This window comes from Lethenteron reissneri, chromosome 26 (assembly GCF_015708825.2).
Source record: "Lethenteron reissneri isolate LAM-NWPU_2019-01 chromosome 26, ASM1570882v1, whole genome shotgun sequence".
Taxonomy (NCBI): domain Eukaryota; kingdom Metazoa; phylum Chordata; class Hyperoartia; order Petromyzontiformes; family Petromyzontidae; genus Lethenteron; species Lethenteron reissneri.
In genome coordinates, this window is record NC_083804.1 from 11,287,920 (window position 1) to 11,360,008 (window position 72,089).

The following is a 72,089-nucleotide window of genomic DNA, read 5'->3' on the forward strand; positions in this document are numbered from 1 at the left end:
AGCTTCGTGTTTGTATTTAAACGAGACGATATTAATGTTGACGATATGGCGATCATCGCGATATCAGTTTACAATGGCTTTGTGATTTTATTTCACGAAGTTAGTAGAGAACTGTTTAGCGTGTTGCGCACTTTGCCTTGCTTCCTGCAGTGTACACACGAAGAAGAACTCAAACATTCTCCAGTTGCAGTTCACGGAACTTAATGCGCCGGCCATTGGCATGTTGATAGTTGCAATTCTACATTCTTGAACGCTTTTAATGCACATGTTGTTAGTTGCAAAAGTACATGGTAAAATAAACACACGGACTACACGCATGGCGAAGTCGTATAATCACCATTGCCTTAAATTACTCCGACATTATATTGCTAAATGACTAATTTCATGGGAATAGCAATATGTGTTTAGAACTCCAATTAGTGCGCCGTTGTTATTTCGTAAATATTTTGTCAGGAAATAAAGCGTAAAAAGTAAATGAACAACGGCAATCATAGTTTAACAATATTCTGAAACACAAGACGATCCGATTACTGTAGACGTTATATTCTGCGAAATACCCTAGCGTTTCCGTAAACGTGGCAGCCCTCGTATATGAAGACACCACGAGTACGTATAAACCGATAACGTATTGAAAACCGTTAACCGTATCGATAACCGGTTTTGAAAGGTCACGAGAAGTCGTGTAAATGTTCGCATGGAATGCGCCAAATGGAATGCGCGAACATGCAAACAGCACGCGTGCGTCTCCGCTGGGCTGGCGGTATGTATGTACCTATGTTGAACTTCTTTCGCACCGTACGTAGCCAACCGTGCTAATCGGATGTGCCCAGGGGACTCGCTCCACCAGTGGTGTGAGCGAGAAAACGCAGGGGCTGAGCCCTTTACTTTCAAGATGGGGCGAGCGGGACTGAAGCAGTGTTCGCGTGAAACATTTCGTTAATCTTCTTAGGTTTTTTCGGTAAAGTCACGTAGGTAAAAAATTAAAATTAATAAAAGAAAAATAAAATAAAAATCACGACGTTTCGGAGGCAACACAAGCTGTGACGGTATTTTTTATTGATTTTACTTTTATTAATTTTTATTTTAATTTTTTACCTACGTGACTTTACCGAAAAAACCTAAGAATATGAATCCTTGCAGTCACGAAAGCTTCAAATCTAGAATTTCGTTAATCGTGACCTCCGCTTGCTTTACAATACAGCACCGTTCGTATCCCCCCCCCCCCCGCCACTCTGAAAGAGAGAGGAACCCTGCTCGTCCTTGTACCAATATTGTAATTTAACGACGTAAGAGGCTTGCAGGTGTATGCGGGAGGACGGGGAGCGGCGCGCACGGACGATGATCACGATGATCACGATGATGAGTGTGCGGACTCGATTTTGCCCGTGCACTGCATGGGGCATTTACGACTCCGCTGGGCCCTTTTCACGGCGGTAATGTCTCTTTAAATGCGCCCACAGGCGCCGCGCACAACACTGGTATCGACTTTCTGCTACAATCTTTCGCTTTTACGAGCGCGAAAGGTAAACGAGACGATGGGGTGGTGGGGGGGGGAATGGGGTCACGGTACAAGAAAGCCCCCCCCAACATCTCCACTCACCTCCTCCCCCCTCCCTCCACGGTGGACTGTCAGGGCGGGCAGGGGGCAATCATGGGTCGCCCGCTGCGTGTGGCCAGGTGTGACCCCAGCGTGCCGATGCCCTGGCTACCCCCCCGTGCCCCCCCCCGCACTCTCTCCATCCCCCCCCCCCCACTCTCTCCATCCCCCCCCCCCACTCTTTCCCCCCCGCACTCTCTCCATCCCCCCCCCCCACTCTCTCCACCCCCCCCCACTCTCTCCATCCCCCCCCCACTCTCTCCATCCCCCCCCCACTCTCTCCATCCCCCCCCCACTCTTTCCCCCCCCGCACTCTCTCCATCCCCCCCCCACTCTCTCCATCCCCCCCCCACTCTCTCCATCCCCCCACTCTCTCCATCCCCCCTCTCATCTGACGCTCCCCCCCGCACTCTCTCCATCCCCCCTCCCCTGCACTCTCTCCATCCCCCCCCCCCCCACTCTCTCCACCCCCCACCCCACTCTCTCCATCCCCCCCCACTCTCTCCATCCCCCCCACTCTCTCCATCCCCCCCCCACTCTCTCCATCCCCCCCCCCCACTCTCTCCATCCCCCCCCCCACTCTTTCCCCCCCCGCACTCTCTCCATCCCCCCCCCCACTCTCTCCATCCCCCCCCCACTCTCTCCATCCCCCCCACTCTCTCCATCCCCCCTCTCATCTGACGCTCCCCCCCGCACTCTCTCCATCCCCCCTCCCCTGCACTCTCTCCATCCCCCCCCCCACTCTCTCCACCCCCCACCCCACTCTCTCCATCCCCCCCCCACTCTCTCCATCCCCCCCACTCTCTCCATCCCCCTCTCATCTGACGCTCCCCCCCGCACTCTCTCCATCCCCCCTCCCCTGCACTCTCTCCACCCCCCCCCCGCACGCTCTTCACCCCCCCTCCCCTGCACTCTCTCCACCCCCCCCACTCTCTCCATCCCCCCCCCCACTCTCTCCATTCCCCCCGCACTCTCTCCATCCCCCCCCCACTCTCTCCATTCCCCCCGTACTGTCTCCCCCCCCCCACTCTCTCCATCCCCCCCCCCCCGCACTCTCTCCATCCCCCCCACTCTCTCCATTCCCCCTCTCACCTGACGCTCCCCCCCCCGCACTCTCTCCATCTCCCCCCCCACTCTTTCCATCTCCCCCCACTCTCTCCATTCCCCCCGCACTCTCTCCATCCCCCCCACTCTCTCCATCCCCCCTCTCATCTGACGCTCCCCCCCCCACCCGCACTCTCTCCATCTCCCCCCACTCTCTCCATCCCCCCCGCACTCTCTCCATCCCCCCCACTCTCTCCATCCTCCCTCTCGTCTGACGCTCCCCCCCGCACTCTCTCCATCCCCCCCGCACTCTCTCCACCCCCCCCCGCACGCTCTTCACCCCCCCTCCCCTGCACTCTCTCCATCCCCCCCCCTCCACTCTCTCCACCCCCCCCCCCACTCTCTCCATTCCCCCCGCACTCTCTCCATCCCCACCCACTCTCTCCATTCCCCCCCCACTCTCTCCACCCCCCCCCCCACTCTCTCCATTCCCCCCGCACTCTCTCCATCCCCCCCCCCCACTCTCTCCATCCCCCCCCCACTCTCTCCATTCCCCCCGTACTGTCTCCCCCCCCCACTCTCTCCATCCCCCCCCCGCACTCTCTCCATCTCCCCCCCACTCTTTCCATCCCCCCCCACTCTCTCCATCCCCCCCGCACTCTCTCCATCCCCCCTCTCATCTGACGCTCCCCCCCGCACTCTCTCCATCCCCCCTCCCCTGCACTCTCTCCATCCCCCCCCCCCACTCTCTCCACCCCCCCACCCCACCCCACTCTCTCCATCCCCCCCCCACTCTCTCCATCCCCCCCACTCTCTCCATCCCCCTCTCTCATCTGACGCTCCCCCCCGCACTCTCTCCATCCCCCCTCCCCTGCACTCTCTCCACCCCCCCCCCCCGCACGCTCTTCACCCCCCCTCCCCTGCACTCTCTCCACCCCCCCCACTCTCTCCATCCCCCCCCCCACTCTCTCCATTCCCCCCGCACTCTCTCCATCCCCCCCCCACTCTCTCCATTCCCCCCGTACTGTCTCCCCCCCCCCCACTCTCTCCATCCCCCCCCCCCCCCGCACTCTCTCCATCCCCCCACTCTCTCCATTCCCCCTCTCATCTGACGCTCCCCCCCCCCGCACTCTCTCCATCTCCCCCCCCACTCTTTCCATCTCCCCCCACTCTCTCCATCCCCCCCGCACTCTCTCCATCCCCCCCACTCTCTCCATCCCCCCTCTCATCTGACGCTCCCCCCCCACCCGCACTCTCTCCATCTCCCCCCACTCTCTCCATCCCCCCCGCACTCTCTCCATCCCCCCCACTCTCTCCATCCTCCCTCTCATCTGACGCTCCCCCCCGCACTATCTCCATCCCCCCCGCACTCTCTCCACCCCCTCCCGCACGCTCTTCACCCCCCCTCCCCTGCACTCTCTCCATCCCCCCCCCACTCTCTCCACCCCCCCCCACTCTCTCCATTCCCCCCGCACTCTCTCCATCCCCCCCCACTCTCTCCATTCCCCCCCCCACTCTCTCCACCCCCCCCCACTCTCTCCATTCCCCCCGCACTCTCTCCATCCCCCCCCCCCCACTCTCTCCATCCCCCCCCCACTCTCTCCATTCCCCCCGTACTGTCTCCCCCCCCCCACTCTCTCCATCCCCCCCCCGCACTCTCTCCATCTCCCCCCCACTCTTTCCATCCCCCCCCCACTCTCTCCATCCCCCCCGCACTCTCTCCATCCCCCCTCTCATCTGACGCTCCCCCCCCCGCACTCTCTCCATCTCCCCCCCACTCTTTCCATCTCCCCCCACTCTCTCCATCCCCCCCGCACTCTCTCCATCCCCCCCACTCTCTCCATCCCCCCTCTCATCTGACGCTCCCCCCCGCACTCTCTCCATCCCCCCCGCACTCTCTCCCCCCCCCCCCACTCTCTCCATTCCCCCCCCCCACTCTCTCCATTCCCCCCGCACTCTCTCCATCCCCCCCCCCACTCTCTCCATCCCCCCCCCCACTCTCTCCATTCCCCCCGTACTGTCTCCCCCCCCCCACTCTCTCCATCCCCCCCGCACTCTCTCCATTCCCCCCGTACTGTCTCCCCCCCCCCCCACTCTCTCCATCCCCCCCCCGCACTCTCTCCATCCCCCCCACTCTCTCCATCCCCCCTCTCATCTGACGCTCCCCCCCCCGCACTCTCTCCATCTCCCCCCCACTCTTTCCATCTCCCCCCACTCTCTCCATCCCCCCCGCACTCTCTCCATCCCCCCCACTCTCTCCATCCCCCCTCTCATCTGACGCTCCCCCCCGCACTCTCTCCATCCCCCCCGCACTCTCTCCACCCCCCCCCCCCGCACGCTCTTCACCCCCCCTCCCCTGCACTCTCTCCATCCCCCCCCCCACTCTCTCCATCCCCCCCCCACTCTCTCCATCCCCCCCCCCACTCTCTCCATTCCCCCCGCACGCTCTCCACTCCCCCTCCCCGGCACTCTCTCCATCCCCCCCGCACTCTTTCCACCCCCCCCGCACGCTCTTCACCCCCCCTCCCCTGCACTCTCTCCCCCCCCCCCCCACTCTCTCCATCCCCCCCCCCACTCTCTCCATCACCCCCGTACTCTCTCCACCCCCCCCACTCTCTCCATCCCCCCCCCAGCACTCTCTCCATCCCCCCCCCACTCTCTCCATCCCCCCCCCAGCACTCTCTCCATCCCCCCCCACTCTCTCCATCCCCCCTCTCATCTGACGCTCCCCCCCCGCACTCTCTCCATCCCCCCCGCACTCTCTCCACCCCCCCCCCGCACGCTCTTCACCCCCCCTCCCCTGCACTCTCTCCATCCCCCCCCCCACTCTCTCCATCCCCCCCCCCCCACTCTCTCCATCCCCCCCCCACTCTCTCCATTTCCCCCGCACGCTCTCCACCCCCCCTCCCCGGCACTCTCTCCATCCCCCCCGCACTCTTTCCACCCCCCCCGCACGCTCTTCACCCCCCCTCCCCTGCACTCTCTCCCCCCCCCCCCCACTCTCTCCATCCCCCCCCCCACTCTCTCCATCACCCCCGTACTCTCTCCACCCCCCCCACTCTCTCCATCCCCCCCCCCAGCACTCTCTCCATCCCCCCCCACTCTCTCCATCCCCCCCCCAGCACTCTCTCCATCCCGCCCCACTCTCTCCATCCCCCCTCTCATCTGACGCTCCCCCCCGCAAGCGGTGGACTCTATTTGACTGACATGCATGAAGACGTTTATGCTGCGTATATATGTGTGTCTGGGGTGGAGTGGTGGTGCTGTGGTCAGCTCCAGGTGATGGCTAACACGAGTGGTGAGTGACATCCGAACCGATCCTGGCCTCATCCCCTACCCTTGCCGATCTGTATTGAGCAGTATGGTGAAGTATGGTCAAAACAAAAGGATTGTAATATATGTGTCTCTGATAACGGAGGCAAGGGGTTTCCATTTCTAGTTTTTGCGTGATCAAAAGTTGTGTATGCAAATAAACAGGATTTAGATAATTATTATGCAAAGAATAAATACCTCTTTATAACATTAATCCAACCCAAAGATCCGGAAAAAAATGTTTTACTTGTATGTAATATATTTTTTCAGATTTGTATTCATGACAACATTTAATGAGAATAGAATTCCGATGGAGTAACATCCAAAGGAGGGAACACAACATCTCCGGCAGAGATGGGGCAATGGCATTGGCTCGTTTTGCAGACACTGGATGGATTGTTGACTCATGACACCCTGAGAGGTGCTGGCGGTTTGGGGATGCCAAGATCCAACAGTGGGTAGATCGTGGCAGACGAAGAATGGGGTTTGTTTTTAGACTTATAATTGTAAAATAACACTGAGTGCAATGGCCGAGCCAGGATTTTTAGGTAGGGGGGGGGGGGGGGCAACCCCTCCAGCAATGACAAATGATAGGAATGTTAGTAAGTAAGGACTTCTCCCTTGCTTTTTATTCGACGCGTGTGCGGCGATGACAAGGGTCGAATTCGAACCGCGTTGTGTGATCGGCATCGCGCTCGCTGAAGGTGAATGCCTTCAGGGAAGTCGTGGACTGTATACGCAACTGCGCACAATTCTGAGTCACTTATAACCGCTTTGCCGTTACTTATTGCCAATTATGGACTCAGACTATTGTCCTATCATCTCATAGAGTCTCTGGCACGTAATAATATGCTACACAGTGATAGTGGGGGTCGCAAAATGCCAATTTATTACTAATAAACCCCAATGATCCGATCGAAAAAGAGATTTCGATCGGATCATTGGGGGGGACACGTAAGTTGATAACCTGCAGTATAATACCCCCCAAAGGCATAACTGATAAGGTGCTGCTCAGGGAAGTTCGATGGGCCACACGCAGACTGCGCCTCATTCCGAGGCTCCTATAACCGGTTGCGATGACGCATCAAATGGATAAGCACTTTGTAGCTAGCGTCTTAGAGTCTATGGGCACCTCATTTGCCAGTACAAATATGATAATTGGTTTTCTTTACCCTTCTATCTGGCAACAAACTGACACCTTTTTGCAAGGAGTCACGTTTGCATAGACCGCAATACCTGCAGTCATAAATACAAACAAAAGACATAACTCTGATAATGTGCACTGTCCTTGAAGTTGATTGGTCCACACCCGAGACAGCTTTCCTTCGAGCCTAGTCTCATATGGGTTGGACCAGATGACGCCAAAAGGCGCACAACTCAAGGACAATGCACCATCAGAGTATGAGAGCTCGGGGCAAGCATCTACACTATGGGGACCTCATTTGCCAGTAAAAATATGATAATTGGTTCTTTACCCTTCTATCTGGCAACAAAACTGACACCTTTTTGCAAGGAGTCATGTTTGCATAGACCGCAATACCTGCAGTCATAAATACAAACAAAAGACATAACTCTGATAATGTGCACTGTCCTTGAAGTTGATTGGTCCACACCCGAGACAGCTTTCCTTCGAGCCTAGTCTCATATGGGTTGGACCAGATGACGCCAAAAGGCGCACAACTCAAGGACAATGCACCATCAGAGTATGAGAGCTCGGGGCAAGCATCTACACTATGGGGACCTCATTTGCCAGTAAAAATATGATAATTGGTTCTTTACCCTTCTATCTGGCAACAAAACTGACACCTTTTTGCAAGGAGTCATGTTTGCATAGACCGCAATACCTGCAGTCATAAATACAAACAAAAGACATAACTCTGATAATGTGCACTGTCCTTGAAGTTGATTGGTCCACACCCGAGACAGCTTTCCTTCGAGCCTAGTCTCATATGGGTTGGACCAGATGACGCCAAAAAGCGCACAACTCAAGGACAATGCACCATCAGAGTATGAGAGCTCGGGGCAAGCATCTACACTATGGGGACCTCAACTTCAAGGACAGTGCACATTATCAGAGTTATGTCTTTTGTTTGTATTTATGACTGCAGGTATTGCGGTCTATGCAAACATGACTCCTTGCAAAAAGGTGTCAGTTTTGTTGCCAGATAGAAGGGTAAAGAACCAATTATTAGAATGGATTATTTAGCAACCAAGAAGCCAATGCAGCGTGGTGAGCACTGGACGGACACATGGCCAAATCTTTCAGTACCTGTCACGTCACGTGCCAAATAATTTTGTCCAAGCTGCAGCTTGGTAATGTTTTTTGCCAGACGTCCCATAGAGGAGTTAGTTGCAATAATTGAGCCTGGTCGATACTATGCTACACGCCACCGTGTTGGCTATGCCATAACTCAACAGTGGTGGCGATGAGTATACTTTATTTCGTGCCTGTGACGCTACTGTCAACGTGTTCCCTGATTTCCACATCAAGTTTGTTCAATCTAAACACTGCGTCATTGTGCATAACATACACGGAATTAAATATTGCACGATCTTAGGCGTAAAATATTGAAACTTTCAAATTCCCCATTAAATTGTGGGTCTCAGCTTCTTTGTGACAGATTGATAGCGGTGCTCATGTGATCGTGGTGATTGATGAAGGGGGTCTTGTGAGGATCTCTTAGCAACCACTGAGAATGCTTAGGGTTCAGAGAGCGTCACCCTCACAAAACATCAACATGACATGTGTCATGACTCACGTGGAACGCTCCAAAGCAATACTAAGAGGGACAAAGTTAACTCTTATTTTCTCTTGCCGGGGCATGTGGGGCGGAGTGGTGGCGGGCGGTGGAAGAAGAGGTGGAGAGGGCAGCACGTCTACGTTTTTTGAACCATGCCGATGCTTCCGGAGCTTTCACGGAACACTACCGTTGATGAAGAGCTCCAGACACAGGTCTAGAGCAGTGTTTCTCAAACTTGTATGGCCCACGGAGCACACGGCTTCCCCATCCCTGGTGACTTAACGCATTCACTTCTCTGGAAATACTGGACATATAAATTGATTCATATTACCAGAACGTCTTTTTTTACGTAGCTATAAGTTTTTTTAATTGGGTGGGGGGAGGGGGAGTTAGATCTTAGGGTTGGGGTAGTTCAATCAGAGTAGTTTACCTAACTTAATTAACTAATATCCAAAACAAAATGATAAAACACTGTCATTATTTCCGGATCAACCTACATTTGCATCGCAGCCCCGCGAACCACCTGGAGGACCGTTGCAGACCACTGGGGGAGGTCCGGGGACCACACTTTGAGAACCGCTGCTCTAAAGAGACAGAGAGAGCGGGGGTTGGGGGGAACACCTTGACCCAGGTGTATCTTCGGCGAAGTATTTAATGCTGAATGATGCCTCAATTGACTCAGTTACTGAAAAAGCTCCCAACAACTGGAGCGAAACATTGGAAATCGTGCCAAATAACGCGTGGTACAATTTTTTAACGCATCGGAGAGCCGTACAGAAAAACCGCGTAAAATGTACGCAGTTGCGTTCAAATGTGCCTGCGCTTATGGGCTGTCCACGTTGCACGAAGTAGTTGTTGTTGAATTCGGGTTGGAAGGTAAATGGGGGGAATGTAAGGAACAAGTCTGTAGGGGTTCAAGTTTCTCATGACAAATTGACTTTGACTCGTGCGAATATCTACTTGTTGGTGGGCTTTATCGAACCGTGGAAATGTTTACTGCACGTCTGAAACATTGTTGGTTCTATGGAGAGACTGGTCACTGGATGGGAATATGAAAATTTCACCACCGACTCGAGGCCACCGATGAAGATAATCACAACCCCACGTTCACTTTGAAGTGGGGCAACACGTAATCTTTGAAGTTGATAAATAAGCAAAAATTCCCAATCACCTCCTCTGACATTTAGGCCACCTCAGTGCCAATGGTCTTGTCAGTAGGCCCTGGGCAAGACATTTGCTAGAAGGGATCATGGCTGGTGGTTGAGGATAATGGTGGCGTTGCAACGATTGTTGAATGAAATGTATTCAATGGAACGTCCACCACTGAAATGGAGCGAGAAAATCAGCTTGCGTGCAGGTGCAAGGTGGCTTGTTACATCGTAGGCCCATGACAGATGGCGATTACTTGGGGAGGCCTCTATCCATCAGTGGTTGATAATGATAAATAAGATGATGTAGACTGTAAAGGAATCGCAGAAAAAAAACATGCAGGCGTATTAAGCTTGGCAATGGTTTGCGGTGTATTCATGTACATTATTACATACATCTGCTGTGTAAGAACATTTCAAAACAAATAAAAGCTGAAATGAGGCCCATGTTTAATTCTGTGATCACCGGGCTATGTGTGCCGCACTGTAATTTGTTATCGTGGAAATGGCCACGTGCTTTTTCTGCAATTGCTTTTTTTTTCCCAGAATCTCCTTCTCAGAAGATAAAAAAAACCTCCCATTATTTCCATGGGGTCAGCCACTCAGAAATTATTTCCCCATGCACTTCTCGTCTGCGCCTCTTCTCTCGTGACATCCACTATCGTCATTTCTCAGAATACAAATATTTAATACCACACGCTCGTGTCATTGGAGCCCCATTTGAGCATGACACTATTGTGCAAGTATACATAATGTTCCAGGCTTGGCACCCTGCCCACCACCACCACCACCACCTCACCTATTTGTATTTTTTCCTCTGCTGAACATTAGAGGGAAAAAAACATTTCTGAAAGTAGGGCATTATATAAAGCATTTGCACACGGAGATGATGGTGCTTGACAATATTTTTTTCAAAATAAGTGTGCAGGCCTTTGACAATTCACTGCGAGAAAAAAAGTCTTTCCACAGTATACTGCATGTGCATGCTCTTACTAAATTGTATTTCTTCAGTGAATGTCTCATTGTACCTCCGATTAGCACGACATACGGTGTGAAAGTTCAACATACATACATTGTATGCAATACGGGGCTATGTTTTCAAGAAAATCCATTGTTGTACTGTCCTATGCTCTGGCATCTGTGCTTCCCACCTTCACCAGCCTGCACTAACCAGGATGGTGCAGTATGGTCCAAACTCCCCATGATCCGCAAGGCATGGGGAAGCAATAATCCAGCAGTCGATAGACAGAATGGCTGTATTGTATACAGCGCTGATCGGGATGGGGGAAGGGGGCAATTTCCCTGGGCCTCACAGAAAAGAGGGCCCCACAAAGGGGTCTGTGTTTTTGTTGTTCTCCCGTATTCATAAACAGGCCCCACGCGGCACCCTGCCCTAGGTCTCCAAGAACATTTTGGCAAGTCGGACTCGTGTGAATTATCGAGGTCACCGTGTACTTTCTGGGTCGCTGTTTACCGTGCACTCTGCATTTGAAAGCTGCCTTTGCACCGAGGTTTTGTCGATGCACATGGTGACACTCCGCCGAAGGAAAACTTGTTGGATTTGTTTTTTTAATCAACCAATGCTGCCACGGTTGTTTTCTTCTCCCCCCCCCCCCTCCCTGTAATTGTAGAGGTCACCTTCAAAGTATATCAAACGAAACTTCATTGAATAACATTGAGGGCAAGCTGCCGCATGCACATCTGTGCATTATTATGAACGCTGCGTTTTAAATCGCAGCTGCACAAATGCATAAAAAGCACACGCATCTGATGTCAGCTTTAGTTGTGCATAATACGCTACACGTACGGTCGTATTGTTAATCCACTGCTGGATGAGGGCCTCTCCATGCTGTGTGAGGCTGACTGTACTCTGGGGCTTGGCTATACTTCACCACGTTGGGCAGCGTGAGTTGAAGGCGGGGAGCATCATCGTGGGAGCAAGCAAGTTCAGTTGCATACAGTGATGACATTTGCTGGATTGCATCCCTTTTACAACCGTTGGTTTATAAAATTGTCACACATCCAAGCACTATCCATGCTCAATTTAGGATCCCGCAAAATCGAGCACATTGTGAGTAATGTGGTCATATGCCTCTGAATAATAAGCACGGTACATTTTACAGCACATTAACAAAATGAAAACCAATTGTAAATGCAATGCGTCTGTTGCAAGTGAAATCTCGTAAGAGACCATCGTGGAACCTCAAAACAAACGCAGATAACGCAGAAGAAATCACTCGTTGTGAACAAATCTCTCGTAGGGATGTACCCCAATTGCTTTGAATCACTGGTCTAAGTCATACTTGACCACGGGCATTGTTCGTACAACTGTCATTTTCAAGTGGCGTAGCGTAGTTGGCAACGGGCCCCCTCTTTGTAGTCTGACTCCTGGGTTCCTCTGGTCCACGGGGGGCCCCGTGCAGTTGCACCTCATGCACACTCGATAGCTACGCCACCGACTTTCAAACAAACATAACACAAATCCGTTTAAGTTACGGAGGATGTTAGTGCACTGAAGGCGTTCATCTGTTCAGTCCCAACAAAAGTACAACAGTAACAGCTAAGTGATGAGCAATTTGGGTAAAAAAAAAAAAGGTTGTATTCCAGCAGCTTAGCAAAAATAAATCTGCGCAAACTGAGTATAGTATTTGTTAAAAGTTCCTTATATTTAGCAAGGCTAAGCGCATGCCTAAAATTCAAATGTCAAACCACCTCACCAGCCATTATTCACACTGCCTTAAAACAGGAGCATATATACACGAGACTAGCAATCAGGTAATGGTTATTCTTCAGAGCAGAAACACAGGGTGGCAGAGGCTGTCGTATGTGAGGTGGATGTGGTGTGCCGAAATCATTCCAGGAATGGTGTTTCGGAAATTTTATGCATTGCTGAAATGTAGCATTGCATACATTACGTTCCATGCAGTAAAGTACATTCGGAGTTGTTTTAAGTTAACACGCAGCTGCACAGTCTACATCTGCAAATAACAATATTTCAATGTTTATGTGCGGAGAGACAGTGTTTACATGTTACGTCAAGGAGCATAAACCACTACACAAACTCCGGTCATCCTTTCAGCGGCTTTTGGATAGCCATCAGACAAAGACGGTCACCTCATCGCGCGCTTTCAAATGCGCTTCTTCGGCCCTCTTGAACGCTCTTCCTTCCGATATTAGGAAGCCACTGGAGCTATGCACTTTAAAATTTAGATTGAAAACCAATTTCTTTAGAACATTTTTGCGTTTAGTTTGTTGTCCTTCCCCCGCACCTCCGATTAGCATGGTTGGCTATGTACGCAGTACAATACGTGCACATTATTCATAGCCCTTTGTAAATCTACTGCTGGATGAGGTGCTTATGACATGCACACTCTGTGGTGGTGGTATTGGAGCATTGCACAACAAACACACGGCAGTGTGTATGCAGGACCATTGCTCAACATACTTGTTCGCTTGTAAATATAGTTTTTCCCCATACGTAAGAATTCATTAAACGAATAAATGATAACCCTTTGGCAATCCGCTGCTGGATAAAAGCCTCCCCATGCTGTGTCAGACACGGGGGTTCTTTTGACCATGCTTCCCCATGCTGGTCAGTCCGGATTTCTTGAAAGGGGTTAGGCCTGGGACCGGTTCAGTTGTCACTCGCCACTGAGGTTGACCGTGGCCAAGATTCGACCTGAGGTCGCCAGGTTCACAGCGAAGTGCGATCACCAGTAAAACAATATAAAGGACAGTTTTTTTCTTAGTTGCGTTATCCTTCCCCCGCACCTCCGATAAGCGCGGTTGGCTACGTATAGTGCGAAAGAAGTTCAACACGCATACACACATTAAGACTCCAAAGAACACCCCCGTTGCTATTTGCTCTCGTCCATGCTATGCGAAATGCTTTTCATAACCAAATGTGCCACCAGATTGCAAATGACACTATTAGCATCCAACACAGATGTAAATTTGCATGACGCTACCTGACGGCATAAACAGAGGTATGCAGTTTAAATGCGATACACGTGGAGCAAAGCCTTGCGACAACACTCACACCGACGGAAATGTAGCATCATACGCAGCCCTGATGTAGTTGCAAACAAACCCCCAAAACGAAGCATCTTGGCACTACGATAGGGTACATCAAACATCATCTGTAGCAACCGCATAGTGGACACACGTAGTACAATTTACGGCAAGATTCCCTTTCAATTAAAGATGCTTTGTGTCCCCTCAGATATCAAAGTTCCTACATCGTAATATCTGCCACTTCTGCAGATTTGGTGACAATTTTAGCCCCCAGGGGGATATTGTTTTCATCTGCTGCAGCTCTCATCTATCCACTGATAATAATCACCCTTGGTATAAGGTTTCCACTCAAACTATTTTGCTGATATCGGTTCTTGTTTTGCATTTTCTTGAACGTCCCGTGCCTTTCTTCTTCTTCAAAGCCCAGCAACTCGGGCTCTTTTCCACGTCTCGCCAGAGACCTAAGTGCCCTGATGCTCTGCAAAATGTGTGCATTTTGCAGTGGCAGTGTTTACGCAAATTTCCATGGACCACGAATTGAACCCTCAAGCAATGTCGTTTTGCACAATTGATTAAGATGTTTTCGCGGGCATTTCAAAACCATCAATGCAATGGTGTAACGCGGTCGAGTGCAACACGGGATTATAGACAATAGTTTGTTATATGGTACTGGCATTTTATATGCCAGATCACAGCATTAATCAGAAGTCAATCACCACTTTGTGGAATGTAGTTGATTTCGAACATGTATTTACCATTGCGATATTTAGGAAGCAGATAATTCAGCCAAGCAAAAGAAACACGTAATGATTAAATTGCTTTTTATATAATTGCGACATTAAAAAAAAAGAATACTACTTAAAAACAAACAAACCTGTTTGATGCAATACGAATCACATTTCAATCAGCTACCAAATTCGGAGCACAATTTTTAATCATATTACAGCAAGTAGAACTAATGGGCACAAATGCTCTTCGCCAATAATTCGCTTTAGTGCATATTGGCAGGTGCAAGATGTGCAAATGGTTTTTAATGCGTCCACCACATAAAAAGCATTCCTAGCAAAAACCGAAAGCATATTTTGGCAGGACATCAAAATCCAAAACACACACACATTTTTTTGAATGCCTGCCATCATAAATTAGATGGAGGCTAGATGCAAATCGTTTTTTTTTGTTTAATGGGTACACATGATGGGAGCTGGGGAAGAGAACGGCGAGTGGCGGGCGGGTGGGTGGGGGGTAAGATCCAGTACATAACAATATTCTGGACACCAATTAAAAACAAATTCTGCAGCTGCAAGGCATCAGATAAGAGAAGCTCTTGAACATGGGGGAACATCAGACGCTCGACACAAAGCGGCCCACATAAACACCCCTCGCTACGTGCTCCGATGCGCCACCCGCTCTGGGGGATTCGATTTCACCCAGTGGCCTGCCTCTCTGCCCTTTTCATTGTGCGCCATCTGTGTGGAATTACACAGCCGCTTTGGGTGAACGAGAGAAGCACGGCACGCACGATGGAGGGGCCATGGAAATGTGGCAGTCTTTATCTCTGCCATCGCGCCAAAAGGGCTCCGGGAGCAGCACCTGGAACACGTGGACGAGATCGCCGCTTTTACACGTCGGCTGCTCCGCCGGTCGTTGCTCGGGCTCAAAGGTGCAGAACAGTGATGGAGCTCGGTCCAATCAATGGGTGCCCTATAAAGGAAAATAATAATAATTTTTGAGACCCTCCATTTAATTCATGAATTCGTAGCGATTTATGACAGAAAATATAGCGACAAGCAGATACCGATGTACGGTTGTGCGATAAGATGAATGTGAACAAATATATACGTAGTGAGACGAGAGAAGAGAGATGCAGACAAGATTTAAATGAGAGCAATCAATTCACATGTTGTGTTAATTGACGTTTGTTATGATTTAAAATGTGAGCTCATATTTAATGCACCCGTTATTTTCACGAATCCCTTGGCGCACCCTGAGATTTCTATTGGTTTGCCTTTTCACCAGCGCCACCACTGGTGCAGTGTACATGTGCAGTGGATTCAACTGAATCGCAGACTTACTCTTTGGAGGCAACACATAACACAAAGGTGGTTACTGCCCCTTTACCAGATAACCTATGGTGGTGGACCATCAGGCTAACTGCACTAGTTACTGGGAGAAGCGACAACGGACAGGATCCAGGCTTGGGTCCTCGCCCACGTGTTGGTGACTTCTCCTTGGACGACGTACATTGTAGATCTTCAGATGACAGTAGCATATTGTTAGGTTTTTTCGGTAAAGTCACGTAGGTAAAACATTAAAATTAATAAAAGTAAAATAAAATAAAAATCACGACGTTTCGGAGGCAACACAAGCTTCCGTCTTCAGGTGGAACCGTCACAGCCACGACAGCTGTATCAAGTAAATGAGAGATTGCAGGAGCTACCACTCCGTTTATATAATGGTTGGAGAAGGGGGGGGGGGTAAGGGCCAAATACAGCACACTTTTTATTAATATGGTAAGATGAGGCTCAAGAGGGTGAGCCTTTGTTATGGAGAGGTACGGTTTGTGACTCAACCTGTGACAAGGAGACAACCACTAAACATGGTAAGTTAATCTTCTTGGTTCTTTCGGTAAAGTCACGTAGAAGGGAAGTAATAGAATAATAAAAATAAAACATAATAAAACAATTCTCACGACGTTTCGGCCACAACGCAAGCAGCCGTCCTCAGGTGAAAACCAGGTCCGTCGAGGCGACAGAGTCTGAATGAAACAGCACACGAGCTTGGAGCATATATATAAGCTGGGCGCATTGACAAAGGAATTTGCATATCAAAAGGAATTTAGCATATTTATGGGAAATGCAGGAATGTGATTAGTACTGCATATGCATGTGCATTATGCAGGATTAACAGCATCAAAGGGAGCTGCAGTTACTGCAGCTGCTGCAGTTGCTGCTGCTGCAGTTTCTGCTGCTGCTGCAGTTGCTGCTGCTGCTGCTGCAGTTGCTGCTGCTGCTGTTACTGCTGCTGCTGCACTTGCTGCTGCTGCAGTTGCTGCCTTATCCATTTTAATATAACACTATGTATTATTCTACCCACCCTAATGTGTATCACACTGCTATATGTTTACTATACAATTACGACACCATGGTGTCGTAATTGTATATGCAAATTCCTTTGTCAATGCGCCCAGCTTATATATATGCTCCAAGCTCGTGTGCTGTTTCATTCAGACTCTGTCGCCTCGACGGACCTGGTTTTCACCTGAGGACGGCTGCTTGCGTTGTGGCCGAAACGTCGTGAGAATTGTTTTATTATGTTTTATTTTTATTATTCTATTACTTCCCTTCTACGTGACTTTACCGAAAGAACCAAGAAGATGAATCCCTGCAGTCACGAAAGCTTTAAATCGAAAAAAAAATGGTAAGTTAAATCTCATTTACTTGATAAAGCTATCGTGGCTGTGACGGTTCCACCTGAAGACGGAAGCTTGTGTTGCCTCCGAAACGTCGTGATTTTTATTTTATTTTACTTTTATTAATTAGAATGTTTTACCTACGTGACTTTACCGAAAAAACCTAAGAATATGAATCCTTGCAGTCACGAAAGCTTCAAATCTAGAATGACAGTAGCAACCCGCGGCTCCGGAGTCGCATGCGGCTCTTGAAGGACTGATTCGTGACGTTCTTTATTAAGGACCCGCAGTCTCGTATTCACCACAATGCATTGCGGCTCTTGAAATATTGAGGTTTTTTTTTTTACCGAATTTGAGTTGGGTGCAACTGCTGCTCATATGCAGGTTCTGGGTGAAATTTGCATCATAGGACTGTGATGGATGGTAACAACTTGGGGAGGCTTTCGCTCAGCAATTGATTGATCATGACTGATGGTGATGATTATTTAAGAGGAAATGGTTGTGCTCCTCATTTAAGTGAATACCGTCCTGTTTGGCACCGATTGCATCATGCAGGCTCGCAGCTTTCCAGTGGGGGGCAGTACAAGCCATCACATTCAAGTCCATGTAGTTGCAGTTTTATTTATTTGGTGTAGCCCTGTGAGCCATTCGGCTCTTGAATCGGGTGCAACCGCAACAACAACAAAAAACATGAACAAGAAAACATCTTAAAGGGACTATACACAAACAGAAAAATCCAGGAAAAAACTGCAAAGTCTTCTAGAAAAAAGCACCGCACACCAACGCCGTGCAAAAATCCCAGCGGGATGCAAGTCAAACAACAACAACAACAACCACAAGACAACTTAGATTAAAGCCATCATTCTAACTCCGTACTACAACAAACAAACATGGCCAAACCAAAAAACTTTTCGAAATCACCAAAATAAAGCCATAAGCAATGTAACAGTGATCGTAGGAACTGTGACCGAAATTTCACAATAAACGACATAAACAACATGTACCACCAAACCCTGTAGCCATTGGGGTGAAGCTGAATGAACTCGACAGCAGAAAACCAGACAGGGTGGCACAATGCAACCCAATGGCGATTCGATGCTTAGTTGCAACCAAGACTGAAAATGTGATTTCATTATTATTTTTGTTCCATATTCTCATTTGTGTCCGCCAGTCGGTTTATTTTGGGCGAGGCCCTTTGGTCGAAGAAGCTATTTTCAATCGTGGCCCGGCCAAAGCGGCTGAGCAAGTTTCATGGAAAGTCGCGGTGGGGGGGGGGGGTACAGGGGTTGCCTAGAACAAAAGCAGGGACATTTATAAACATGACTATTACATAATAATAAACAACCAGAGCTGTATACAATGGAAACGTAGTAAGCGATTCAAAATAACATTACGCGTGACCCTAGTGAGAGGAACTCACATGTGGCATTTAAAATGGAATGTATCTCGTTCGTACACTTTAGAAATCTCCTTGCCGACATTAAAAATCAGCATCTATTTTGCACACGATTTGCATCAACAGGATAAAAACGTTAATTCATGCACGTGCAATGCGATGCACATTATACATGGTGGCCGGGCAGCTCGGATAAATCATAGCTCCGAGCTGGTACTGCTGAGCACTAAAACATTATCGGTATGCGACGGACATTACTGTCAGTGGCAGAGCGGGTAGTAAAGTGCTGCTCCCTCCTGTGTGTAGCAGTAGTCACTTGAAGGTGTCTCAGAGGTAGCTCTGTGGTGTCTGCTTTCGTGAGCCCTTCTGTCAGGAGGGTCGTACAGTACTTCTCTGCGATGAATCCGAATGGATCGTTCGTCTCATGACATGACACTGATCAGGTTAACGGTGGCGAAAACGATAAAAAAAATCCCGGTTGGTGATCGATTCAACCCATCACTGCTCCAGGGTTGAGTACTGCTGTTGAAGGTGGTGATATCTTGTGGAAAGACTGGCCCCCCGCCATAATAATGTGGCATTTCCACCACAGATTAGAACTTGTTTCGCTCATGAGATACTGTGACTTCTGATTTTGTTACAGTGACTCAACCACAATCTATAATTACTTTTCTTTACAGACCTTTGTCGTTCCATAATAAAGGTTTTTGGGTTAGATCGCGTTAATTATAAATGTGTTGCAACCCTCAACCACCCGACACGGCCAATCAGTAAGAAATGTGTCACGTTGACAAAAAGACAAATAGTTTGCTACTTCAGCCCACCAGTGTGTTGAAGAGTATATCCACAACATTTCCAATTTGAGTACGACGTTTGTCGTTCCACTGCTGAATGAAGACTGCTCCATGTCAGGATGATCATGGGGTTGCTTCACCACCTTCGCCATGCTGGTCAGTGCGGATTGGTGAAAGGGGAGACCAGGACCGGTTCAGATATCACGAGTCACTGATGTTACCCGTGGCCGGTAATCTAACTCGGGAAACTGGGTTCAAGCACTGTGCGTCAACCACTGCCACCCTTGCGGTTTTTCCACGGGACCTTAAATGCTTTTGTGACAGGTGACCGCCCCCCACTGGGAAGTGCTGGTCTTGCAAAGAAGATGTATTTAATACTCAATTCTGTATCCAGATAAATAATACGTTTAGTCCATTGGTCTATGAGCTTTCAAGACCAATATTGTCAACCAGTATTTATTTCTTCTTCTTGTTTCTTTCGGTGAAGTCACGTAGAAGGGAAATAATAAAATAATAAAACATAATAAAATAATTCTCACGACGTTTCGGCCACAACGCAAGCAGCCGTCCTCAGGTGAAGAACAGGTCTGTCGGAAAGACCTGAGGGACGGCTGCTTGCGTTGTGGCCGAAACGTCGTGAGAATTATTTTATTATGTTTATTTTTATTATTTTATTATTTCCCTTCTACGTGACTTTACCGAAAGAACCAAGAAGATGAATCCCTGCAGTCACGAAAGCTTTAAATCGAAATTCAGTATTTATTTATTTATTTAAGCAAGGAAACTCTGAACCGGTTTTGACATTCTGGGTCTCATTAGTCTAGTTCGGTTTGTTAAACAAATTCTGCTAGGTTACCAGATGTTATTGGCAAGATCATTCCATCTGAACGATGTAAAAGAATAACAGCGTAACACACTGCAGAAGAGGGCATCAACATTGACCTAATTCTTTAACTCAAGCTCAGGCTACGGGGCTAATGCTTCAAATGTGCCGCAACTCATGAATATTATATAATCTGCACATTAACTTGGTATGAGCATCAGCAGAACTAAATCATTAGTTTTTAACATTGCTGTAATTGCATTTTGAATTTTTTTAACATGAATCTATGAACTGTACAAAAAATTGTTGTTATTTAATTTATTTTCATTATAAAAATTCATTACAAAAAAATGCAGCGAAGGCAAAAATAGTGGCGTTAATTCCCAGCAGCTGATTAAAAATATGTACCCTGTTAAGACGGCCTGGCACCTTTCAATCCACTTTTTCTTAGAAAGTTTAATACAGTAGTAATGCAGTGAACCCGAGACTTAAAAGGGGTTACATTTTTATGAACATAAAGTTATTAACATTGTTAAGTCATATTTCCTGGAATGTGAATTAATAATAAAACAGAATAAAATACCATTTTAAGAATGGAGCATTAATAAAACGTTTGATATACTTTAACTCACAAAAGCCGATGTTAAACCTGTACATTTAATTTCATTTCTGCCGAAGCCCGTGACCAAATCATCGGAATGTGCCCGATCTCTTCATATCTCGGAAGCTAAGCACATTCATAGGCAACCACCATGCATGCCAGGTTGTCACGGGCAACCTATGCATGTTGAACTTCTTTCGCACCATCTGCAACCAAAAAAATTCGTTTTAAATTTAGATGTAAAAGTGCACAGCTCCAGCGGTTTCCTAATATCGGAAGGAAGAGCGACCCAGACGGTCGCAGAAGAGCATCTGAAAGCCCGCGATGCAGTGACCGTCTTTGTTCGATGGCTCACCAAAGTTGTCTGCGAGGATGACCGGAGTATGCATTATGGTTTATGCTCCTTGACGATGGTCAGCAGAAGCCAGTGCAGGGAAACCTATTTTGTACCGTACCTCTGTGCAAGGCCGTAATTAGATTTGAATATTGGGGGGACACACACTCCCCCCCCCCAATATCCCCCCCAATATTCAAATGTGCTCAAAATGTCCCCCCAATATATTGCTATAAAATAGATTTCTGTTTATATGATTGTGGTAATGGTTGTACTTTATTAATCCCTAATCTCTGCCATTACATACAATGAAACAAGAAAAAGTAAAAAAATATAAAGCAGAGCAATGTTATACAATACACTATTAGACATTATTGTAAAAAAATAAAACAAAAAGTCCATCCAATGTGTTAGTGATTTTTTTACTATTTTAAGCAGGAAATTATTTTTCAAATTTAGTTTTTTTTTCTGGGGGGGGGGGGGACCCCCAGACCCCCTGGAAGGTTTGGTCCCCCCCAATGTTGACTCTATGGCTACGGCCTTGACTCTGTGCAACCACATCTATGGTCTCCACCGTCATTAACCCGCACTCATCGGCGTGGTGAAGCATGGTCGAATAACTTTCGACAGCGTGGGGAGGCCGTTATCCAACAGTGGATTGACAAAGGAGCTGTACGCACGTATGTTTATCAATGTTTGCCATTAACAAATGCATTACATTACACGAAGGAGATTAATGGGCACGGTCACCCATTCCAAATGTAATGAATGTGAAGTGGTTTATGGAGCGCTGTTAAGATTTAAAGTAACAATAGGTCCCTGTTACAGCATCTCAGTGTGCAAGCCACATGGTACCACCCATTGGGCCAGTGACAAAGTGCATCGATGTAAACCATATGTTGGGCCAGAGTGCCCACAACGTCTCTCTCCAGTGGACGACACGAACAGAGTTATTGGGAAAAAAATGCAGGTAATGGATGGGTCAGGAAGCCATGACGCTCTCGTGCCGAGTCAGCCCCTCTCCAGGATGATATGCGATCCAATCACCCACAAAACAGTGATCGAATGCATTACATTCTTCCTTTTGTTGCTCATAATGGGGGGGGGGGTTTACTCATAGGCCCAAGCTAACAAAGCAAAAGCTTTAGGGTTCCAAGAAATTCAAGGTGTTCCAGATTCACGAAAGAAGATAAGTGTATCAAATATCAGCTCAAAATCACTTCGGAATAAGCAAGCAAATTATCACATAAAAAACAAACATTACGCTGTACTGTAGTGTCTGTAATCTCGATCTTGTATCTCCCTTCTCTCATTTTACTGCACAGATACTAAATACAGTGCTGTTGTTTAATGTATTGAGGAGAGTTCAGAGTCTCAGGGGTATTTTTCAAGAAGGCCATGCATTGGGGTGGTTGGCCTGTTTCACAACATAAAACAAGTTGCATTATGGTGCATCGGCCTATGGACTTGCTAAACCAATGTATTTCAGAATCTAAATTCTAGATTTGAAGCTTTCGTGACTGCAATGATTCATACTCTTTGTTTTTTTCGGTAAAGTCACGTAGGTAAAACAATAAATAAAATAAAATAAATGAAAACAACTACATTAAGTCATTTATTTTATTTATTGTTTTACCTACGTGACTTTACCGAAAAAAACCAAAGAGTATTTCAAAATAATTTGGTTCAGCACGGGAACCCTGGGACCAGGATACACTTTTTATGAGTCTCATCAGCAGAGCCACCAAAACCTTGATCCATAAGGCTGAACGGCTGAAGGGACACATTTTTTTATTTAATGAGGGGATGGGGGCAGCAGGATTGGTCCAGACACCACTCACCTTTGATGTTAGCCATGGAGAGAATAAAACTCAGGTTTCATCATACAATGCATTAAACATGTGCCACCACTCAACCCTCAGCACCGTACTGTATTACAAAGTGCGTGTTTATATAAACAATTTGACTCGACAGCAAAAAAAATCCATTTTATGTGGTTCACATCGTCGTCGCAAGATTGCACTTCAACCGCATGCCACACGTGAAAATGGTGGTAAAGTCTCAAGATTGCGTTCTTGCACAAGCGGGGAAACAGCACATTTCCTCATAACGCAGACATTTTGACCATGAGGCTTTTGAGTTAAAGGGTACGTACACCCTTTGACTGGAATTGAACATATATTCCCTACCTATACCTGCCCAGTAGAGAGATCATACTAGCCAAGTTAAAAACTGTTACAACAGAACAACAAAACACGACAATTTCCTGCTATTAATGAGCATTGATGCAGTGCACAATCTCCTGTTTACAGCCCTGATCCAGTGTAGGAAATTCCACATTGTTATGTAGGGAGCTAGTTTATGCAGAGAAGAGCCACTATTAACTTCCCCTGGAAATTGGTACCCTATTTTATCGACCCTCAAGGAATGATGGGCTGTCAACTTTCCAACCAAGATGTGAATTCACAAGGGATTGAGGCTCGCTCGCTCAACTGCTGAGCAGTTCCAATTGTTACAAACATTTTTAATGCAAGCCCCTTTTATGAAAAGATAAAATTATGCTGATATGTAATGTACCTGCTCAGTGGCGATTACTATAAGCACAGAAACATGCAGGGCGGAAAGTATAAGTGGAACAAATACAGGAACATATTCATTTACCAGTAATTAAAGACTTTTTAATTATGCAGCCGTTTGAGCTCGGTCCAATAATACTGTAAACACACACAGCTGATAATGTGAAGAACTAATCACACTTTTAAACCTCCACGTGTCCGCCGTACCATTGGCGACACGCGTCGGCGCAACGAGTTTTGAGAGCCCTCGGTTTTCATGAGCACCTCGGCTCTGAATAGTTTCAAATGCTTCTGTAATGTGCTGTTGAAGATCACTCAAGCTATCTTCGGTTTCAGAAGAAGCGGAGTATGTAAGGAATTTGTTGCAGATATTTTAACCACGCGGTTCAAACGGTGGTCTTGATTTGAAATAATCAATAATGGTCGATACCGTTATGGACACCGTGCATATCAACGTGTTATGAGAATGTTCACAGAACTTTGGCTGAGAATGTTCCAAAATGTGCAATGCATTATATCATACAATACTTTTTTATATATTCCACATCTCAATATGCTCAATGCAGAGAAAGTGGGCATAGTTGGTCGAGACAGTCATAGACATGAACAAAAGGTATGTATTTCACAATCTTAATTTTTGTATTTAGTCTGGAGCAATCCAATGACCTATGAAGCTCTTTGTCTCAATGTCCAGTGTAGGGGTGGGTCAGCAAGTTACAACATTGACTCTATACCGTACAGGGGCAGGGAGTCACAGGAACGAATGGCTCGGGGAAGGTTCCTAAACGATGGAATAAGTGACCTGCCACTGGGTGCAGGTTAACCGGGAGCATCGAGAGAGAAGGCGGTGGCATTGCTTGCAGCAGAGTGTGCGCCGAAGGGAGTGTGCAGTCCGACTTCGGTTTTCGTCGGGGATGCGATCTTGAAAGTTGCAGGGAATATCGAAACGACGTCGATCAAAGGAAACGTCGTCTGTACGCAGCGAGAGCTAAACAAAGACAACGTGGTGGTGCGGTGGAGCTGTGGATTAATGCGCCCATATTCATGCTAGACGTACCCACGAAGTTACGTTTAAGTAAAAAAAGAAAATACAAAAAATACTGCACTCAACACGAGTGTACAGAAGTACACTTTTAGCACAAATTATACAGGGTACAATAACATACGACACACTATAAAAACAATCACCAAAATGCTGTACGTGAATAATATATTGTACTCTACAGTACGGTACATTTCTTTATGCGCGACGCAAAGTAGTTGGTGTATATGTGGAGGCGAAGGCTGAGTGAGAGGCGACGGATACGAGAAATGACGGACGATGCTGTCAGCGACGTAAGTGTGGGTTGAGGCGACACAAATCCGGTCATGGTGTTTATAAAGCGACGACGTATTTGCGAAACGACGTAAACGGGGGAGACGTAGACCGGGATTTCACTGTAGAATTACGAGGGGAGATGTCGAGAAAGGCATGGGGAGGCGTGCGACGTGAGATGCGAGAGTTTGTGGAGGATTTTGAAATGCATCCAAATGGAATGTGGAGCCAGTGGAGGCATTAGCCTATTGGGGTCATGTGACCTCATTCATTGGTGTGAGATGCTGCGCGAATGGAGGTACGATTCCATGAAACTGGTTTGCTTGCCGAGATGGGGCTTTTTTGGTAACTGGTATTTAGTGGAAGTTAAAACCAATCCATGATTAGAGAATTTCAAGGCCCGAAATGCGTGGCCATTGAGTTTGGTTTCATAAAATGAATGGCAATCACCAGCTGGGTGATAATAGCAAAGTGATGATCTGTAATATTTCTAGAGATGCATTTGCCATGAGGGAGGAGACATTAAACAACAGAGGGCCAATTATAGAGCCTTGCCCGTATGGAAACGGAGTGGTTTCGAATGTAAGGAAGGGACCAGGAGTGGACAGTGCTGGAGATAACCGCAGTTATGGAAACAATAAAAGTGAGTAGCCTATGGTGTCAAAAGCTGCATATCTAGGAGAGCTAGGAATGATTCACGTTAAGGTAAAAAGGTGGTCATGTCACATGAAGGAGAGCAGATTCTGTAGAATGGCCTTGGCAGAAACCAGAGTGTACTGGTTCGTGTAACAGCAGTTCTACTTAAGTGTTAATACATTTAAATGCATATTCACCATGTTACATTTTTTAAAAATTAATACTACTGTACTGTGCTTGTTTTTAATAAAGTTCTTAAGAGGATCACGTATGCTTGTGCAAATCCGATAAAGACGTAATAATGAACACAAGGAAAGCTTTTGTAAAGTGAGTCTAGGATTTTGGTGAGAGCACCATTGCCCAGACACAAAACAAATAATAATATACATCAATATCTAAAAATACCAAAAATCTACGAATGCAAAAATATTTATTAACATTTTTCATAATTTTCCTTTGAACCTTTTTTCTTCGTTAAAACGTAACAATAACATAACAGTAATGGATTAAACAAAGTATATCGGCAATCATCTTCAGAGCATACATTCCACATTTATTTTTGGAGTACCATAAAAATATGAGCACTTTCAAAAAAATAACACTGCATACATGTGAAATATTGCAGATTTTAGGAGACATACATATGAATTGCATTTAATGGTTAGTGCAGGGCATTAGAGTAATCAATTGTTATTGTTTTACAGCAATGAGCAGAAACCTAAATGTTAGTATTTGTGTGTTATATGCTTTGAATGCAAACGCACTATCAAAGTAGGAATTTTAAAAAAAACTTCAAGCAATGCTGCAATATTTTAAAGTTAAACAGCTTATACATTGGTGGACCTTTGACAATATCAAAACATTGTAAAATAATAAAAAAGGCACTTAAAAATACAGGCATAATCTCCGACTCACCGGTCTGCCTCTCGAGGGTAGGCTATGCCGAACATTCACTTGATATAAAACAAAAATACCATTCTCATCATAACATTGTCACATGATTTACCATAATGCAGTTAGTACGTTGTTCTTTAAAATACAGTAAGCAAGTATATTGCATAGACTTTGTAAAATTTGGTTAACTTGTTTAAATTAAATACAGTACTGCACTTTAATGTGCATGTACAGCACATGCTTTATAAAGTTACAGTTGAACGAATACAAATGACATACTTTTAGAGTGTTGTTAATCTACCAACAGTTCAAAGATATAAAAATTTTTGCAGCATGATGGCATTTGCATTTTACATTCTTGACTAATGCACTTGTGACTTTAATACGGTCAGTTAATAGACCAAAGTCCATCATTACAGGCCACATACAATGCCCACCTTTCAGATAACATAATAAAACAATTGATGCAATATAGTTGTCGTATAAGATGCAACGGATTGTCTCAAATACTGGATAAAACAAATACCTTTTATGGATTGCTAGTTTTCTCAAGCACCTAAGAAACAAATCTCACCCAGCTATTGATCTTTACGAGTACCCCATTTCCAAACAAGTGTCAACTCTCTTGCACAACAGGAGCAGGTTCAAGCTAAGTTGATTGTCGGCAGCTGAACAACTGCATTTAAACAAGTATAAGTGCGGGACTTAGTACACGTTTCTTTAACTCAAAATACAAATGCTGAGCAGAAGGACTGCAATACATTTAGTTGTTTTGTACATACTGTTCTTAACATGATAAACATGTGGTCCACGTGTCCAGGACCTTTACAGACACACACACGTGTGCTGGTACCAGGACATGATACAAACAGACACGTTAGGATTGGTAATCCCTGCATTAACAGCAATAAGCCATTGCAATTGCTTTTTTGGAAAATTGTATCCCAGTAACCATATTCATTGAATATATTTAATGTTAATCTTTACCATAATGTGTTAATATTTCACTTAAAGGTTTATTCTTTAAATACAAGGCAATTTTGTTGCTTTTTTTGGAAGGCATCTTAGGAAACATTTAGCTGTGTAAATGAGGGACGTTAATTGCAAAGGACAATTATGGTACATGCAACTAGTGCATGACCAATATAATGAATGGAATATTAATGATAATTTCAAGTCGTAGCAGATTCATTCATTTTTACAGTTCTTACCATCCTTTTAACCGGCCACATTTAACAACTTTAAAACACTTGACTACATTGCGGTTCTGTAAATTCACCAACAATCAAGCGCAATTGTATATTTTACATGAATAAAATCTAAATTGTACAAGAGTGAAAAAAAACAATGGGTAATGGTAAAGTGTCTGAGTGATCAAGTGAGATCACTTTTGTAAACAGTTTTTATGGAACAAAACCTCATTCGGGTAATGAGTGAGCATTTGGCAACGGTATTGTTAGCGGTGAAGAAGCAGAAGACATTAGTCCATTGCAAGAATTCATTCGGCACGTATGGTCAACCTCCAGCCTGAGCCCCAAGTGGGTAATATGTTTGAATTCCACCGCAAATGTCCCAAAGTACAGCAGAACGTCCATTGCTAAGATCCACTCGCAGATGGCCGAGGCGTTCCGCATGTCCTCATAATAAAACACAGGCGCTGTGAAAAATAGCAGGGAGAGAGAGGGGAAAACCACGGTTTACTTGAGACATAATACATCTTTGTTTACAATCATCAACATCAGGCATGATCAATGCAAGCTGGACGAAGGCCTACCCTAGCCCATGCCATCAAACAACCAAAGGAAATACAAATTTTGGCCAACATTTTTTTTACTGCAGTGCCTCCGATTGATAAATTGTGTTGAAGATTCGTTAAAATTCGATAATGTAGATTCAAATCTTTAATTGGGAAATTTTAAACGTCTTTTGAGCATCTGATGTGGTTAAATATAGGGGTCTCTCTCCATTTGTAATGTTTAATTATAATAATTCCACTGTCATTACATTCACACTGGTTGTTTTCAGATGTTTGTGTTTTGTTGTTTGAGTTTTTTATATATATAGCAGGACTCCAATAATTGTAATCCATGCCAGCAGAGAGCCAGAAATCTGCATATTTTTCACGGATTCCTGGTTCCCTCCTGAAAGCAGCCCCCCTCCCGTAATCCGCAGGGTCATGCTGTATTTGACATTACGTACCTGTGGACATTCAACTTTTACGGATTTAAATTTGTACAAATACAGAGACTTGTTATCTCAATAGTTTAAAACATAGTGATAAACAAAGTACTGGGTAAAATGGTATGCTACACTAGCATAATGGATAGCTCAATGAACTTGCAATATTGAAGTTGGCAGTTCCATCTCTGGAAAAGACTGAAGAAAATGGGCACGTTTTTTTAATCCCCGCCCCTCTCTCTAGTTAGTCATTCGGCAGGTCCCATAGGGAAAGGCAAAATGTGGGTACTCCCATCCCTTCCAAGACATCTGGCTCGTGAAGAAGAGCAAGCCAAAATATCCTCTCAGAGGGCCTCTCTATATCTCCCTCTAGTATTGGTTCTTCTACTAGCAGATGCATGAATAAGTAATTGCAGGACTGCACCTTTAGATTTACTTTTAACTGAAATGAGTATATCAAGATGTGGTACAGAGGAAACTGCAAAGGTGGCTGGGAGGTTGGTAGAAAATTCCCCTCTCCCCAGGTAAAGGAATGCTTTTTCGTTTCTCCAACTGGAAATTTCAGGTGCAGTGTGTACTATTAAAGAAACATTGACTTGATGAAAATTAGGTCTGGGAGCCAGCCAAAGGCAGAATTCTCTGGTAATAGCACTGATGTATATTTTACACACGAATGAAGCTGTGCGTGAAACACCCTTGCAAAAAAACTGCTTCCTAAATGAAAATTACTTATTGTTGTTTGGGATATTTTATAAGCCAGGCACTGATACACTAAATTAGGATAATACGAACAAATAATATTTATAATATCTATTTCAGAAGTTTCATTGTAAGAATCTTAATTTTACTTTGTTAGTACAAACACGCCCATTCCCATCCGACATTGCTACCCTTCCACCACAACTCTCAATCGCTTTTTTGACCTCTTTTATTACTTAACCTGTCCTCGACTACCCTGTTCATGTCCTATGTTGTGCTTTCATTTTTACATGTGTACATGTACAGCACTTTGGTCAATCCACTACTAGAAGAGGGCCTCTTCAAGCCATGTGGATCATGGGCATTATTTAACCATACTTTCCCAAGCTGGTCAGTGTGACTTTGGCAAGGCAGGGAGCTTATATACCTGGAAGTGGAATACAATACAATGGATTTTAGTTCACTTGACATCTGCTGAAAACGTAGCCCTACAGCAGCCTATAAGTCTTGTTTTGTGCATGGTGGGTCACCCATCCCAGTGCTATACAGGCTTAATGCAGCTTGGTTCTGAGAGCTGAGCAGATACATGGCACTTTGGATGATATGGTCAAAGGTATTTTTTATTGGTGTATTTCTCAACGTCATCAGTTAATTATTTACCAATTGTGTTACTAGTTACGTAATAAGGTGAAAAAGGTACTTATATAAAAGTACACTGGTTAAAGCTTGACGAGCTATAAATGAGTATTGGGCAGTGAAAATGTTTGGTGGTGACCCTCATCTCGTGGTAGAACTTCTAGAATTGTGCCAAAAAAAATTTGACCCAGGATGTTTGATGAGCTGAGTCAACCATTAGTCATGAATTGAACGAACGACTTTACAAATTATGGAAAGCTGGCATAACACTATTCAACCAGATAATACACTTATAAACAAAAAAACTGATAAATATTTCCCCAAATTCTGTGAGCAGAATGTGGTTCAAAAATTTGCATAAAGTTTTACTTCATAAATGAATGCCAATTATTTAGCAAGGAGAGTCTCAAGACTATTTTTCAGGAGGGTCTTGCATTGTAATGTTTGTCCAATTCTATTACTGAGTTTTTGGCATGTGAGAAGAAACTGTGGAGTACCAGGTGAACGCCTCTTGGCGACATCTCGCAGCCGAACGCCTGCAACACTCGGCAAGCCTGGGTGGTCAACCATTCATGGACTAACAACACTGCTTTGCTTTGGAGATCTGATAAGATCAAGTAGAAATTTGGGTACATTTTAGGGCGAAATCATAAACCGACTTTGCCTATCATTCCCCTTGATATTACAGAACCACGAGCGATGGCATTGGTGCAGGGATGTCTTCATCCATCATTGTCATCAGCATTGTCTCCGCTGCTGCACGAAGGCCTCCCCACACTACTGCAATTCCTCATGGTCCAGAGCTGCTACCATCTATCTCATTCCCTCCCACGAATTGATCTAGTTGCTCCATCTCCTTGGAGGAATGTTCTCCTTCAGCTACCATTCTATCACTAGTCTTGTCCATAATCCATCTGGTCGAGTGATTTCTCCTATCCACACCCATTTATTTTTCTTAATGGTCAATATAACATCTCTGATTTTTCAGTACCGTATTGTCAATATGATGTCTCATCATTAGTGATCATGATGATTTGGTTGATACAATTCCTGAACAATAAAAACATTTAACTGAAGTCAAACTATGGAGCGCATGGTCACTGGCACAGAATTGTTATTTATACCGCTTGCTCAGGGCCACCAATGAAGAGGACCACGACCCAATGTTGTGTGCTTGGAGACACCGACTATTGTAGTCACTGGTGATAAAACACCTTGGGAACCCGCTTGTAATCTTGAACACTCACCCAAGATTCTAACCCAGGCTTAGTGCAGTAACATCCGAGCGAACCACCGTAGTCAGCACCACCGTGCCCTCTTGTTCCCATGCATGCGGTCAACGTGCAGGATGCGTACCGAGAATGTAGGTAGAGGTGGCAAGGATGCAAGCGATGATACGAATGCCAGCGAGCGCGAGGCCCCCGTGCCGTGGTCGTACGCGCAGCACCAACACGCACTGCAGCCAGAAGTATAACACGGCTGCCCCGAAGGTGAGCACAGCGCCCACCATGTGCGTTGGCAGGTGGTTCGTCTCCTGCATGACGGAGAGACAGTCACCAAAGGCAGAATGTCACTTAATGCTGCACATGATGTCTGACGTTTTCTACCAAGTGCTGTCAAGTGTTGTCAGGAATTGATTTGCATGGCTTTCTGACATTTGAGTGAAATTAGTTTCATTTGGATGTATGTACGAGCGTAAAGAGTTTCTTCAGGAACTGAATTTTGCAGAATTTTTTCCCAGCTTGTGGACCAAAACGTCAGCTATAGTTTAATAATGATTAAATAAATTACCTTTTTTTAAATCCAGGAAAGCCAGATCGAGTCGAAGGCCTCTTTTCCTGCTGCACTGGGGTACTTATTTTAATCAGTTTTCAGCCAATTAATTAGTTTTCATACAAGTGGAAGGAAACTCGAGCACCTAGAGAAAATCCACACATGCGAGGGGCAGCACTATCCCATACAGATGTAAAGATATTATGATTAAAGCCAGGGTATAGCACCTCGACACCCACTGGAAGGGCGTTTCACAACATTTGTGAGATCCACCATCTCTCGCCTCGAGTGCTGGATTACAGGCATGCACCACCACCGTGCCAAACCACATGCGGTACACCGCAAAAACACAATGGAAAATGTAAGGCTCCATTTGGCTTCAACCTTGAATCGCTAAATGCAGGATAAGGGAATATATTACGATTTGAAAGTACATTAATTGTAGGCTTTAAAGGTCAAGAAGTCATTCGTTACTGCCCATGTTGCTGACGAAACCCTACTTCACCATCACTTATTTCCTTCTGCCAGATCCCACAACTGTTGCGATCAAGACTCTTTGTGGTTTTGAATATCCCAAATGACGAGACGAATGATTGCACTTTTGACCAATAGAAGAGAACGTTGGTGAAAGGCAAGAATATTTGGAGGAATGATATTTAAATGTTTAAATAATTTTCACTCCATGTGTAAATTGTAGTATTGGATAGTGAATGGCGTTTAATGCAGAGGAATAGGTGCTGACAGTAGGCATGTTAATTATTGATCAGTTAATTGATAAATAAAGATAATTTTGCTTGCTATACATTCATCCAAAGCTTATTTCATCTTATAGAAATCAGAGATGTACATATTGTGGACGTTTAATTTCACATTTGCTACCTTAAGGTAAAAAATATAAATCATATCAATTCTAACTTTTCAATGACTTTTGTAGTCATTCATTACACAAGTAATTTGACCTGGGTAAAAAACAATAATAGATGCAAACGAATTTCAAGAAAATATGCACAGTACATAATTACTGTACAACTCAAGTCAACAATTAATTTAATAAACTAGAGTATAATGAAACAACTCCGTTACCAAGTAAAACGCACAAAACGTTTCTGAGGACTGTCCAGTAATGGTACTGTTATGCATAACGCCTTGATATTGATAACCATAGTTTTCAAAACACGGAGATGAGTTCTTACAAAGAATTCACACACTATACATATGAAAGATCATAGCACATACTTGCACATCCGCCTACCTGAAAATTTCCCACCAGTGTTGCCCCAAATGCACACAGCACACCCATCAGCAGACTCAGCGTGTTGATCCACGAATGATAACCATAGCCCTCCACTTGCCGGTACCGGATTAAACAAATAACTAGCACTGCACACAGACACGAAATCGTATTGTAAAAACACGTTCACAGTATGTACACAATGGTGTAAACAGAAACAGATGTGCATGTTGAATGCGCAAGTTCTACTGCTATGCGACGAAATGTGTTGGTGGTTAAAGGCGTGCCCACGGCCTGTACCTGTGAAACCACCAACGTTCAACAGTTGTCCAAAGAGACAGCTCTGTGGTGGATATGTCCCACAGTCACTGAAAAAAAGAAGACACAATACAATACACAAAGTACTGTAAGTGAATCAGTATAACCAACATAGGTGAGTGTATAGTACGGACACCATCCATAAAATATCATCCATTATTAAAAAATTATAATTAGACAGCAGTTGGAAATAAGTCGATAAAACTAGCCATACACACACTTGGTAGTGTGAAGATTCCCTCGTGCAATAGTCTCGTCCCTCTAAACCTTTGCCATGGCGTTGACAACAAGCATCGCATCGAGATTTGAGAGCCCGAGGTCGTTTGGCAACATCTTGTTTCCAATTGCTTCCCTCGTGTGCTGTTGAAGATCACTCAACATTTTTTGGTTTAAAAAAAACTTTAGTATATAATGTTGCCAATATTTCAACTGCTCAGTTCACACTGCTGCTGAACCATATAATGCTTTAGGAATGAATGATACCCTTTATGGACACCATGTATGTTAATGTGACACTTTATAACAAGAGCTTTCAAATATACATCAGCATCTGAAATTTGTATATACATGTAAAATGTATTAATGCAGAATAAATGTACAATTTATCAATGTAGAATAGTATATTCAATCAATACAGATTGGTGTAATAACAGTGAAGGACTCATGAAGAATTCCAAATTCCTTGATAAGGAAAACAAAATTAATGAGGTGCATAAATCACTACGACGTGCAGTGTTCTGAAGCTGTACCTTATATAAGGAAAACTCACTAATGGGCTCACTGGGGTGTTATTGCCAGCCACGATGTATCTAAAGAAAACACAGATGTTCAGTATTTTTACATGAAAACAATAGACATCCCATTTTTGTCAATCCACTGCTGAATGCGGGCCTCCCCACACCACACGTTAAGAAACATAAGTTTAGAGCATTTGGATGCATTGCATTTCTGCATGATAAGCCACTTCGTTGAGCTATCATTTGTAGTCAGGTCACTTCTGAAAAAGAGCTATATAGCTTAGTGGGCCTTACCTGGTAAAAAAAATTAGTTCAGGTTATTCGAGGTGTGGGATTTTTTTTTGACCATGCTTTACCACGTTGGTCAATGTGGGTTGGTGAAGGCAGGTAGCAAATAGATGTGTAAGTACAGACGTATAGCAGCACAAGAATGGATGTTGCTGCATTACCCTCTACTACCCACAGCGTAGACTCACATCACCCTATGACACTTATTTTCTGAATGGTGGTTACCCATCAAGCACTATCCAGGCTTCTAATCTGGTTAGCATCTGACATCTGATGCTTCCCTTGTCCAGAGGCAATAATTACACACAGTACAATGCATGTTATTGGTTAAAACAACAGTGCTCACAGAATGCTTTATGATACGTGTCTTGTTTTTTTTAAAGGCTCATATTCACATATGCTTTTAAAAGCTAAAAACAAAATTAAATGATTGTCAGCTTACACAGTCCAAAATCCAGCCACGCCCAAAGAAGAGAAGCCAAGAGGCAGAAGTGCCCAGGTCCACATTCTTTCTCCAAGTAACTTCTCAACAGCACCGCCAACTGCACTGAATGGAAACATTGGGTTATAGGTCAACGCAAAGGCTCAACGTCGTTTTTAAGTTTAATATTTTAAGATAATTTAAACACAACTTTCCACCTTCTGGCCAACAGGGCTGCTCGGACAATAGTGTTTCTGGTGAAAAGTATTCAGCACGTGCAAAAATCAATCAGAGTGGACAACAAACCCATATGGGGCTGCCCTTTATACCAACAGCAGCAACTGCTCAACCATGCAAACCATTATAAAATGAGCAGCCCAAAACATTGTTTTATTATTTAACCAATGAAGTGTGACATTTAAGAACTGAAATGACAAACATCCCATAAATGTTGTCAGGCGAGTTTAAGATTCACATTGGTAATCTGCATTCCGTGATTCAAAAATAAAACATTCAAGGTGGTGGATCATATCTAGTCAATTATACTCTACGTAGGGTGTGGGCATGCTTTCTCAATTGTCCATTAGGTCCGGATGGTGCTCAAGTGAAAAGATTACCAATAACAGATTAAACTGACATTCCACCTTGTGATTTATTTTCTAGGTAGTAATGTTTCCCTAAGCCCAGTGCCTCCATTTTGGGCTAACAGAACACAGCACATTGACCAGTGGCTTATGTGGTTGGGTAGCTATTCCTCATGCAAAATGTCTAGCCAAAGAGCAAATTTCACGGACCTATGCTACACACGGAATCTAACATAAAACAAATGTACAATTTCAACAAATTCGTGGGTAAAAATTAGGCCAGCTCTCATATTTGCTGTCCATTTTGCTCCCTATGAAATACAGTATGAATTCCTGATCATGGTGATGAGCGAGTATCAAAATACCCACCGCGTGTCACACACAAGCCCTGTGTAGATACACGCATAGGCTATGCTATATTTCAAGTTCTACGACTTGGAAGAAGCATAAACCGCAAGCACGGGTCTGAAACCTCAAACAGGTTTTAAATTAGGGGTGCCTCTAGACCAAACTCATGCAAATTATGTCAGTGAAGCTAGGTCAATCAACATTGTGCAATGTATTTTAATTTTAAACACAATACCAGTACCAGCACTCGGTACAAATTAATTCTCACCAACCGAACACAGATGCTAATTCCTGGATTGTCCGGGTCAAACCCAGACAATCATATTTTGCACACAGAAAGCAAGACAATGGCTTATACTTTCACAAGTATTTCCCAGCATAAATGAACCTGTCATTCCTGACTTAAAGCTTTCGTGACTGCAGGAATTCATATTCTTTGGGTCTTTCGGTAAAGTCACGTCAGTCTGCCTCCGCAGTTTTCTCCCTCTTTTTTCCTCCTGATGACGATCGTTTGTGTTGTGATCGAAACGTCGTAGTTTTTTTGTTATTTTTGCTGTTCTTTTCTTTGAACCCATCTACGTGACTTTACCGAAAGACCCAAAGAATATGGGAACCTGTCATTCTCTAGTGGATAACTGAATTAATAAGTTACATGACTACATCTGTGAATGGGTGCCCTGGAGAAGTTTTTCTCCCGAGAGCTATGTAGACATGATGTGACTCGGGGACACACGGACATTATATTTCTCAACATCAGTATTGCTCAACAACAGAGTTTTGCCCACAGACTGCACATTTAAATGTACATACGTATTTGGCATTTCACGACTGTTTTAAAGATGTATATTTTATTCAGTCTAATAGTAAACTGTGGTGTGTCACACAAGTCACACTTGCTCTCAAAATGCACAACAGTACTTTAAGGTTACCTAAAACATGTTGTTATTTTGCTTCACATTCTCCACGCTTTTTGCAAAGACAGATTTTTTTTTCTTCCAGTTGCTTTGATCTGGTTCACGCTGCAGAAAATGGGTTTTTACTTAAGCATTTTTTTTACTTGCGGTAATGCAGCTAAACCAATATGAAGCATCTTGGGAGTTTGGATGGCTGCAGTTCTGCAAAGTGATGCGCTGACACCGCCGGTTGACCCCTTCTTGCAAATGGAGAATACATCGAGGCAAACTAATGGTTTACTATGAGATGTGGCTGATGCGAATAGCGAAATACACATGCCCCGTGTGCTTTTAGAACTGCGAAGGCTCACCATGCAATATCTAGGTGCACGTATACAACTTGCAAGGGGCCCCACAATCCTGTCATCGGCAAGATGACCCGGCACATGTTATGCTGCCCTTAAAAGTTATGTTTAGAACTGCAAATGTCCAGTGCAGTGGGCCTACAATAGAGTTGTACGAGATTCGCAAGCGCTTCAATGGTTAAGTGTGTACAAATTAAGGCCGTGATGCATTCAAATCCGTATTGCTTGCATATTGACGTGTTGTTCCATGCTTTGACGTGCCATTATATACAATTTGAAGACGTCTGATTTACGGACGTAACCTTTAAATGGTGTTCATTGTGTTGGATCGGCATAGTAAAGTTTAAATCTCTCAGCAAGCCCTGTGTGGAGTGCGGCACAGCACTGTACTCCAGAGCTAATGCTCTGCATGTGTGCACACAACCGCAGTCTCTCTAAGGCCGGCCCATACGAGTGGGTAGCATCACCGCCACATTTCCCATTTATGATGGCAGGGAGAGTTTGAGGAAATGACCACACGTACATTAAATAAATAATAAATGCCAGCATTACTAAAGTACTTAATGAAACAAGTTGGCGAATTTAATTGTCAGTTATAAACACAGCATTTGTACCGCGTATGTAGCAAAACATAAATACTGGGGGGGAAAAAAACATTAAACCGATATGCCTTGCATGCGAGTTCTTCTTAAAGCAGTTTGAATGACATTCTAATTCGGTATTGCTGTATTGTTGTACAGTACTATGATCCGTCTATGCTCCCTGCCTTCACCAACCCCGCTCATTGCCCAGCGTGAAGTGAAGTATGGTCAAATATCCTGGACAACACACAATAGTGGATTGACAAAAGTGCTGTACATGTACAATGTGAAAAGGTAACAACATCTCTCGCTCTTGAGCGTGGAATGACCCGTCGTTCTAACAATTTACAAAGACTCTGCTGCGAACTCTTCCTTGTGCACAGTACCGTCCTTGTGAAACTGTGTGCTGTTTGTCAACCAAGGCCCCCCCCCCCCCCCACGCTTCTTTAGCCATAACAACAATTAGGATTTACAGCAATGTTTTGTACGGAACTGGGCATTCTTAAGAGCCCTTTAACGGATTCGCCAGCATCGTGTTGCAGAGCCGAGCTATTGTGAAAGCTTCACGGTTGTGCAGTCAAAACCACCTAACGGGGTCACAGCAAGTTTTGGCAGGATCACCAAAAAGACCACACGACACCAACGGGGGGGGAGGGGGGGGTCATTCCAGGGCAAGAACCACGGATGTTTAGTATTTAAACAATGTTAAAATACCGAGATAACGACTTGTGTGAGTCGAGTCGAAGGGATGTTTCCGAGAATACGTTGACGAATGTCATGTTTTTGCACAGAAGTGACTAATTTCAGTAACTTAAGAGATTCGCATTATTTACGGTGCAAATCCACTGCTGCCAACGACGACTTGTATACTGGGCCCTTTGTAGGAATGTGCAAATTTCACGAATTCAGGGATTAAAATGTCCCACATCTTAGCACTCAAGAAACTATGCCTTTGAAATGTCTTATTTTGCTGAAATACATGAACTCAAAGATCATCAGCCACGACCAATCCGCTGTTGGATGAAGGAATCCCAAAGTCCTAATCTCTTTATGGTCCTGCTATGCAACATCCTTGTAGCACATTTGGTGATTGTCACTCCATCTCAAGGTCAGATGTCCTCTCGACCGTGTTCTCTCCCAAGACTGCCAATCCATCGTTCGTCTCGACCACTGGCCATTCTTGATACGTGTCATCATCATCACCAATGATATATCCACTCATTTATGAAGTCCAATATGATCTCCCAAATATGTTGCCTAATCAACGATTTCATCCTTCTTCCAACTCGGTGCAATTCCAAGCATGCACCATCTGCCAAATGCTCATTTGGTCACTTTTCAGATTTCGTCCCATTTTCTTTGTCCATGTCCACGTTTCCTTTTAACAGATGGACAATTACAACAACAAGAACGTCCTGGCTGAAGATGTTGAGGGGCCATGTGAACTTTGCGTGAAAGGTCCTGGCGGTTTAGACAACGGTTGCAATGAAGTGTGTTCAAGTGCGGATTTTGTTTTGAAACGCACTTTGTTTCGTTATTGACTCAGTATTGACTTCAGTCAAAAAGCGACGGTAAATATGTACTTTGCAACAAACCTGGAGCACATACACCAGCAGCACAGTGCAAGAATAATACTTACTCTGCTCGCTATTGGGGCAGCAAGTATTTTGGTTCTTACAAGGACAGGATAAGCAATGTGTTCACAACATTGGTGTGCCCACATTAAGTGGAGCGCACGTGTACGTCGACATTAACAGGGCTCTGCATTGTATGCAAGCAGCGGGGGTAGTACAGCATCTACAATACATACAGTATTTGTTTGGTCTATCAACAAACTTTCGGAACATGCCCCTAATAACGAGTCAGCGTTTGCAAACAGCCACGCATTTCGTTGAACTCTACAATAATAACATTCCGGTAACAGCAAGCACATTGCGCAATGAATGAAGACGAACTACGAGTTTTACTCTCGGGATATACCGTATCTACAAGTATCTACAAGTATGATATTTGTAGATACTTGTAGATACAAGGACAGCTATGCGAAACTAACACACGCACCGTGCAGCAATAATCAGCATCAAGAGAGTTACACTGACAATGGTGCAGTGCTTTATCAACGACATTAAGCAAAATACCCACAAGCAGCAGCTGCCGAGCAACTTAATGATCATGAATGGACTTCAAATGAGAATTGCCGTCATGGCAAGGGGTGTAAATTGAACTCGACAACACCATACCTGTCAACCCCCTATAAGTGCCCCTACCTTATTACAGACCAATTCAGACCTTATTGGTCACCCCGTGCCCCCTTAGAAAACTCAACGTCCATGCCACAAAGTCCCCTATCATCACGAGGGAGAAACGCAAACAAATAGACAAACATTTTTTTTGCCCGTATGAAACGGCTGTCAGCCATCCGTATGGAACTGAAAACTCAATTTCCCTCTACAATAATACGGCGTTAGACCTTGTGGTTTGCAACACACACACACTCATCTAACACACACACACACACAATCATCTAACACACACACACAATCATCTAACACACACACACACAATCATCTAACACACACACACACAATCATCTAACACAAACACACACACACAATCATCTAACACACATAATCATATAACACACCCACACAATCATCTAACACACACACACAATCAACAATCATCTAACACACACACACACAATCATCTAACACACACATACAATCATCTAACACAATCATCTAACGCACACACACTCTAACACACACACACAATCATCTAACACACACACACGCAATCATCTAACACACACACAAACTCATCTAACACACACACACACACACAATCATCTAACACACACACACTCTAACACACATACAATCTAACACACACGCAATCTAACACACACAACCTAACACAAACAGACAATAATCTAACACACACAACAATCTAACACACACAATAATCTAACACACGCACAATCTAACACACACACAATAATCTAACACACACACAATCTAACACACACACAATCTAACACACACAATAATCTAACACACAATAATCTAACACACACAATAATCTAACACACACAATAATCTAACACACACAACAATCTAACACACACAATAATCTAACACACACAATAATCTAACACACACAATAATATAACACACACAACAATCTAACACACACACAATCATCTAACACACACAATCTAACACACACAACAATCTAACACACACACAACAATCTAACACACACACAACAATCTAACACACAACAATCTAACACACAACAATCTAACACACACACAACAATCTAACACAGACACACAATCTAACACACACACAATCTAACACACACACACAATCTAACACACACACAACAATCTAACACACACACAACAATCTAACACAGACACACAATCTAACACACACACAATCTAACACACACACACAATCTAACACACACACAACAATCTAACACACACACACAATCTAACACACACACACACAATCTAACACACACACACAATCTAACACACACAACAATCTAACACACACACACAACCTAACACACACAACAATCTAACACACACACAACAATCTAACACACACACACAATCTAACACACACACACACAATCTAACACACACACAATCTAACACACACAACAATCTAACACACACACAACCTAACACACACACAACAATCTAACACACACACACAATCTAACACACACACACAATCTAACACACACACAACAATCTAACACACACACACAATCTAACACACACACACAATCTAACACACACAACAATCTAACACACACACAACCTAACACACACACAACAATCTAACACACACAACAATCTAACACACACAACACACAAGCGGGTCATCTTCTTGTTTACAAACGCGCCACGTTGTGTGTGCGGCGTTGAACCGTCGGTATCCTTCGAGGTAGAAGTAGAATCAGCGGAGTGTGAACATCGCGAATGTAAACCCCCCTCCTGTGTTACCAACACAACACACCGTGCACACAGTCAAGCAGACACATAACCACGCCCGGCCGCCTTTGTCTCTCCCCCCACCACCACCACACAAAGAGTGACACGCACGTACCTGCCTCGGCTGGTGGTGGAGGTGGTGGGTGGTGTTTGTTGCAAGTATCACGATGATAGTTTCAGAGTAAACGCGACTGGCAGGAGGAGGAGGCAGGAGGAGAAGGAGGCTGGAGGAGGAGGAGGCATGGAGGCGAGCTCGACTTGCAGACCCCTGGCAACTCGCAAATCTCTCTCGAAACTTAACAACTTACCCTCCTCCTCCTCCCACCACCACCGCCGCCGCCCCAACTTCTCCCCGCCTTTGCGAATAAATGAAAAGTTTAACGCCGTGAAGTTAAACAGCGAACAACCACCACCCACCCCCTCACCACCCCTAACACTCCGGCGGTGTTGCGATTCAGGGGCGGGCGGGCGACGATTCGAGAGAAGTGAAGACGAAAGAGGAGGGGGAAGGATGAGGAGGATGAGGATGAGAAGGAGGAGGAGGAGGGGGAAGGAGGAGGATGATGATGAGGATGATGATGAGAAGGAGGAGGGGGAAGGAGGAGGATGATGATGAGGATGATAGAAAAGGAGGAGGAGGGGGAAGGAGGAGGATGATGATGAGAAGGAGGAGGAGGAGGGGGAAGGAGGAGGATGATGATGAGGATGATGATGAGAAGGAGGAGGGGGAAGGAGGAGGATGATGAGGAGGATGACGATGAGAAGGAGGAGGAGGAGGGGGAAGGAGGAGGATGATGATGAGGATGATGATGAAAGGAGGAGGAGGGGGAAGGAGGAGGATGATGAGAAGGAGGAGGAGGGAGGGGAAGGAGGAGGATGATGATGAGGATGATGATGAGAAGGAGGAGGGGGAAGGAGGAGGATGATGATGAGGATGATGATGAGAAGGAGGAGGGGGGGAAGGAGGAGGATGATGATGAGGATGATGATGAGAAGAAGGAGGAGGGGGAAGGAGGATGATGATGAGAAGGAGGAGGGGGAAGGAGGAGGATGATGATGAGGATGATGAGAAGGAGGAGGGGGAAGGAGGAGGATGATGATGAGGATGATGATGAGAAGGAGGAGGGGGAAGGAGGAGGATGATGATGAGGATGATGATGAGAAGGAGGAGGAGGGGGAAGGAGGAGGATGATGATGAGAAGGGGAGGGAAGGAGGAGGATGATGGGATGGAAGGAGGAGGAGGAGGATGATGATGAGGATGATGATGAGAAGGAGGAGGAGGGGGAAGGAGGAGGATGATGATGAGGATGATGATGAGAAGGAGGAGGAGGGGGAAGGAGGAGGATGATGATGAGGATGATGATGAGAAGGAGGAGGAGGAGGGGGGAAGGAGGAGGATGATGATGAGGATGATGATGATGAGAAGGAGGAGGGGGAAGGAGGAGGATGATGATGAGGATGATGATGAGAAGGAGGAGGAGGAGGGGGAAGGAGGAGAATGATGATGAGAAGGAGGAGGAGGAGGGGAAGGAGGAGGATGATGATGAGGAGGATGAGGAGGAGGAGACGGGGAAGGAGGAGGATGATGAGAAGGAGGAGGAGACGGGGCGAGCTGGGAGCGCCGTGCGGAACAGGAAGGCAGCAGGAGCAGCAGCAGCAGCCCTCTCACGACTCTCGCGGCATTTCCTCAACATCTTGGGGGGTGTGGGGTGGGTGGTGGTGGTGGTGAGACATTCACAGCCACCCACTGCTGCTGCTGCTACTGCTGCTGCCACCAATCCTGCTCCTGCTGCTGCTGCTCCTGCTACTGCTGCTACTGCTGCTGCTGCCACCAATCCTGCTCCTGCTGCTGCTCCTCCTCCTCCTGCTGCTGCTGCTCCTGCTGCTGCTCCTCCTCCTGCTGCTGCTGCTCCTGCTGCTGCTACTACTGCTGCTACTGTTGCTGCTCCTGCTACTGCTGCTGCTACTGCTGCTGCTACTACTGCTGCTACTACTGCTGCTACTGCTGCTGCTCCTGCTGCTGCCACCAATCCTGCTCCTGCTGCTGCTCCTCCTCCTGCTACTACTGCTGCTGCTACTGCTGCTACTACTACTGCTGCTACTGCTGCTACTACTACTACTGCTGCTACTGCTGCTGCTACTACTGCTACTACTGCTGCTACTACTACTGCTGCTGCTGCTACTACTGCTGCTACTGCTGCTGCTACTACTGCTGCTGCTACTACTCTGCTGCTGCTCCTGCTGCTGCTCTGCTGCTACTGCTCCTGCTGCTACTACTGCTGCTACTACTGCTACTACTACTACTACTGCTGCTACTACTGCTGCTACTGCTGCTACTACTACTGCTGCTGCTACTGCTGCTGCTGCCACCAATCCTGCTAATACTGCTGCTCCTGCTGCTACTGCTACTACTACTGCTGCTGCTACTGCTGCTACTACTACTGCTGCTACTGCTGCTGCTACTACTACTGCTGCTGCTACTGCTGCTGCTACTACTACTGTAGGGCTGTTACAGAGGGGCTGTTTGTGTAGGGCTGTATGCATAGGATCTAACGGATAACAAACACAGTGGGCGGGGGCTCCGTCAGTACACGGGGTGGTGCCCGCAACGACGTCCGCACCGGGCGGCGTGGGGGGGTTGTGATCCTCTGGGGGGGTATAAAGGGGATGAGCCAGAGAGCTCGGGGTTGAGTCTTAGAGTAAATAGGGGAAGACGGAAGATCGACCAGCTAGGCCCTGGACTCCCCTGGGACGCCGCCCTTATCAGGGCCGCGCAGGACCGAGCCAGTGGCGTGGTCCCGTGAACCAGAGTTAGTACTCTGGGACTCCGGGTACCGTAGCCCGACTGACCAGTGTCGGGCCAGATAGCCTCCCCGTTAGTGGAGGACTAGGGATAGGTCAGGGGTAGCTAATAGGATATTCTCAGCTATCCGGGTGAGGGGGCCGATACACCCCTCTAGTATTGTACGACCATTTGTATAAAACAGGACCCTGCGGGGTGGGCTGGTAGGAATAATACTTAGTACCGGTACAGGGATATCGACCGGGTATAGAGGAGTTAAAGACAAAATTACTGTATTCTAGTGTAACGTTAATTAAAAGTGTTTGTTTTGACAAGAAACGCTGTGAGATTTAGACCCCTCACCACCAGCCCTCACCACCAGCCCTCACCACCAGCCCTCACCACCAGCCCCCACCACCAGCCCCCACCACCACCCCCCACCACCAGCCCCCACCACCACCCCCCACCACCAGCCCTCACCACCACCCCCCACCACCAGCCCCCACCACCACCCCCCACCACCAGCCCCCACCACCACCCCCCACCACCACCCCCCACCACCAGCCCCCACCACCACCACCAGCCCCCACCACCAGCCCCCACCACCAGCCCTCACCACCACCCCCCACCACCACCCCCCACCACCACCCCCCACCACCACCCCCCACCACCACCCCCACCACCACCCCCCACCACCACCCCCCACCACCAGCCCTCACCACCACCCCCCACCACCACCCCCCACCACCACCCCCCACCACCACCCCCCACCAACACCCCCCACCACCACCCCCCACCACCAGCCCCCACAACCACCCCCCACCACCAGCCCCCACCACCAGCCCCCACCACCACCCCCCACCACCACCCCCCACCACCACCCCCCACCACCAACCCTCACCACCACCCCCCACCACCAGCCCCCACCACCAGCCTTACAACGCAAAAGCCTAAGGCTTTATAAGAAGCGCTGAATGACTAGGCCTCAGTAACTTTAAAGTGACGAATGAAGTTAATAAACCACTAATAATAGTGCGCGCCTGTCGTTAAAATGTAACTCTTACACGCGGCTACTCGCGTTAATGTTAAAAGTGCAATTTACTTTTTATAAACATTAAAATAAACGCTTAATATACCTTGCCACGCAAAGGCCTAAGGCTGTATACGAGGCGCTGAATGACTAGGCCTCAGTAACTTTAAAGTGACTAATACAGTTTATAAACTATTGATTATAGCGCGCGCCTGTCGTTAAAATGTAACTCTTACACGCGGCTACTCGCGTTAATGTTAAAAGTGCAATTAACTTTTTATAAACATATTAAAATAAACGCTTAATATACCTTGCCACGCAAAGGCCTAAGGCTGTATACGAGGCGCTGAATGACTAGGCCTCAGTAACTTTAAATTGACTAATACAGTTTATAAACTACTGATTATAGCGCGCGCCTGTCGTTAAAATGTAACTCTTACACGCGGCTACTCGCGTTAATGTTAAAAGTGCAATTAATTTTTTATAAACATATTAAAATAAACGCTTAATATACCTTGCCACGCAAAAGCCTAAGGCTGTATACGAGGCGCTGACGGACTAGGCCTCAGTAACATTATAGTTGCGCGCGTCTCGTTAAAATGTAACTCTTACACGCGGCTACTCACGTTAATGTTAACGAAACGCGCGCACTTTATTTAATTTCAAGGTTTTAATCAAAAGCTATCTCAGGGAATAAGGGAATGTTACACGTGTCATGCCAAGTGTTTGCAGTAGGGGGCGATGTTGCTACCAGGATAGCGTCACTGAGTCTAAAGGTTTTTGTAGGGTCATGCCAAGTGTTTGCAGTAGGGGGCGATGTTGATACACGGAGGGACGGACGGACGGACAGTCGGACGGACGGACGGACAGTCGGACGGACGGACGGACGGACACATTAATCTATTGGTGGTCTGGTCCACTTCGTTCCTACCAGTATAAATACGTGTGCCTTACAACGGTGTCCAAGCGTCCTCAACGGTACTTCATCTGGTGTCAGAAGAACTACGAACATGGACACGCGCCAATCAGCTCGGGCCAAAGTACCACAAATGGAGGACGCCGCTGAAATTGTCGAGCCCGAGACGGCTCAACAAGACATCGTGCAGCCAGGGCCGGACGCGTTCTTACCGGAGCATCGGCATGAAGAGGGGCCGCAGACAGACGGGCTGAGGCTGGCTCACGAAAAGCTGGCTGAACTGCTTTACGCCGCTGCCGCCACGCTAGAGAACATCACGCGGCTGGGGGCTGGTGGTCCACCACGGGGCGAGGGGAGCCGGCGTCCGGAGCGCCTTCCCGCCATTTCCGAAGATTCAAACTTTGAATTTCCCGCCATCGATGCGGCGGCTGCTAGGGGCGTGGCCAGCCTGAACCTCGGGTCCGACATCGGCCTCGCTGGGGCTGCCGCGTCAGCGCCAGAGGAGGGCGCGTCATCACGGCTGCGACGCGCCCTCCTCTGGCGCCGAAACACAGCCGAGTCGTGGAGACAGCAGCCTGCGGGGTTCCACAGCAACTGCTGCGCTGCACCAAAGACTGCCTCCGCTTAAAGAGTTTGTTGGCGCAGAGGGCGACTGGGGCGGCTTCCGGCGACGCTTCCTCGCCCACCAAGAAATGGCTAAATGGTCGGATGCTGAAGCTCTCTGCGCGCTGCCGGCGCTCCTCGACGGCGACGCACTCGCCGCCCTCACATCGGCGCCGAAGGAGAAGCGCTCTACGCTACCGATGGCGCTGCAGCTGCTGGCCGGGGTCTACGGACCTTCAGCGGAATGCAGGCAGCAGTTTTACGACCGCCAGCGGGGCGCGAAGGAGTCGCCCCTGGCATACAGAACAAGTCTCCTGGCGTTGGCCAAGACAGCCTTCCCTCGCATGGACGAGGACGGCGTCGACGCCATGGTGACTGAAAAAATCCTCCTGCTGGCAGACGACCTGGACATCGCCGTCGTTGCACAGGAGGACACGGAGATAACTTCCCTCCAGGCGGCGCGGCTCCTCCACGCCAACCTGCTGTCACAGCGGCGGAAAGCCAGCAGGGCAGCGGCCGGGCGTGCGGTGGCGGCAGCCACCCTCCCGGCGGAGGAGGTTTTCGCCGTCGACCATCGTCGGCAGCAGGGGACGGGAGCACGGTCGGGCCGGGATGGGTCGAGCCGCTTCGACCGTCCGTCATCGCCGCCGGCGCTCCCGCGTTGCTTCAACTGCGGCGTCCGAGGCCATGTCGCCTCGGGGTGCCGCTCTCCTCGACAGCGCGGGACGACGCCTCGTCAGGACGCCGGCCCTCCTCCTCCTCCTCCCAAGCTCCATCAACATGATCCGGCGAGTCGCGGCACCACACATGTTTGGCCTAAGCACATACCTGTCGCACACTCTCGCACCACAACGAATGGGGGGACGACGTTGCATCGCGACGGGTCAGCGCGCACCACTGTGGGGACTCGAATCGAGCCCGGGCAGTGGTCCGTGTTGGCCCATCGTGTTGTGGCCGCGTCGTCGGGGTCGTCGGCCGTCGTGGGACACATTGACGGGGTTGAGGTACGCATCCTGGTCGACACAGGGGCATTGGCGACCATCATTTCCGAACTAATTTACAACATTTTACCTGTCCAAAGCCGTCCCTTACTGCCAGTTAACGTCCCATTCTATGCTGCTAACGGGGGCTCCCTTGGCATCATTGGACAGATTCGAGCGCAAATTTGTATCGGGGATATCAAATTGTCGGGACCGATTTTTGTTTCCTCCTCGCTGGCGGTTCCGTGCCTGCTGGGGACGGACTTCTTGGGTAAAATGCCGATTCGTATTTTAATAGACCAGGGATGCATTGAGCTCCCGTCGGGACGGCGCATGGCGTTCCTGCCTTCTCCTACTGTGACTCGGACGGCGTTCGTAACTATACCAGCGTCCGTCGTTAAAACGGTTCGTGTGCCGCCGGGAGCTCAAATGTTAGTGCCTCTAAGACTTCGTCGGCCCTTCGCTGAGGGCATCGGGGCCCAGGGAATCCTGTTAGGACCGTCTAGCGCCGGGGTTAGTGGACCGCATTTGATTCCGGCCCTGACCGTCGTGAGGGGGGACGGGGACCCTTTCATCGCGGTCCTCAATGTGGGATCGCAAACTGTTGTAGTTCCTCAAGGGACGGTGCTTGCGCACGCGACGCCGGTGCCCTGCGAGGAACCAGTTGCGAATCATGTCGGCACCGCTCCCCGGCCGCACCCACATTCGGACAGCGATGAAGGGTGGCTCGACGCGCTTTGTGCGGGATCGACGGACCTGTCAAATTCTGAACGCCAACAGCTTAGAGCGCTACTGCAGGAATTTTCCGACGTTTTCAGTCGGAACAAATACTATTTGGGTTGCACTCCTCTGCTGCGTCACCATATTGACACGGGTGACAGCGCGCCAATACGCCAGAATCCGTTTCGGTTGAGTCCCGCCGAAAAGGACCATGTCAAATCGGCTATTGATGACATGTCAGCCGCCGACATTATTTCTCCCTCTACCAGCCCTTGGGGAGCGCCGATCGTCCTGGTTAAAAAGCAGGACGGCTCGTTGCGGTTTTGCGTTGATTTTCGGCGCCTTAACAAAATTTCGGTTGCCGACGCATACCCGCTCCCACGGATGGACGAATCGCTGGACGCCTTGGCTGGAGCGCGATTCTTCTCCACGCTGGATTTACTTTCGGGATTCTGGCAGCTTCCTCTGGATGATGAATCGAAACCTAAAACTGCTTTCCGTACACCGCACGGCCTGTTCCAATTCAACCGGTTGCCGATGGGCTTACACTCAGCGCCGGCAACCTTCCAGCGTTTGATGGAATTAGTTTTGGCTGGATTGCAATGGGAGTCGTGCCTGATTTATTTGGATGACGTTATCGTCTTCGGTAAAACTTTTGACGAACATCTCCAGAGGTTGCGGGCGGTTTTCCTAAAGATGCGGGCTGCTAATTTGAAGTTCAAGCCCCAAAAATGTCATTTGTTACGCGATTCCGTGCGTTATTTGGGCCACATCGTAGGGCGCTCGGGTATTGCTACCGATCCCGCCAAAACGCAGTGTGTCAGCTCCTGGCCGACTCCCACCTCGGTGGGAGAGGTCAGGAGTTTCATCGGCTTCGCGTCGTATTACCGACGGTTCGTCGCTGATTTTGCAACGATTGCCAAACCCCTACACGCCTTAACATCTAAAGGGGTTCGGTTCCACTGGGGTCAGGAGGAGGAGGCTGCTTTTTGCTCCCTTCGGGACGCCCTGGTAAAAGCTCCTCCCTTGATTTACCCCAATTTTTCTAAACCGTTTCTGCTCGACACCGATGCGAGCAACACGGGTATTGGGGGCGTGCTTTCCCAGGTGGTTGACGGCGTCGAACGGGTGGTTGCGTACGGCAGTCGGGTGTTGTCTCCAGCGGAGCAAAGATATTGTGTCACCCGCAGGGAACTGTTGGCAATTGTCTATTTCATCCAACAGTATCGCCCATATCTGTACGGTCGGCATTTCACCGTCCGCACAGATCATGCGGCACTGCAGTACGCCCTGCGAGTTCAACAGCCATCGGGACAATTGTCCCGATGGTTGGAGATCCTCCAGGATTTTGATTTCGAAACCACCTACCGTAAGGGCGTTCGCCACACCAACGCGGACGCTCTGTCGCGCATGCCAACCACCTCAGAATGTGCATGCCTCCTGGGGTCGGGACGTTGCAAGCCAGCAGGGGACATGTCGGTTCCGGTCCTTGCGGCCGCCGCCGACGGTGAGACAGTTGTTCCAAATTCTATTGAACAACAGGGGAAAGATTCCCTGCTGGGTTTGCACATTCAGGAATGGGGGCGCCTCCAGATGGAGGATACCTCCCTCCTCGCGTTGCGTCGTCGCGCCGGGGAGGCGGGGCGGGGGTCGGGTGATGCCGACGCATGGGAAATGCACGCGGGGTTGCTGATGCATTGGGACAGAAAATCCCACCGACACCGGCTCGTGGTCCCTTCTGGGTTACGGGGTAGGGTGGTGTGGGCTGCTCATGAGCGCCTCCTCCACCTGGGTACCCAAAAGACCCTCGCCTTGCTCCAGCGTGATTTCTTTTGGCAAGGCATGACAAGGGATGTCTCAGATCTGTTGGCTTCATGCCCTCGGTGTGCGCAGCGAAAACCACCAGCACGAGAATCAAACCCGCCTTTGCAGTCTATCAGGGTCTCCAGAGTGAACGAACTTGTCGCGCTGGATATTCTGGGCCCATTCCCCGCCACCCCTAGGGGTAATAGATATTTGTTAACCGGGGTCGAGTACTTTACGCGCTGGCCTATGGCCTGGCCCCTGGCCAATCAGTCGGCAGCAGCCATCGTCGACGCCTTTGTCCAAGGTTATGTCATGGACAAAGGTGCTCCGGAGCGGCTGCTGACCGACCAGGGTAAAAATTTTTCCGGAAAACTCCTCCAACAGGTCTGTGAGCTCCTGGGAACGAAAAAAATTCGTACCTCCCCCTATCACCCGCAAACTGACGGGATGGTCGAGCGTCTGCATCGCACCATCTCGTTTATGTTATCACAGCAGGTTTCGGACTCACAGACCGATTGGGACTTGCAAATCCAAGGGGTCTTGGCGGCATACAGATTGGCCCCCCATGCTGCAACGGGATTTTCACCCTTCTTCCTCATGTATGGCCGCGATCCTGACCCACCCGTTCGGGCGCAGCTGCAGATCCCCACGCCGCTGGGTAAAACTAAATTAGTTGACCATGTTAAATTCAACCTTGCTAAATTGACTGAGGCACGGGATGCTGCCATGCTAAATTCCGACCAGCGTCAGAAAGCAAATGAGCGCCTCAGACTGGGTCGCGCGCACGTGCTGCAGTGGAAGCCGGGGGACAGGGCATGGCTGCACTGCCCCCAGGTACCACTCGCGACATCCTCTAAACTGGTGCGGCCGTGGCGGGTCCTGTCGAGGTGGTCGAGGTTTTGCGGCCTCAGTGCGTTCGCATCAAATGGGGGAAGCGCCGGTGGTTTGTGCACCCCTCGAGACTTAAACCATTCGTTGCGGTGCGAGGCCCCACTCCACACACGCGTGGCCAAACATGTGGGGGGTTGGCCGACTCAAAGGGTCCGTCTCTGCTGCTCTCGCCTGACGTGTTGCCGGCTGTCCCGCCCACAGGTGCACCGGGATTGACGGGCTCGCACCCAACCACCTCTACGGGGGATGCCGAGGGTCTCGCGACGTCAAGCCCGGACTCACTGCAGAATGGACAGCTGCCACCGGGCGGTCCGCCATCCGGGGTTGCCCCGTGTGACGGGCCTGCAGCAAGGACGCGCGCAAAAATGCGCAGACTCTTGTGATGCATTAAAAGGAAATTTATTTCTCTCGTGTATGGTTGCGGGGTGCTGCGTCGGTGGGGTGCTCCTGCCACATTGTGTTGTGTTGTGTTGCGTGTGTGCTAGGGGTTCCCTGCTAAAATTGTATATACGTCGCTCTTACGGAATTCGTATTTATTCAGGGGGGGTGCGTCGGGTTGTTTTGCCTTCGGGGATTGTTTGTTCTTGTTGTTGTTCCCTTCACGTTATGGTTAAAATTGTTTTTGAGGCACACGCGGAGGTCAAGGGGTTAATAAACCTTTATTGAAGTTGTTGCAGCCGGGACGGCTGCGAGCTGTACAGGGGGGGGGTGATGTAGGGCTGTTACAGAGGGGCTGTTTGTGTAGGGCTGTATGCATAGGATCTAACGGATAACAAACACAGTGGGCGGGGGCTCCGTCAGTACAAGGGGTGGTGCCCGCAACGACGTCCGCACCGGGCGGCGTGGGGGGGTTGTGATCCTCTGGGGGGGTATAAAAGGGGATGAGCCAGAGAGCTCGGGGTTGAGTCTTAGAGTAAATAGGGGAAGACGGAAGATCGACCAGCTAGGCCCTGGACTCCCCTGGGACGCCGCCCTTATCAGGGCCGCGCAGGACCGAGCCAGTGGCGTGGTCCCGTGAACCAGAGTTAGTACTCTGGGACTCCGGGTACCGTAGCCCGACTGACCAGTGTCGGGCCAGATAGCCTCCCCGTTAGTGGAGGACTAGGGATAGGTCAGGGGTAGCTAATAGGATATTCCCAGCTATCCGGGTGAGGGGGCCGATACACCCCTCTAGTATTGTACGACCATTTGTATAAATAAATACGTGTGCCTTACAACGGTGTCCAAGCGTCCTCAACGGTACTTCACTACTACTGCTACTACTGCTGCTACTACTGCTGCTACTGCTGCTGCTCCTGCTGCTGCCACCAATCCTGCTCCTGCTGCTGCTCCTCCTGCTCCTGCTGCTCCTGCTGCTGCTACTGCTGCTACTACTGCTGCTGCTACTACTGCTGCTACTACTCTGCTGCACTGCTGCTGCTGCTTCTGCTGCTGCTCTGCTGCTGCTACTGCTCCTGCTGCTACTGCTGCTGCTCCTGCTGCTGCTCTGCTGCTGTCTCTGCTGCTGTCGCTGCTCCTGCTGTTGCTGTTGTCTCTGCTGCTGCTGCTCTGCTGCTGCTGCTGCTCCTGCTGCTGCTCTGCTGCTGTCTCTGCTGCTGTCGCTGCTCCTGCTGCTGCTGTTGTCTCTGCTGCTGCTGCTCTGCTGCTGCTGCTGTCTCTGCTGCTCCTGCTGCTGCTCTGCTGCTGCTACCCGCCCATTCAAACCCGGCGTGTGACAGCCAAATATGAAGGTCCGTCTCGGTGCCAAGATGTTACAAGGAACAATCCGCCCCTGTGTGTGCTCGTGCGTGGGGTGCGGCGTGTGTGTTGGTTATGTGATGATGATGATGTGTGCGTGTGTGGTGATGTGTAGTGTGTGTGTTGGTGATGTGGTGGTGGTGGTGATGATGTATGTGGTGGTGTGTGGTGGTGTGTGTGGTGGTGGCGATGTGTATGATGGTGTGTGTGGTAGTGTGTGTGTGGTGGTGATGTGTGTGGTGATGGTGATGTGTGTGTTGGTGATGTGGTGGTGATGTGTGTGTGATGGTGATGATGTGTGTGGTGGTGATGTGTGTGTGGTGATATGTGTGTGGTGATGTGTGTGTGTGTGGTGATGTGTGTGTGGTGGTGATGTGTGTGTGTGGTGATGTGTGTGTGGTGATATGTGTGTGGTGATGTGTGTGTGTGTGGTGATGTGTGTGTGGTGGTGATGTGTGTGTGTGGTGATGTGTGTGTGGTGATATGTGTGTGGTGATGTGTGTGGTGGTGATGTGTGTGTGTGATGATGTGTGTGGTGGTGATGTGTGTGTGGTGATATGTGTGTGGTGATGTGTGTGTGGTGGTGATGTGTGTGTGTGATGGTGATGATGTGTGTGGTGGTGATGTGTGTGTGGTGATATGTGTGTGGTGATGTGTGTGTGTGGTGATGTGTGTGTGGTGGTGATGTGTGTGTGTGGTGATGTGTGTGTTGGTGATGTGGGTGGGGGTGATGTGTGTGGTGGTGATGATGTGTGTGTTGGTGATGTGTGTGATGGTGTGTGTGGGGGTGATGTGTGTGGTGGTGATGTGTGTGGTGGTGATGATGTGTGTGGTGGTGATGTGTGTGTGGTGGTGATGTGTGTGTGGTGATATGTGTGATGGTGATGTGTGTGTGGTGGTGATGTGTGTGTGGTGGTGATGTGTGTGTGGTGATATGTGTGATGGTGATGTGTGTGTGGTGGTGATGTGTGTGTGGTGATGTGTGGTGTGGTGACGTGTGTGTTGGTGACGTGTGTGTGGTGGTGATGTGTGTGTGGTGATATGTGTGATGGTGATGTGTGTGTGGTGGTGATGTGTGTGTGGTGATGTGTGTGTGTGGTGATGTGTGTGTTGGTGACGTGTGTGTAGTGACGTGTGGTGTGTAAAGCATCCCCACTGGGGAGACAAAGGCGGCCGGGTGTGGTGCTTGCCATCCACCCCCTGGTGTGCCTTCATAGGTGCTACTCTCTAACAGCACTTGCCCCTACAGTATGTCAAGGTTATAGAGGGTGAGCTTTGTCTTCGTGTGGTGGTGGTGGTGATGAGTGTGGATCTCACAGACACGTGGCATCTTCTTCGCATCACACGTTTGCCCCAGCAGTTGCAATTAGTTGTCCCACGTGAGAATTAAACAAGTGGAAGTTAGCAAGCACAACCCTCCACGTCCATCGACAGCCACCACACCCTCTAAGGGCGTAAAGGAAACATCGAGAAACTCACCACTACATCATAATTCATTACACCTAAACATGACTCACGTGGAATAATACAACTATATCCTGTCTGGCAAAATAAAATAAAAAGTACTGTAACGTTAAGCTTTTATGTCAATACCTCTTTCCCCCAGTCATATCGGTCCATGGGGGGCTGTTTTCCATACTTCACCACCTTGGTCAGTGCGGGTTGGCTGATGGGAAACGGAGCCAGGGTGGCCCAACCGAGCAGCCAACGCCCCACACGTTTTGTGTTCTCTTTCCGGTAGAACAAATCTACAGTACGTGAACACTCATCAGGTTTACTGGCATTGCTTGATAGTTTACAAGAATCCACGAAACCACACCGATGCTTTGGGCGATGGTCCTTCTGCCCCCAGTAAACAGGTTAATTTTGGGCCAATGTTGACATGCGGTTGAAAACCGCTGCTCCGATGTGGGCGTCAATGTTTCATGTTTGCTGGGTGAAATTTAGAGTTGAGAGAAGGCAGGGAGATCTAGTGGTTTACACACGTAAAATATCGTCCTGTCGTCCGACCTTTCCTGTTATAGAGTGAACAGAGGACAGAGATTTACTGATTTCTAGACTGACTGCTCTTTGCACTGCGATGGACACACTGCAGTCTCTAACAAAGACAGCGTGGCTTACATCTGTGGGTTTAACAAGGGTCAGTGCTCGCAACGCTAGCCTATTGCTCATTTGGCAATGCTAATGGGGGTTGTGCTAAACAGTATGTACATCTTTCGATTTAAAGCTTTCGTGACTGCAGGGATTCATCTTCTTGGTTCTTTCGGTAAAGTCACGTAGAAGAGAAATAAGAAATTTTTTTATATTATTATATTATTATTGTATTATGTTTTATTTTTATTATTTTATTATTTCCCTTCTACGTGACTTTACCGAAAGAACCAAAAAGATGAGTATGTACATCCCTTTGTCAATGCACTGCTAGATGAGGGCTGCCCCACGCCGTGCGGATCGTAGGGGTTATTTGACCATAGTTCATCAGGCTGGTCAATTTGGGCGGGTGTAGGAAGAGAGCATGGGGAAAAAAGCACAATACAATCTTGATTTGAATCTTGATTTGAAGCTTTCGTTACTGCAGGGATCCATACTCTTTGGTTCTTTCGGTAAAGTCACGTAGGTATAAAATAAAATAGCGTCCGTCATCAGGTGGGAATGCGTTTTGCTGCATTGCCCTATATTGGCCACAACACAGCACCCGCCTTGGCATCCACACTTGACTGCACCCATCCACGCCACTATTCGGAGCCAAACAAACCTGCTTAACTTGTAACATCTTGTTAATAGCAGGGCTGTGGTACAATTAGCACGCGTGGACAATGCCACGATACTGGTTTGTACGAATATGCCCAGCTTGTTTTAGATCGCCGCCTAAACGGGTACGCATTTAAACAGACGCTGTTTACCAAGGCAAAGTCGCTTCTTAAAATAGAAGCATCCAACATGCTTCTCTTCATCTCACGCTGCTCAATGTTAACCTCCGCATTGACCCGGGGTCCACTACAGGCGGCGTTACTGAACAACATTTTGAGACTGTCTGGAATGGGCAGGGGTCGCCAACTAAAATATCAAAATGTTTATTTTTTTACTAGTAGGAACCTCCTGGTTACACCAGCCCACAGGGGATTATTTTGTCCGTCCGTCCGTCGTGCAGGGAGGGGCTGGGTGGGGAGGGTGGGGAGGGGCTGGGTGGGGAGGGTGGGGAGGGGCTGGGTGGGGAGGGGCTTGGTGGGGAGGGTGGGGATGGGCTGGGTGGGGTGGGGAGGGTAGGGAGGGGCTGGGTGGGGAGGGGCTGGTCACCTCGTGGTGCCCTTATAAAACTCATCATGTAACCTACTCACGCCGGCTTGTGCCCGCCCTCACAGTCGGGCATATTTGCGGAATACACCACGCCGCCGTTGACCCTGGCCATTGACCGAGCAACCCAACGTTCCTACCAGCTCCCTCCGCAGGAATGTGTTAATTCGCAAAAAAAAACCCCTCAATATTTCAAGAGCCGCAATGCATGTGAACACACTGCGGGTCCTTAATAAAGAACGTCACGAAGCAGTCCTTGAAGAGCCGCATTCGACTCCGTAGCCGCGGGTTACAGACCCCTGGTCGAATGTACAACCATAGGCTGGCTGTACAAGTAAAACAAAGCACCATCTCTGTAATTAAGTCAACAAAACACTCCCTTCCTGTAATTACATAACAATCTTGTGCATCGCCCATAAACCCTTGAAGCGATGTGTCACTGCCCAGGCCGAAACACGGAACTCTGTACATCCACGTGAATCCATCAAGAAATGTGAGAAAATAAGCTCGAGAACACAGTTTGAAATTTTCATACAGATCTCTAGGAAAAAAATCGTATATCCTGTTAACAAGTATTTATTTTAGATGAGGGGGAATGCTACAGATGTCACACTTGAAAGAGTAACCACTGAGCTTCGTGGTATTATTAATTATTTACCTTTTTATGAGCCGAAGCAGACACAACAAAGGGCTTCAGAGAGCTGGACAGTAAAATGTACACGGACAAACACATCTCTTGTTTACCGAACATCTAGAAAATAAGTAGTGTTTTAGTTTATTTCTAGATAGGAGCATCTTAACGGTCAGGCACAGTTATACAGGCAGAGCATTCCAAATCTTGAGGGCCAAGGACCGAAAAATCCCGAGCTCCGAAATATTTTTTTGCCGAAAGCGTGGCTCACAAATGAATATGGTGCGCGAAAAAATGAAAAGCTGCAAAATCAAATGGAATAAGTGTGGATGTCAAATAAACAGGACCAAAAGTTGCATCTAAACTAAGATGTATTTATCCAAAATTGGTGGAGTAAACATTAAAAAATCATAAAGAATGTCGGCAAAACTCTGGTATATTAATTGTCCAATTACTTTTTATGTACTATATGCATTATTTTTATTATAGATTTGCATAAACCCCTCCACTAATTGTAAGATTACATCTCTATTATGGGTTACGATACCTTAATTGCCAATCAACAACCTCATTTGTATCTACTTTCAAAGCAGGCATTCATATTCTTTGGGTCTTTCGGTAAAGTCACGTAGAAAAAAAAATTAACAAAAAACTACGACGTTTTGATCGCAACACAAATACGACTATATATTGTTATGACATTTATACTCTAGGACGTATTGCGTTGTCTGATTTTTTGCTTGTGATGTTTCCAAAATAATTTATAGAGCCCTGTGTAATAATTCTCAGCTTTGCATCTCTATATCATGTCCAGTATATTTCTCCTCTTGTGCAGCGTGTATTTCGTAGTTTTGGATAACCTTCTCTCGTTTTCTTTCTAATCTCTCCGCCACTATAGTAGATTTAAGGAACCTTGACTTGCGCATCAGTTCGGAATATGATTAACTGTGCTGAATGCAAGCCTGACATATAAAAAACAGCCAACATTGACTCCCTAGTCCAGGGGTCGGCAACCTACGGCTCCGGAGCCGCATGCGGCTCTTTACGGGCTGCTTCTTGACGATATGTACGTATGTACAGTATGTACTCAGATGCATTGCGGCTCTTGAAATACTGAATTTTGTACCGAATTGGAAAGAAATGGCTCTTCTTGTTATTTTGGTTGCCGACCCCTACCCTAGTCAATAAACAAATATGTGCACTGGTCAGGCACACAGCTTGCTACTGTGTATACACATGTACCCATAGAATAATGCATTGAATGCAGCTGAAGGTGAACGGCAGTATTTACGAAAAAAAATCAACTCCTGGGTTCACAACAAAAGGATAATAGCTGCGCAGTCTATAAAGATACCATGTTCATAAGTGCAGATGACCGGCATGATTCACTCCATAGCCATGTATACAATTCATTACACTTGCATGCATTGTGAAATACAAATGCTGTACCGTTTGTTGGCTCTGATGCCTTGAAAAGCAATGCAGCTATTTTAGGCGCTCTCCCGTACGAGTAGCAACTGAAATCACTGGCTACCAAATGTAAAATAAGTGTTGTGTACCATATTTATCACTTCTCTGAATATAAATAATGTAATGTTCGAGAGATTATGTTGATATGCTTATGCAATTGTAATTGCAGTACGACATAATATGAAGTATTATTATAACTTAATATAATTAAATGTGGCAGGGACATGGCCGAGCAATAGCGCATTTGCTGGTTGTTATAGAGGCTCGCTGTTCGAGCCCAGCGGCCATCCTGGTTATTATCGCGGATGTATAATAACACTCCAGTTTTCGTCGGGGATGCGTTCCTGAAATGTGCGACGACGGATATCGAAACGACGTACATCAAAGCAATTTATAGGGTAGGTGGAGGCGAAGGCCGAGGCGATGGATACGAGAAAGGACGGATGAAGTTGTCAGCGACGTGAGTGTGGGTTGAGGCGACGCAAATCAAATAGTAGCATTAATAGAGTGACGACGTATTTGCCAAACCATGTAGAATGGGGAGACGTAAAACGGGGTATTACTGTATTAGGCAAATTTACTACGCAGTCTGCTTCACTGTGGACGTTGAATATCACGTGACGTTATTTTAAACATAGTACGCCGTTTGTGCCGGCATCAATATTTTCACAAATTTGGAAGATGACTCGCAATTTACTGAATTGGATAAAACCACGTAACAATATCGCCCCCTACTCGCTGACTATACTCGTCTGTGAAACACAGCGCCTTTGTAATAGCCTTGCATTATAAGATAAGAAGTGGGTGGAGATACCAATTGTACAGAATTATTGCTATAAATTATCCAGTAAGTCCACTCGCCCCAGTTTTTAGCCATGGCTAAAATTCTACCATTATATTATTTACAATAGTATTACGCTGATGCGAAGTGCATGGTTCAAAGGTGTGCGACAATTTGTCATGCTCTTGAGTTTTCTGTCGTGGCCCTGACCGCACTCATGAGCTGAACAGCATCAATAGATGGCGCTGTTGCCTTATTTTAAATTACGTATATGGCGCTCTGCATCATGGCTTAATCAAATACTCGTAGGTTTTTTCGGTAAAGTCACGTAGGTAAAAATAAATAATAAAACATTAAAATAATAGAAATAATAATAGAAATAAAATAATAAATCACGACGTTTCGGAGGCAACACACGTCTCCGTCATCAGGTGGGACCGTCACAGCTAACTTTACTGTATCAAGTGAGGCAAAATTCCAAGATACAAGCTCTTAAATACAAGGGGGAGGGGGGAGGGGCTTATCTGAATGTGGTAGCCAATGAATGGAACGTGTTGGGGGGGGTGGGCGGGGCTAAAAGAGAACAATAGGTGCACTTGGGGTTGTGACCGGTGTTGGCTGACAATCCAAATACAAAATTAGTGGGAGTTTTTGAAGCAAGTATGGTCATAAGAAAGCATTGGCTGATTAAGTGTGCAATTTTCAAACCGAGGCCAGTATTAAGGATAATGGCAAACACAAGCAGAACTCCACTTTGTCTCTCCATATGTAAATACAAATGTGTTTGGCTTTTCAGACCAACATCATCCAGCAGCAACCGTTGAAGCAAGCAAATTATTGCCCGGTTTACAATTTCTTGGTCTCATCAGGCATGATAATTGTTTTTTACCCTTCTATCTGGCAACAAAACTGACACCTTTTTTTACAAGGAGTCATGTTTGCATAGACCACAATACCTGCAGCCATAATGCAAACAAAAAACATAACTCTGATAATATATGCACTGCCCTTGAAGTTGATTGGTCCACACCCGAGACAGCTTTCCTTAGAGCCTAGTCTCACATGGGTTGGACCAGTTTTGTTGCCAGATAGAAGGGTAAAAAAAAAGTATCATATTTTTTACTGGCAAATGAGGTTCCAATGGTGTAAATGCTCATCAGGCATGTTCAAAATGCTGCTGGGATACCAGCTGTTATTGGCAACATCACTTTGTCTAAACTATCTGTTCCTGCTGTTTCACACGCGAAAAAATAGGCATAAGAACTCGTTGTGGAGCATTATAGATACAAACACATATCTAAGCAAAACTCAATTGGCCCATTGACTTTCCAATATCATGATATATTACAAATCAAACTGATTGGTCCACACCAGAGACAGCTTTCTTTCGAGCCTAGTCTCAAACGGTGTTAGACCAGTACCTTATGGTACTGGCAAAGGAGGTCCCATGAGATAGTTGCAAGTAAATATTTTTTAACCAGGTGTAAGCTTTTATTGACCGAGATAGTTTAATTAGTCACAAAAATATCACTAACATGACAAAAGTAATAACATGGTAATGAAAGTGCAACAATGAAGAAAATAGAAATCAGAGCAAAACAACCAAACAGAAATTAGAGCAATAGCAACCGCATCACGGAAGAAATGGAAAACAGTGCACAAACATAAATGACTATTAAAATAAATTTCGATTTAAAGCTTTCGTGACTGCAGGGATTCATCTTCTTGGTTCTTTCGGTAAAGTCACGTAGAAGGGAAGTAATAAAATAATAAAAATAAAACATAATAAAATAAAATAATTCTCACGACGTTTCGGCTACAACTGCAAGTATATAGTACGGTATATGCTCGTGTGATGTAAGAGAATAAAGTTTAGATGGAAGCATATTATAGAATTTTTACGACGTAGAATTGTAATGTATTACTTGCTGTTAGTAACTCAGCTTATTGTAGAGTATAGTAAGTATACTGATGGTGCTATGCAGTTTATACTTTAGTTTTTTATGTAGTTTATACTTTAGTTTTCTACGTGGTTGTTGAGTAACTGCAGCTACATATCATTAACATTCCTTTCCTTTGTTACTGCTAATCCCTGCACCCCCCCTTGGTGCTGCTGATCCTGCATAATGCATGGGCATAATATGACTTTGAAACCCCCCCGCCCAACGCCTACGCATTTCCCATGAATATGCTAAATTCCTCTTCATATGCACATTCTTTTTGTTAAGGCGCTCTTCCACCTCCAACGCAGCTTATATATAAGCTCCTAGTTTGGTAGTGTCTCATTCTTCACCTGAAGACGGCTGCTTGCGTTGTAGCCGAAACGTCGTGAGAATTATTTTATTTTATTATGTTTTATTTTTATTATTTTATTACTTCCCTTCTACGTGACTTTACCGAAAGAACCAAGAAGACTATTAAAATACATTTCCTGCAATAGGTTAATGTAACCTTCCAAGCCACTTGAAGCCACTGCATTATCATACTTGCCAATTGTATTGCAGGTTGAGTTTGTGGTGGGAGGGTCAAATCGTTACACCCATAGCAGCTGCAAGGGGCAAAGGGTGGTTCGAATGTTCTGAGAATAACGTCCTAAAAAAAAGCAATTTTAATTTTTCCAGGTAAGGTCCACTAAGTGAGCTATATATATCTCTTTCAGAAACGACCTGGCCACAAATGTCCTGTCATGTATTTAAAGTATCTAATGTTAGGCCACGAAAATGTTGAACCGACGTTAAGTTACACTTAGTGTATTTTAAAACCCTATCTTTCCATCTTTATGTACGAGAGTAATACATGATTACTGTCCTGTGGTAACTATACATTATAAAATGAAGTAGTAAAACTTGAGTGTGCGTACTTTATTAGTCTGTTCTCAAATAATTTTATGGTTCTCTGTAAATTATTTGTCTACTGGTACTGTAAATGTTTGTTCTGCATGTCAAAATACACAAGAAGATAATGTGTCAGAAGGGTTAAAAACACCTTCTTTAGTACAGGTACTCGATTAAATTTTTTACATTTCTTATTTAATCCTTGGACAAACTACATGCAATATATTAATGAGAGTGTACATGTAAGTTAAATACACAATAATAATGTATAGCTCAAGTTGTTTTACAATACTTCGCTATGCTAGTCCAGTGCTGGTTAACAAAGGGAGGGGTCCTGGACTGGTTCGGATATGACCACCGATCTTGGCCATGACCTTGAATTTATTTCAGGTTGGTTCAAAGTTTCCTACCGGTGTGCACACCACTGCACACCACCACTTCCCGTTACAGTATGTATTGTCTATAAACATCTTAATATCATGCATTTTTTGATGTCATTACAGTACTCTAATAGGAATTACAATAAATCTTGACTTAAAGCTTTCGTGACTGCAGGAATTCACATTCTTTGGGTCTTTCGGTAAAGCCACGTAGATAGAACAAATAAAAAATAACAATATCACAACGTTTCGATCTTAACACAAGCAATCGTCATCAGGTGAAAACATATTTTTTCCTGCCCCATCAGCTCTCCCGCTATATCGAAACGTCGTGATATTGTTATTTTTTATTATTTGTATAATTTGTTTTATCTACGTGACTTTACCGAAAGACCCAAATAATAGCAATTCCATTTATGCTTGAAGACATACACATTATAACCATCATCATGGCCAATATAAAAATTTAAGAACCCTTAAAAATATGTTTCATCAATTAGTAGAACTTCTTTGGCATTGTACATAGCCAACCGTTTTAATCGAAGGTGTGGGGGAAGGACAACAAACTAAACATAAAAAGCAGGTCTAAAGAAAATAGTTGTCAATGTAGTTTTAAAAGTGCATAGCTCCAATGGCTTACTTTGAAGTATTGGGGCATTTAACCCTTCCCCAATCCGATGACGTACGTGTACGTCATGAGTTTTTCTTCCTATTCTGTTCTGATGACATACGTGTACATAATCGAAACATACGTGTATGTCTTCGCAATGGAATTGGAAGAAAACAACTAAAATAAAATCACTTTATCGGTACCGAGGTTCCCACAAGGCCATGCGGGAGGATATGTGGCACAGTTTGGCGCCAGCTATCATATAGTGCGGTCATGTCACTACAGTTCTCTGCAGTGAGTACAATATCTTTAAAAGCAACGGCGCTTTGCCTCTAAATAAAATTAACACTAACCTCTTGCGCGTTCCGAGATTCAGTGGTGAGCAGGATCCACCCTGTACCTTGCAGTCGTCTCAGAACGGGAAAGGGTTAAGTGTCCAATAATTGCAATCGTGAAATGGAACTTTTTAAAATGTTTTTCAAAATGATTGTGCACAGATCCCACTTTTTGGCAGCAGGTGGTGACGAAGATGGAGCCTGTACTGTACCAGTGTCTTCAATTTCAGGGGTGAGCTCATGAACTGCATTCATATAGATCAGTGGTTCCCAACCTTCTTCATATCCGTGAGCCCTTAAGTCCACTGTCAAAATTCCACAAATCCTCACAGTGGGAATTGTGTAGTTATATATATGACTGTCACGCACTGTTAAAGTCAAACCAGTGGGGCTGAGTAAGGTTAGGAAGGGGGGCCAGCCCCTCTGTGGACCCTCTTAACCATTTACAGACCCCTACATAATACCTGTGGTCAAACGACAGACCCCCACTTGAGGATACTGAACTGGAATAACAACATAAAGTAAAGGGAGTTAGAATGTTGTAGAGAAATACCCATGAATCATTCCCTATCACTATTTTGATAAACCAATGAACTCCAAACTGTATGCCTTCTAGCAGTAATGGTTCATGCAGCCGCACTCAAAATTAAGGCTTCATGCTCTTTGTTTTTTTCGGTAAAGTCACGTAGGTAAAAAATAAAATAAATGAAAACAACTAAATTAAATCACGACGTTTGGGGCGCGTGATTTATTTTAGTTGTTTTCATTTATTTTATTTTTTACCTACGTGACTTTACCGAAAAAAACAAAGAGCACGAAGCCTTGCAGTCATGAAAGCTTCAAATCTAAAATTAAGGCTGCTTGGAAAATGTGAGTTTTTTGGACCAAACGCTATTGTTATACTCCCTGCAAGAATAAACACTGCCAATCTCGTCTCATTTATTCAGTAGTTATTGACAATTATTAAATGCAAACAGTAGTGCCACATGCTTGCATATTTATGAACCAGGGAGGTGGGTTGACAGGAGGAATAGAGACGGTCAGTTGATGTGCCCTGCTACCTGTCGTGATAACCAGTGGCTTGGACAGCAGGGGTTTAATCAAGAAATAAATAAGAGAATAGATCTGTGCACAGGTTACCCTTCAGTGTCATTAATATGGCCAGGGTGGGTTTCCCACAAATGGCTCTCTCTCTTTTTTGCATTGGCAGGGTGTTCATCAGCAACGTTTATATGTATCGCATCGAGGTTGGTGAGCCACTGGACAGCTTCACGAGTAGCATGGTGAATTTTCTGAAGTGCTGCTATCATCACTAAACCAGCCACAGAATAAAATGTATTTGCATCATGCAGTATGAATAGCTTTGCGAAGGCAGTTTGAGTTCACACAATTTGACCTTTGTTCCAGCGTGACAGTTGAAAACAAATCCAATCAAAATTTCCTCTCTAAAGAATATGCTTTATTGATGGCAGCTTCTGTGATTTATTATTCTCGTGCCTAGTTTTATCCTTGAAGGTGTCAGGATAACAATGTGTGTCAGAATGAACTTATATATAGTCACTGAGCCTGACAAATAAAAGATTGATGATGGGCATGAGAAAAATATTCAGTCTTTAAACAAAATTGTCACACACAATTAGGAAATGATTGGAAAAAACACCAGTATTTCTAGGATGTGGCCATGGGAGCCCTAGCAGTATATTTATCCTGATGTGTGCGTTTGACTGCATGCAGCTTGGTCTAATCCCTACATCAGGCCAACCTCCGAGGGTGGCTGGGGGTTCCCACGACGTGTTTGTGGTTGTATCCTTCCTAAAGGTGCAATGCAATATTCACCTGACATCTTTGCAAACAATAAATACGATTTTTCAGCAAACCTATCACTTATATTAATTTACGCGTGTGAATGCATTGCATTTTTGTTACCCTGCATGCTCTAGCCATGTGCACATTAGGAGCAGTGGAATATTGGAATATGGGATTCCTAGATTAAAAAGATATGTATATATATACATGCGTGGTTACACATAGCATCACTTCTGATTTGTGCTCGTCCAACATTTGTGCTCACCCAACATAACGGATTACTGAACCATCATCAAGAGTTTAATGTGGAATTGGCAATGCATTCAAGCTGTTTTTGGAATGCAATCATGTCTTATGTTATAAAAAGTAATACCTATAAAACTCCTAATTGTCCGTCAGAACTTATAGGCAAATACATGTCCACGAGGTAGTGTTTTGTAAATTCAATAATATCTGAAATTTGCCACCTTATCGAGATGTGTGCAAAGGCATTATTCTCCATTTCTTAAAAAAATATACCACATTCTGAACCACATGCTTGGAGTCGTTTTATGTTGCCCGAGGGAGATGTTAACATTCTGGAAAGCTAGTCCATTCATTTGTTGATCCACTTTGCACTTTCATGCTATGTCAAAGCAGCTTATAATTTATTTTTCTTGTGTTCCACCCTATAATAGAATTGCTTTAGTTTAGGCAAGTCACACACATCAACAGCATTGCTTAGTTGCTTAAGATTTTTCCCCAAGGATAAAAGGTATTTCCTGTGGATCAATCAATTAAGTGGTATAATCCACCCAGTCAATAAGAACTCCATTTTGAGCAATTTAAGGTGCACTGACGGTGGGAATACAAATGGAAAAAACACAGTAATGGGCGTGAATATATCATCGGTGCTGTACGCTTTATTTTACTAAATTAAATGTCATAGTTTCCAATAACATGTACATCCAGATATTTTGACAATAAATCCCATTAGCCCAGTTCTACACCTAAACCATGCAAACTGTGCTCAAAGTGAAGTTTTACCTTCATATGTTTGAACAAAAAACAGTGGATAAATATATTTGACGGTTATTAAGGATATTAATTTCATTGACCAATAGCACTCTCCGATTAATTTTTTTTATTGAAACATTTCACCAGGAGAACTCTTTTGAGATGGAACATCTCAATTGCAAGGGTGTACAGGGTGTCAAACTGCACTACATAGCAAAGCACGGAATGATATGAAAATTTCAGTCTGGGATTTTAACAGAGGTGACTGGCTTCAAATGCAGCCGCACTATTCACTACACTAGGCATGATTTGTAATTGAGTTCAATTACAAGATATATTATTCATTTTTGGCAAATAAAAAGATTATACTTTATTACATTAGTTGTGCAATTCGTGATGTTAAAATGTGCAAAACGCTCCACCTGATTAGAAAATGTAGTCCATCCGGTGCATGCCATTTCACGTTGAATAAAAATGTTGTTTAATCTAAAATTGCATGTCACATTGAATTAAACATGCACAAGAACATTGTCCTTTCCAAAGCTGTTAATGTAAAGCTCCGTGGAATTATTTCAGAATTAAAACGATAACGTGTTATATTTTAAATTACATGTAAAATGGCATTTTTAAATTAATAAATGATGTTTCCTTACTGCTCCACCCCCCGCCCAAAAGAAATTCTTATTTTAAAATTGCGTACAAACTTAATTTTTAAAGCTAGAAGATGCCCGGTTAAGTGTTCTCTAAACAGAAGAAAACATATCAGCAAAAGTGACTTTCAATGAAACTAAAGTAAATTATAAAGCTTACTGAACGAAATATTACAATATGAATTTTAACCAAACTATTTAAAATACATTGTTTTACCAGGTAAGGCCCACTGAGCTATAAACCTCTTTTTCAGAAGCGACCTGGCCGCAAATAATAGCTCAACTAAGTGGCTTCTCGTGGACATGTATTGTAGCCAGATACTCTACATTCAGTTAACGCGGCCATAATCACTGATGAATCCTGGCGAGGAATCGCAGTTGTTCACCTAGAATTAAACTACGTTATGAAAATCAGAATCTTTATTTATACTGGAGGAATCCGATGAACTCTAAAACTCTTTTACACAGAGGTCAAGTTAGAAAGTGTTACCAACAGTTGATGGCCTGCACCATCAATTGACAGCGTAAAAAAAAAGCATGTTAAGATTTGGAAATTCACAACCAGTAAGATGACCAAGCCAAGTTCTGCTTGGCAAGTGAAAGTATTGTCGTGGACTGGAGTGTTGTTTTGCTTCACCAATGGATTAATGGTCGTGATTTAGGGCCATATTTGAATAAAACAACTCAATTGTCTTCTTCTCTGATTCTTACCATCTTGTTTGTGTATTAATGTGTAACATCAGTGGATAATTTGCATACACTTTTCATGATATCCTATATAATGAATGAGTTAAATATGATATTTGGTACATGTATCGTGGGGACTCAATTTATATTTATCGATTATTTGATGTATTGTTAGACCCCTACTGTATGTTTAAACACGAAAAATAATCTTCAATCACTCTTCAAAAATCATTGACTGTGAGTCAAGGGCTCTCCAACCCAAAACATCACTGGCCTGGATTTTATAGACTGAATAATAGAAATTAAACTATAACAAATTCATACTCTTTGGTTCTTTCGGTAAAGTCACGTAGGTAGAAAAAGAAAAGAAAAATAATGTTTTATGGATTCCTGCAGTCACGAAAGCTTCAAATCAAGATATAACAACATTATTTATAGCGTACAAGCATTAGACACACCAATGACATATACTCTTTCTCTCTCTCTCACCTCCATGATGATGAACATTGAGAAACTATAAAAGCCCCAAGTTATGATTGTGTTAAATTTTGTGATCAAGTTCTGCCTTCAATTCCATTACCGCCAAATTGATCATATTTGCTGTAATAAAATAGATAAGCAGATAATGTCTCCTTCATTTCTGCCTTTCTACGTAAAAAATATTTTTTTACACAACCCATTGGCCTTTCTGGAAGTTCATGATTTCAGCAGCATTAATTTAGTAAAATAATTTTCTGGAGCTGTTTTGACACATAGTGGCTAAATAGCAGGATTAGGCATGCTTAAATCAATGCTGGTGAACCAGAGGTCACAAACGGGTTTTGATTCCTTACCCGTACCCGTACCCGGCCGCATCAGGGTCGCAAATGGGTACCCGTACCGGCCGGGTACGGGTACCCGTTCCCTACCCTGTACCCGTACCCTACCCGAAATGAGTGACAAACGGTTACTCACCAGTGACTCACGGCCTACCCGTACCCGTACCCAGCCGCACCAGGGTCGCAAACGGGTACCCTTCCCGTACCTGGCTGGGTACGGGTATCGGGTACCCGGTTGCGACCTCTGTGGTGAACTGCCAGATGTTATAGGCAAGGACCCTCTCTTTAAGATATATGTCCTAGTTTGATGCAAATATTTAATACATAACGTGTAATCTATATATATAAAATCGCAACTCTGTCTGTCTGTCTGTGTCTGTGTGTGTCGCCGGACCATACGCAGTTTCATTGGACGAAATGTGAGGGATTTGTGAGACACGATTGGTCCGTTTGGTTTTCCACGGCGGTTGCCCCTGGCAACGGGTAGCGACGCATTCGCTGCGGGGTGGACGCCATTTTTAATTCCCGTTTAAAATATGCGCACGCATTAACACGCGACTCTGAGGTAAATTCATCAAAGTTTCACGTCCTCTTCAATCCCCCCCCACCCCAATGTGTGCAATTACTATTATAGGGTCGGTAGATAATAAAATTATAGCGATTAGACAGTATTATTGTAGCGCGGGGGGGGGGGGGGGGTAACGGCCCCAGTACCCAGCCTCAGCCGGGTGGGCAATTTAGGCGAGGCCGGAGGCTCTGCACGGTACTAGGCCTCGACACCCCACCACACTATAGGCCGTACATATTACTGCACAGCGGCCGAGGAGATCGTGGCTATGGGGTGGGCAGGGGTAGCAGCCCATCTGTGTATATATGTAAGGTTATTAAGAAATATATTTTTCACCCGGGCAACGCCGGGTACTTCTGCTAGTAATGTACATATTTACTGCACAATGTTACGCATTGCTAAAAATACATCTTGTCTATTCTAGGTTCTTTCGGTAAAGTCACGTAGAAGGGAAATAATAAAATAATAAAAATAAAACTATTAAATTCTCACGACGTTTCGATTGTAACACAAGCAATCACCATCAGGTGTGAAAACCACAGCAAGAAAATTTGAAAAAAATTACATCTTGTATGTTTACAGTATTGTCAATATCACATTGTATTTAAATCACCGTAAGAATTGACGACATATATTTCTAGACGAACAAGTGTGTCCTGACTTTTTATTAATCAAGACTTGTCAGCAGCTCCAAATTTTACCTTGGCTGTCCACTTTTCATAAATAATACTTGCCATACTTTCGCAATTGGCTTGCAGTTTTGCTTCTACACCGACAATTACTACAACCTTCTTCTCTTCTTCTTCTTGTTCGTCCATCAAAGTTGATGATGACCAAGGCACGTTTGTCATTATGTTGGGTTTTGATGAGTGCGCAAATGGCTGAAGAGGCCAATCCGAGCCCGGAATTCCCTGTGGCACACTGGACAGGTCAGGGAGGATGTAGAGCTCTGAGGTGCAGCCACACGTCCTTCCTTGGTAGATTTGCGCTGCTGCCTCTTCAAGATAGCACAGGAGCGTCTCCTACTCTCACAGAGGACTGCACCGTCCTGTACTTTTCTTCTCCAGGCAGGTCGGTCCTGTGCTAGGGATTCCCAGCTTTTAAGGTCGAATCCAAAGCTCTTCAAGGAAGCTTTCAGGGTGTCCTTGTAGCGCTTTTTGGGGCCACCTTGTGCTCGCTTGCCATTCCAGACAAAATATGTCCAACATATCTTGGCTAGGTATAAATTAAATAAGAACGCGCTTCATTTTATTTCGGTTCATGCGAGCATACATCGGGGGCTGTTATTGTCAATATCATTATCGTGTCTTTATGATTTATTTATGAGAATTATTAAGCCACTCTCCACATTTTGCATTTTATTTTTTTCCGTTAATAAATGCATACCTCAAGATACAATGGCTATTGTTTTAATGTCAAGCGCCTATGCTGTTATTGCATTCTGTTTATTGAGCTAATGGGGAGTCTTGAAATGCTTTTTGTGGCATTGTAACGTTGACTGCAATAACGTGTAATTCTTTAAATTGTAGGGCTCTAAAATGTGACCGTCTGGCAAACACTCAAGTGTGAGAATGGCATGTTATGCCTAACCAATTTTCCATCGTGTTCATCTTATTTTGTCACAGTGCGTGGGCACTGAATCTGTGACACTTGAATTGGACGAATGTTGTAATACTATTGCGGCTTCACATCACGTCCTTTTTATGGCTTCCAGCGTTATTGCACAAAAACACCATCAATTTAATAATACAATTGTCCATAAACGAGCTGTCGAGGCTTATGAATTTTAATTCAGAAAGACTGAAACAAGCCCATGGGTCACTGCTTGCGTGGACTTATTTCAAACAGTGCTCATCTGTGTGAGTTACCTGCAAAATCAGAATGTATTATCCAAGCAGCTACTCTCAATGTGACAAAATCGAGCCTTCAAAAAAAAATACCACCTGGAGATTGACGACATCAATTGGAAATGTGTGCTCCTGCATTCTATCATTATTAACATTGCATTAGATCAGTAAAAGAAAAAGCTTGCTCTTTTATACATCTCACTAAAGCACCAATATAACCAAACAAGATTGTTGGCTCTCTTCCCAGGAGAATGTGAATTGGTCAGATTGAAAAAACACAACGCTCGCCTGCAATGTGCACACTTTTCAGTGGAGCAATTTGCTTTTTGGGAAAATCTACCATACATTTTCTTTAAGAAGCAACTAACTAAATGGGATAATGTTTTACTTAAATCTTTCGTGACTGCAGGAATTAATATTCTATGTTTCTTTCGGTAAAGTCACGTAGATAGAAACGTCGTGATATTTTTTTATTATATTTCATTCACTTTATTTTCATTTGTATTATTTTATTGTTATTCTTTTTTCTATCTACGTGACTTTACCGAAATAACCATAGAATATAAATGGGATATAATTAATACACGGTGGCCCAAGTATTTATTTTAACAAATCACATCGGGTTATTTCATTTATTGCAACAAACGTTCAAACTGACTTCCATTTTCAACAATGCATGTATGCATTTGCTTTTGACACATTTTTTAAGGTTACAGGTGTAATCTTTGAACGTGCATATATTATTGTTTCGTCTCAATTCATTCAGGGTTCTTGATCTAGTTTTGTATATTCGATGGATTCGAGGTGACCCCACAGGATCAAAGACAAATAGATATTATTCATGGTAATAGAAAAATATTAATTTCGACTTAAAGCTTTCGTGACTGCAGGGATTAATCTTCTTGGTTCTTTCGGTAAAGTCACGTAGAATGGAAATAATAAAATAATAAAAATAAAACATAATAAAATAATTCTCACTACGTTTCGGCCACAACGCAAGCAGCCGTCCTCAGGTGAAGAACAGGTCTGTCGAGAAGACAGAGTCTTCTCGACAGACCTGTGAGGGGTGGAGACGTACGACACGTGGTCAGAACGGGAACAAACAGAGGAAGGGGGCCACGCGGGAGCGGGGCTCTGGGTTGCCACGTGGCAGTGTGTCTCTCTCTCTATCTGTCCCTCTCACGCTGCCTGTCAGCAGCGTGAAGGAAAGCTGTAATG

General features: G+C 45.7%; 1 protein-coding gene across 5 annotated transcripts; it reads right to left on the reverse strand.

Moving 5' to 3' along the window:
• Nucleotides 1-26,272: 26,272 nt before the first annotated feature.
• Nucleotides 26,273-42,230, reverse strand: LOC133347678 (modulator of macroautophagy TMEM150B-like). 5 transcript variants are annotated; one of them, XM_061560161.1, is made up of 7 exons: nucleotides 41,818-42,212; nucleotides 34,937-35,036; nucleotides 34,219-34,278; nucleotides 33,452-33,519; nucleotides 33,173-33,300; nucleotides 31,504-31,681; nucleotides 26,273-28,291 (listed from the first exon to the last, which is right to left on the reverse strand). In XM_061560161.1, exons 2-7 carry the CDS (start codon nucleotides 34,999-35,001, stop codon nucleotides 28,053-28,055), a joined length of 738 nt encoding a protein of 245 aa, XP_061416145.1. In that variant the 5' UTR covers nucleotides 35,002-35,036; nucleotides 41,818-42,212; the 3' UTR covers nucleotides 26,273-28,052. The 5 variants fall into 5 exon arrangements, with proteins under 5 accessions (XP_061416145.1, XP_061416146.1, XP_061416144.1 ...); XM_061560162.1 differs by having other exon boundaries at nucleotides 34,937-35,041; nucleotides 41,814-42,212; XM_061560160.1 differs by having other exon boundaries at nucleotides 41,814-42,211.
• Between the last annotated feature and the right edge of the window lie 29,859 nt (nucleotides 42,231-72,089).

Bases quoted from the DNA above. Each gene is read 5' to 3' on its own strand.
- LOC133347678 (XM_061560161.1), bottom strand. From the start codon at position 35,001: ATGTGGACCTGGGCACTTCTGCCTCTTGGCTTCTCTTCTTTGGGCGTG. The intron at 33,520-34,218 runs GTACAGCTTCAG...TCTTTTTTTCAG, and splicing joins GTGAGTTTTCCTTATATAAG to TGACTGTGGGACATATCCAC. The intron at 28,292-31,503 runs GTACGCATCCTG...TATTTTTCACAG, and splicing joins CACCTCTACCTACATTCTCG to CGCCTGTGTTTTATTATGAG.